General features: G+C 42.1%; 1 protein-coding gene across 4 annotated transcripts; it reads left to right on the forward strand.

Annotated features, from left to right (window-relative positions):
- The first annotated feature begins 6,730 nt into the window (after positions 1 to 6,730).
- BPGM (bisphosphoglycerate mutase) lies at positions 6,731 to 37,856 on the forward strand. 4 transcript variants are annotated; one of them, XM_019452789.2, is made up of 4 exons: positions 6,739 to 7,040; positions 9,555 to 9,780; positions 23,188 to 23,843; positions 35,786 to 37,856. In XM_019452789.2, exons 3-4 carry the CDS (start codon positions 23,243 to 23,245, stop codon positions 35,965 to 35,967), a joined length of 783 nt encoding a protein of 260 aa, XP_019308334.1. In that variant the 5' UTR covers positions 6,739 to 7,040; positions 9,555 to 9,780; positions 23,188 to 23,242; the 3' UTR covers positions 35,968 to 37,856. The 4 variants fall into 4 exon arrangements, with proteins under 4 accessions (XP_019308337.1, XP_019308334.1, XP_019308338.1 ...); XM_019452792.2 differs by lacking the exon at positions 9,555 to 9,780 and having other exon boundaries at positions 6,731 to 7,040; XM_019452793.2 differs by lacking the exons at positions 6,739 to 7,040; positions 9,555 to 9,780 and adding an exon at positions 19,291 to 19,406.
- The last annotated feature ends 34,233 nt before the right edge of the window (positions 37,857 to 72,089 follow it).

Consider the following 72,089-nt stretch of genomic DNA (forward strand, 5'->3'; position numbering starts at 1 on the left):
TTAGAGTATTCCATTTTATGAATATACCACATTTTACTCATCTTTTCTCCTACTGATGGGCATTTGGGTCATTTCAGTTTTGTGCTTTTCTGAACAAAGCTGCGCTAACTCCTGTCGCACATAGGCAAGAGTTTTTCCACTGGAATTACTGGTGCCTGGAATGTACCTACCTACAACTTTACTAGCTAATGCTAAATTGTTTTCCACACTGATGGTACCAATTCTCATAAGCATATGAATTCTAATTAGTCCAAATTCGCATCAACTTGAAATTGTCAGAAATTTTAGCCAGTTTCCCATCTTTCGCTCAGATCTTGGTTTCCAAACACGCCTCTAACACAACTGTTACACTCTAACTGTTTCTTCCTTGGGAAACAGTTGATTCCAGGGCCAGGGCACATCATACGTAAGATGAACCTGGGATATGTTGTAGTGCCAGAAAGTAAGAACACGGTCCAAAACAAAACAGAACTAGGGACCAGCCTGAATTAGCTCTTAAGTGCCAAAGCTGGAAAAATTTGAGCAGCAAAATAAATAATCACAATGTTCGATTCTAATCCATAAATATAATAGATACCCACGAGTCCATACAGATAAAAATAATTAATTAGGGGCACCTGGCTGGCTCAGTCAGGTAAGTGTCCGACTTCCGCTCAGGTCATGATCTCGCAGTTCGTGAGTTCGAGCCCCGCGTCAGGCTCTGTGCTGACAGCTCAGAGCCTGGAGCCTGCCTCACATACTATGTCTCCCTCTCTGTCTGCCTCTCCCCCACTCAAGCTCTGTATCTCTCTGTCTCTCAAAAATAAACATTAAAAACTTTTTAAAAATTAATTAAATAAGTAAGTGGGGGAGATGCGACAGCTTTTCCTTTGGTAGAATTTGAATAAATAAATGTAAAAGGAAAGAGGAAAACATAAAATTATCAGGAAATACCACAATAATAATGGCTGCGAACAAACTCCATCACCAGATGATAAAATTAGTGGGTCAAGTTTGTGGAGAAATAAAGTTTGCATCATTTCAAAATATCTGCCCCAAGATATTTATTAATCACAAAGGGGAATTCAGTAGTTTTAAGTGGAAAAACCTGGCAGAAGCCACCTTAACCAAGCGATGAAGGTTTATACCACCAATGATGAGACACATCAGTATCATGAACTCTGTGATATGATGCAGGAAGGAGAACACGGTATTTCGTGGTATTCTCACCTAACGTGCATAATCTCAGTTTAATCATGAGAAAATATCAGGTGAACTCAAACTGAGAGACATCTGACAAAATAATGTGCACTCTTCGAAAATACCAAGGTCGTGAAAGACAAGAAAAGCTGAGGAACGATTACACACTGCAAGGGACTCAGGACAGCTGCCAACTTCTTTGCACCCCCAGAGCCTCCCCCCTCCCTACCTACTTAATACTTCCATCAAAACACCTCAATAATTACACTTGCACTTATATTTGTTGGGCTGTAATGAACAATTCATGAGTTGGTCTCTTTCCTTTTAGACCATACTCCTTAGGGACAAGGAAAATGTTTCACTTATATTTCTCTCTCTTGCTCCCAGCACGGTTCAAGGTAGGCACTAAATGTACTGTTAACTCACTTCGTTCAAAACCTAACACAATTTCTTAAACATGAGGAGACATTCAATGAATGATTGGTTACTTTTGGGTTTGATTTGCTGGTTGAGACCAGATCCTATGCATTTCTGAAGATGTTACTGGGTTGTTTTTTTTTTCATTTTTTCTTTTCCTTTTTTGTTCTTCTTTCTTCTCCATTGTTAGAGAAGGTGGAGACTCCATAAAGCATAAGAAAATATGGGAGTTTAAGCAAAGAGGAATACATATTATATATTTATATATTATATACCTGAAAATATAAGGAGTTATATATATTTGCTGAATTTACCCTCTTCTGGAGATAAAAAATGTAACTTTTTCCACAATATTTTGTTAAAAGTTGGTCTGTTATTAATATTTTGCCTAATATGATTTGATTTGGAGCTGAGAACATAGGTTTTTTTTTTTCCTATTGGTCTTAAAAATACTTTTCAACACAAGGGAAGTGTTAGCAAGATACAGATGCCTGGCCTTTACATACTTGCTTAAAGTTCCAAAGGTGAAGAAATGTAGGTCATGTGGCATTGCAGGTTCTCTGCTTCAGCTGTCACGGAGTAATCATAGATCACAACAATCTGAGTTTCAACACGTCATTCAGCACGTCAAGAATCATCAGCATTGGTGCCTTTGCCATTACTCACCTTATACACCATACCTAGTTTACAGAGCAACCTTTTTTTTTTTTTTTTTTTTTTGCTAACTTTTCCATTCTGTGCTTAGCACACAGGTGATCTACCTAGTTCTCTTATCTGACATCCCCCTGAGAGATAATGTCAGAGACTAGGATACTCAACTGGCATAAAAAGACCAAGGCTCAGTTGTTGGTACTGGCTGATGGTCGCAAGACTGGTAACAAATTGCTTATTCTCATTACTCTGTACTTGAAAACTCACGATAAACGAAGCCAACCAAGCAACCTTCTACATGTATGTAGTAAAGATTCTGTGAAGATTCAAATGGGGAACATAAAGAGCTTAGTCTCACTCATGTTGGAGTCACAGACATGTAAGTAAAGTAGCTTACAAAACGGAACTTAGAAGGAGCTACAGAAATGACAGCCCTGAAAGCCACCAGAGAACATTCTGTTAAAAAATTCTGGGACCTCAGGTAGCTTCAAAAATGTTTATTACGCAAGGAAAAGATACTTTACATAATAAGGCTTGGTTTAGAAGTGTATGATAATTTCATTTGTAAATAGATTGTCTTTTGTTTGCTGTTGTGATTTTTTAATACTATTTTAGATTTCTTTAGTGTTTTCCTCTCTGTATTTTTTAAACCCCTAGGCTTCATTTTTTTCTCAACACGCTAGCATCTGTGTCCTGGCACTTGTTTTCACTAAGTAATCACATGTCTTACCCTATGTAGTGCAGCCCCTGAAACCTTATCTGCTAGGACCAGCCTTCTCCTGCCCTAAGAGGGCCTCCCAGTTGCCTACTGTATCAGTTTTTCTCTAGAAGAAAAGAGAATATTAACAAGGTTGATTTTATTCTATACATAAGAAATAATATTGGGCCCTTAATCTACCGTGGAGACTTTTTAAAGCTAAAATTTATTGACCTCCTTCCATATGTTAACTTATTTAAATAATACACCTTTATAAGGTAGGTACCTTTAAATAAGGCAAGGATGCTAAACAGGTTGTCCAAGTTCACATGGTTAGCACAGGACAGAATCAGGCAGACTGCTTCCAGAGCCCACACTCTTACACTTCTTCTGAACCTCCAAGTCATATTTTCTTCCTGTTGGATAATTATTAGTCCCCAGTAATATACCTGCATTAGAGATTCAGCCTGGGAATTAGGAAATTTGAAATATTGTTCTATACTTTAACTGGGGAGGAAACAGCATTCTAGGGAGGGAAAATGCATGCACAAAGTCTTAGTGGCTATGGAGAGGAAGAAGGAAGGCCAATATTAGGAATAATGGGAAACCATTGCAGTGTTTGAAGCTAGAGGGGCTGGGAGATTAGTTGTGATATGACTCCAAAGATACTCTACCAATATCACCTTGGCTGCCTAAAAGAGAGCAATAGTGGATTCAGGAAAATTTGGTTAGGAGTCTACTGAGAAAATCCAGGCAGGAGGTGATGGTAGCTTGGGTTAGGGTATTGGTAGTGTGTGTGTGTGTGTGTGTGTGTGTGTGTGTGTGTGTGTGTGTGGTGGAAGGATGGAAAAAGGGTATTTTAAAACATGTACCCTTGATTAAAACTGATTTTGATTAGATCATATAAACTTTAGCAACACATTCTAGAAACTACACCTCCAGATAACATGTTACTGGCTTCAAAGTATCATATTGGGATGTTAAACACCTATTTCAAAATGCTTCATGGCTCTAAATAATTCTGGAAAACCTTTTTTAGAATTTCCTTCAGAAACCATTTATAAGCCAAATCAGAAAAACAGGCTCATTGCTATATACGTGCTTCATATTTTATATATGTATTTTAAGTCACATTTCATATTATACATATACATATACACACACACATATGCACAGGTATACTTCATAAATCCCAAAAGCTAAGGGAACTATGTGTAATGTTGTTAAATTGCTGCAGGATTTATAAGAACTTCCTTTTATGACTCTGACCTTCTGATGTATACAGTAAGGACACTTCTATAAGAAAATAAGCAACAGGGGGAAAAAAGCTACATCATCTGATTGTTCATCAAAAATTGAAGATATGTTCTGTTGGCAAAGAGTGAGCCAACTCGGGAAACCCACAGACAGAAGGAATTCTTGGAAAGTCAGGAGGTGGTGTTTTTTTTTGTTGTTGTTGTTGTTTTTTTGTTTTTTTTTTGTTTTTTTTACAGAGTAGATATAAATATATATCCTAGAAGATTGACGACAAATTTCTCACAGGAAAAAAAAAAAATGAAGTTCCACCCATCAGCTTTTAGGAGCAGTGGACAGCATGGTGGGAAGAGTCAAAATTTTAGAACCACGCCTAGGAGTCAAGCCCTAGCTACGCAGGTTTGGACAAATTCTCGGAGCCTTACTTTCCTCATCTATAAAATGGAGACACAAATGCCAGGAGTTTTGTAAGGTTCTATTAACGGACCCCTGTCCATTCCCTCCCCCAATTTTCTGTCACCTAAACTCCTTTTTCCTCAGGAAACCCTGAGGCAAGCAGGGGTTAAAGGCCAACCCCTCTGGGAGCTTTCGGCTTAAATGGCTTCTGCTCTCTCAGCCCTGCAATACCAGGGCACAGAGAAAAGAATTCTTGGCCACCTTACCAGCCCTGTCAAAAAAGAACTGGGACCAGCAGACAGTCCCTTTGGTTCAACAGACATTTCCAGAGCACCCTGTCACTGGGGGAAATAAGCAGTCCATTTAAATCTTTTCAAGACACTGAAACACCCACAATGTCCGGAAGGAGCAGACTGGTTGAATTGTGAGACATAATTCTTGAAGGCACATTCACATGATAGAATTATGTGCTGAAAAAGAATTTTAAATGACGGGGAGATGTTCATAATAAATTAAGTAAATGTTGCTGTAAAATAGTATATACAATTAAGGATTCCAGGGTGTTTTTTTCTTATTAATAATTGATTTATAGGGAAAACCAGAAGGAAATAAAAATTGCCAATGATAAATTCTGAGTGGTTGGATTATGGGTATTTTAATTTTTTTTAATGTTTATTTTTGAGAGGGAGGGAGACGGAGCGCAAGCAGCGGGGGGCAGAGAAGAGAGGGAGACACAGAATCTGAAACAGGCTCCAGGCTCTAAGCTGTCAACACAAAGCCCACATGGGGCTCAAACTCATGAACCGTGAGATCATGACCTGAGCCAAAGTCGGATGCTTAACTGACAGGCGCCCCAGATGACAGGTATTTTAATTTTTTTCTTTTCTAAACCTTATACAATAAATGTAATAGTTTTCAATATAGTGTTTCAATATGTAAATATGATACAGCATTTAGGAAACAACTCCACTGGGCAGAAATTGTGACTACTTTGTTCATCACCATAGAAAAATAAGCATTTTTTTAAAATTTTTTTAACATTTGTTTATTTTTGGGACAGAGACAGAACATGAGTGGGGGGAGGGTCAGAGAGAGAGGGAGACACAGAATCTGAAACAGGCTCCAGGCTCTGAGCTGTCAGCACAGAGCCCGACGTGGGGCTCGAACTCACGGACCGCGAGATCATGACCTCAGCCGAAGTCGGACGCTTAACCGACTGAGCCACCCAGGTGCCCCGAAAAATAAGCATTTTAAAGAAATGTGCCCTTTTCCTCAATAGAGAGGTAAAAAATTTGGATGGGGCAAATTTTTTGGATGAGGCCCCTCCCTCCCTTGTCCTTGAGTTTTGGGTGTCCCTACACAGCCCAGAACTGAGAGTGGAAAATTAAAAAAAAAAAATCATCCTGGCTCTTTTCCTGTCCATAGATGCTCAGTGTTGAGACTTAGGATGGGGAAATTTCACATAGTTGAGACCTCCCAATACAGGGGCTCCTGGCCTTGTCCATGGGTCTGCACCCTCTCCACATTCACTTCCTGACAGTCGCTTCTCTGGGTGGCCGTGAGATACTGGGAGACTCCCGTCCTATATCCTCTGCAGGAGGTCAGGTCTCTGCTTGGGAGCAGGAAAGGGAAGGAAGGCACCAGGCCCAAATTTTCTTAAGTTCTTAAAATACGAGTACTGCTAAGTAGTTAGAACACTTGACATTTATCATTAGCGTAATTGTTAAGAACAACTACCACTTACTGAATGCTTTCCAGGTGCCAGGTACACACTGTGTTCTTGCATTGAATTTTCACATTAGCCACATAGGTTTTATTCCTATTTCACAGATAAAGACACAGGCTGAGGTCAAGCAGCATGCCTAAGTTCCCAGTTCTATAAAATGGCTGATGCAAGGTGCTTCACAGATGGTGAAACTGTTTCAAAACGGCCTCTGTTATTTTTCACACGACTCTGCGAGAAGCGGATTCTACGTTTTCACTTGTGAATGAAGGGGCAGATGGCTTTAATGTCCTCTCTGTGGGTCTACGTGCCTGATCCATGAGAGCATTCCCAGCGTTTGGTTTCAGTTAGAGGAGTCCTATACTTCGCAGGGCGATGGTGGGAGCCAAACCTGACCCGACTATACTAGATTGTGCGTGACAGATTTTAATCTGACTCTGAAGAAGGTAGGGTGTGGTGGGAGACTAGATACCAGCAGCAAACAACCAGATCAGGATGTGACCTGACACTGTGAAGACAAGGAGACAGTCCTGTACATTGGATATAGGGTCAATTAATTCTGGACTTTGCTGGTGAGAAGCGGGGGGAGGAGGGAGCCAATGGCTCTGCAGGGAAGAAAAAGGCAGAATAGCCTAAGTCAATGGATGACGTTTTGATGCTTGGTGGACCAGCTCGACCCTACCTCAAAGGCTATATCAACAGCTGTGAAATTCTTTTGGCCAGGTATGTATGCTATCGTAAAAGTATTTTATTCAGGTTCTGAATAAGACAATCTGCTACTAACCCTTAAAGTACCACGTGTTAACATCGACTTTTCAATATACACACGTAACAGAGAGAAAAACAAAGAGACAACACGGCTATGATAATTTACGGCATTTTCTTTTTTTTAAACTTTTTAAAATGTTTTATTTATTTTTGAGAGAGAGGGAGAACACATGCGCACGAGTAGGGGAGGGGGCAGAGAGAGGGGGAGACACAGGATCTGAAGCAGGCTCCAGCCTCTGAGCTGTCAGCACAGAGCCCGATGCGGGGCTTGAACCCATGAACTCTGAGATCATGACCTGAGTCACAGTCGGATGCTCAACCGACTGAGCCACCCAGGAGCCCCCAATTCACTGCATTTTCATTTGTTTGGATGGAAGTGGGACTACACCAAAGTTGCTGGAAACAAAGCAGTGACACTATTTCCATAGCTAATGGACAGTGACACATAGCACTGACACAGTCCATAGCAGTGACACAGTAAACAAAACTGTGACACTATTTCCATAGCTAAACTGCTTGCCTGATTGGCCTTAATGGAAGTTAATTTTAACGTCAGTAACCTTGATTAAAAAAAAAAAAAAGAAAACTATTGGGGCCCCCGGGTGGCTCAGTCGGTCAAGTGTCCGACTTCAGCTCAGGTCATGATCTTGCAGTCTGTGAATTTGAGCCCCGCGTTGCACTCTGTGCTGACAGCTCAGAGCCTGGAACCTGCTCCAGATTCTGTGCGTCCCTCTCTCTCTGCCCCTCCCCCACTCACGCCTCTGTCTCTCTCTCTATCTCAAAAGTAAATAAACATTAAAATAATAATTAAAAAAACCTATTGTTTATTTTGGGGGAAAGCAGCGGAAGAGGAAACATTTTCTCAGAATTATGAATCGGCAACCTTGGGTCCTTGCCACGGTTCTGTCCCCAGCTGCTGTAATAATTGTGAACGTTAAACCTTTTAAAGTTCCGATTTCTCACCTGTACAAAGAGATTCTAAAATGCAAGTGATGTTTGGGATTGTTCATGTCCTAGGTGCCCAGCTAGCCCTCCATGGGTATCCACAACAGTGAAACCAAATCCAATGAGCAGGGGCCCTTAAGTCCTAAGTAAGGATCCCTAAATGTCAAATGCTGTAAGAGTCTGACACGTGAATGGTCGTCTTTAGACTCCAGAGTAGGGATGGGGGGCACGGAGTAGGGAGCTTCGATGCTACCCTGTAGCAGAAAGGCTTTTTCCTCACTTTGCCCCCATCTGGCATGGAGAAGAGGAAAAACAAGTGAGTACGAGTATAGGATTTAGAAGCTGCATTCCTGGACGCTGTCTCCTCCAGTTGCTCTGACCTGACTCTGGTCAATCTCGTGCAAGGTGAATTCTAACTATCGCTAGGTGGGACCTATCACCTGCTGGGACCCGTCAGGCCTTGGAGGTGTGCTCTCCCAGAAGTAAGGCTCTTGTCTCTGAGATTCCAGGAGGAACTGTTACATTCAAAGACAGGGAAATGCTATGCCGAGCTAACTACAAACACTTGGGTGGTAATGAGCTCAATACGTAGTGTGTCACAGAGTTTAAAATGTGGGAGGATGATCTTTTCAAAATGATGTTTAATTTAGGCTTATGTTGATGCCTGGTGGTCACAAACCTACTGAACTTGTCACGAGGATGAAATAGGAAAAAGCCAAAAGAGGACACTAAACAGCAGGTAGGGCAGCTTCTAGAACTCAAGAAGGACAATTTCCCAGGTGGTCAGGCAAACCTATCATTCCTTATCTTTCTCGTCCACCCAAAAGTTCTGACACTCGCTTCAAAGCCGTGTGGTAGTTCAAAGCTACTCAGATGCTTACACGGCCTCGTGCCGAGCTTTGGGTATTTTCATGGGTTTCTCCTGTTCAGTCACTGTGGCCTCCCAATCTATAATTCTCCTCCTCTTTCCATTCCATCCTTCCTTCAACTGTTCTAGAAGCTTTTTTCATGCATCCCTCTTATCACTTTTCTTCCCCAACCAAAATAGTGTCGGGGAATTGCCCAAAGGGAGTCCCTATGAACGTACTAAGAGAAAGGGGCATGAGTTACTGCTCATAAATCGGGCACTTTAAAGGCTTTTGCTTTAATCACGATGTAAGTCTGACAACCACTGAGGAAAGCAGGAGCTTTTCGCCTGCGAGGACTCCCACCTTCATCCCCAGGATGAAAATTTCCCATGAGCAAAAGAAGGTATCACCTCATCACTTCCAGGATTCCGCGGACACTTCTCTACGTTGGCAGATAGTTCATTTGTGACCCGAAACGCTTTCCAGCAGCACCTCAAGGGTTTAAACTGTACCCAAGCCCAAAGGTTTTCTATCGCCGCGGCGACGCTCCCGGCTTTGTTTTTTTCTACTTCCCCAGGCCCAGGCCCGCCCCCCGGCGTCGAAGTCAGGTCTTTACTGGTCTGGGAGTATGCTCGTCTCCGCAGAGAGCCAATCAAAGCCTCGCCTCCTACCACAGGGCTTTGGGAAGCGGAAAAGACCCGGACCTGATCCCGGGAGTGGGGCGAGGCCTCAAATGAGTGACAGCTCGACCCTCCAATAGGCAGAGCGCTAGGACCTGCCCCTTCTGGCTCCTGAGCTAGAAAAGAGCGTCGATGCCGGCGGCAGTGATGAGTTGTAGGAGGAGCTGGCTGCTTGGCGGTTCTGAGGAGCGGTGGCTGCTGCTGCTGGTGGCCTCTTTGCAGGTGAGTGGTTTTGTTTTCGAATTTTGCTGTTGCGAACCTTAACGTTTTTCAGTGATGTGGTGTTTTAATCTGAGCGCAGGAAGGCCAATTCTTTACTCCCCGGATTCCGTCTTTGGAGAGAATCTGGAGCTCGCTCGTCCGCCCCTTGAGCTCCCACCCTCACTTACTCCCCAAGGTCCCTCTCAGCTGTTCCTTTCTCAGAATGTGCCCCTCTGGGAGTCAGATCTGTCAGCTGAAAGGAGGACTCCGCGTTGGTAGTGGTGTTTTGACGGCAAGAATAAACAGGAGTTGGAGGGAGTGATGAACTCCTCGCTCCTGGACGTTTGAGGCACAGTGTGGCAGAGCCCCTTCGCTAGTAGGGGTCCTGGAAGCAAGCTCGGGTGTTTTCAGAGCCATGCCACTGTATTTAGGACGATGGCAGACCTGGCCTTAAACGTCTAAGTAGAGAGAAAAAAACTGAATGGCAGGGAAGGAGAAAGAGGTGAATATCTGCGATGGTTTCATGTAGCTCTCAAATCGAGCTAAATCACAGGTTCTTAGAATCACTATAAATTAAAAAAAAAAAAAAAAAAAAAAAAGTAAGTTTATTTCTCCTCCTTCCAAAGGGATGGGGGCTGCATTACTCGAGAAGGGCAACAGAAATGCATGATGGAAGTAAAGTTCACAGTTACTCTGAAAAAGTAAAGTTAAAGGATAATTGGTTGTTTGCTAACTTATTATAACCCTCTTCCCCTACTGCCTCCCTTCCAAATTATGGAGGCTTTACAGCCCGTGAGTGGTACCAGAATGTTGACCGAATGTAGACTTTTCGAGAAAAGAATCAAATGCCGTCTTTCACCAGTAGCTGCTACAGTTTTCTGTGATGAGAGCAGAACACATGTCAGTTTGTACTTTGTTCTAAACCTCTCTCCCCTGAGGACAGGGACTAGGTTTTATCCATCTTTGTATTCCTGTACCATCTCGACACACCACAGATGCCCCTCGAATGTGGTGGACTTTCTTTTAAGTTTTTATTTTTAATCCTAGTTAGTTAACATAGAGTGTTGTATTAGCTTCAGGTGTACAACGCAGTGATTCAACACTTCCATACATCACCCTGTGCTCATCACAAGTGCACTCCCTAATCCCCATGTTGGTGGACTTTAGAGAAGTGTAATTCAAACATATGGTGTAATGGAAGGAGCTCTGAGCTGGAAGTCAGGACACCTAGGTTTTAGTCATGAAGCTGTTGCTATTTGTGTAATCTTAAACAAATCATTTCAACCCTCTGACTTAGTTTCTTGCATCTTTAAAAAGCGGATGGTGCAGTGGATTATTTCCGAGGGCCATGCCTGTGTTAAAAGCCGGTTTTAAACTACAGATGATTAGACATTTTCCACCACGAGTACATAAGCAAAAAATCTCATAGCAGTAAATTCTGGGCCAATCTGTTAGCAAATAAAAGTTCCCATCTACAAAGGGTGGTACTTACTCTTTTGTGCCCCCGTTTAAACCAAACCAAATGGATCATTGTAGAAAATTTGGTCAGTGTACAGAATGACCATTGTACAGGGCGTAATGTGGCAGAAAATGTCATCCTTTATTCTGTCGCTCAGAGGTAACCACTGTTAGTGTTTGGGCAGATCTTCCAGTCTCTCTTCCTCTTTTGCCTTCTACAGTTGGTTGAAATTAAGTGGCACATTTCATTTCAAGTAATGACTGGTACATCTAAATTCAGCTGTGCCTTCATTTCTGTGGGCCTGGTGCTCAGAGAACAGAGGATACACAAATATTTGAACCAACAGGTCTCTTGAACATCCTTGGAATGAAGTCTGGTTGTGAGAGGATGTTTACGTGGAAAAATAAGACTACAAGTATTACTTAATGGTAATACTCTTGCACTGAAATTTGGCCACAAATACTGAAAAAAATGCACTTTATAAAACATAAACTTGACCAAGGCATTTGGATTGTAGAATACTGCTTAATATTTTGTATGTTTCTAGAGCTGTATCTTAACATCAACTCCCCACACCCCCAATACACACAACATTTGATTGTATTTCTCCTTTCACTACCTAATTTAACCTTTTCTCTTTACCCCCGCCCTCACTTTACTATTTTTAATTATTTTTTAAAGTTATTATTTTTTTAATGTTTATTTTTTTTGAGAGAGAGAGAGCATGAGGTGGGGGGGGGGGTAGTATAGAGAGAGGAGACACAGAATCTGAAGCAGGCTGTAGGCTCTGAGCTGTCAGCACAGAGCTCAAAGCGGGGCTCGAACTCACAGACTGCGAGATCGTGACCTGAGCCAAAGTCAGGCGTTTAACCGACTGAACCACTCAGGTGCCCCTCATTTCACTTTATTCCCAGCATTTACTTCTGCACATACCTCAGCAAGGAGGATCGCTTTCAGGAGCCTGAGGTCTGTGCCAGGCTTGGTTAGTCAAAGTCTGCTGCATTCAACCCAGAATACTTTTCACTTCGGCAGGAGTGCTTCACTGTAATTTCATTTAGTCTCACTCATAGCCCTTGAGAACAGCAGTTATCCTTATCTTTATGGATAAGGAGACTGAGGTCCAGAAAATTTGAATAACTTGGTCAATATCAGTAAGTAGCAGAGCTGGGACTAATGTCCAGGTTTCTTGACTTCAGACTTCTGGGATTTGGTGGAAATAGTTTGTGTTGACAAAAGCTACTATCCTGGGGGAATAAGTAACCAAAGTTAGGAAGGAGGTGTCATGAGTGGGTGTTTTGCTCATCAGTGATGCCATGCAGGCCGGAACAAGCAACGTGCCTCAGGCAAACACTCATCTCATTACAGATGTAGATGTCTTCCCTGTGAATAGGGCTCTACCTGCTGTGGTTTGCTTTGCATGTACCAAGTGATCAGTGGGGGCTGCTGGTAGATGTAAAGCTGGAGACTGACAGGGTCGTAATGCCTGCAAAACACCTGGAAGTGATAGCATTTGCTCCTGGTAGAGAGGCGCCCTTAGATTACAAATACAAATAGAAAAGTTACTGTAAAGCTTTAGGGAAAGTAATAGATAGTGGAAAACAAGGTACTTTTAGGTACATGTTTGAACTTTTAATATCGAGCTTGATCTGGGGGAAAGAACACTTTGTTAAGACTCCAAGAACTGAGCTCTGGATTTCATTTCCCTTAAGAACAGTTCCTTTTTAATTTATTAGAAACGTGGCTAACCCCTCTTTTTTTCTGTCCTCAAATACAGCCAGCCTATGTTCTGTAGAGTTAGATTCCTACAGAGTTAGGTTAAGAGTTGTTCAAAGCCGTGCAATGAGGTTTTGGACTAGGAAAAACATCAGAGTGGTTGAGGGTAGCATTTGAAGAGCTAATAATTAAGGGTAATCTTTTGATCAAAGCAACCCTGACTCTGTATCCCTTTTTTTTAAGTTTATTTATTTATTTTGAGAGAAAGAGCAAGAGAGAAGGAGTCAGGGAGGGGTGGAGAGAGAGGAAAGGAGAGAATCCCAAGCAGGCTCCGTACTGTCAGTACAGAGCCCTACGTGCAGGGCTCAAACTCACGAACTGTGAGATCATGACCTGAGCCAAAATCAGACCCTTAACTGACTGAGCCACCCAGGTGCCCTTCTGTATCCATTATTTTTATGTTACCTCAGCATGATATCACTGATCACATTTCTTCCTCAGCTTTTGGAAGCAGAAAACAAACTAAGTTTTTAGACTGGTCTTTAGCCTGTAATTTTCCCCACCCATTCATGCGTTGTTATGCTAGAGTATTAGACATCATTACTTTTCAAACACCTGAGGAAGGGAGGCAGCAACGTCTCAGGAGCATTAGTTTGGAAGACGGAACGAGCGTCAGTTATTGGGGTTGGCGGGGGAGGTGAGTGAAATTATATGCTTTAATGAAAGGCAGGAGTAGGAGGCAGCAGCAAGATGGTTGTGCTACGTTTGTTGAAACTACCTAGAGGTCCTGGAAATATTGTAGTAGTAACCTCAGTAAATGCAGGGCCGTGTGTTTGCACCAGTCCCCTACCTGCCTGCTCTCTCCAGGCTTGCCTTGCTGAAAGGATGCTGATTCTAAAAAAATAAATAAATAGGGGCTCAGCCGGTTAAGCATCTGACTTCAGCTCAGGTCATGATCTCACGGTTTGTGGGTTCAAGCCCCGCAGCAGGCTCTGTGCTGGCAGCTCAGAGCCTGGAGCCTGCTTCAGATCCTGTGTCTCCCCCTCTCTCTGTCTCTCTGTCTCTCTCTGTTTCTCCCTTAAAAAAAATAAACATTTGAAAATAAATAACATAACTTCAATTTTATGGTGGCATTTATGGAAAGAATATTTTTTTGGCTCTACAAGTGATTTAGGTGGAATTTCTATGCCTACACGTAGTGAAAAGTCTTCGAAAAGATGTCACCTGCATAGCGTGTTTCCTTTGAATCACCTGTCGATTTACTGCTGGGCCAATTGCTAAGCTTGTATTCCCAGGCGAGTGTACATTCACCTGAAATGTGAGACACTGTGGCAATTTATGAAGACGATAGTCTAAGAAAAGTAATGCATGTCAAAATGACCTATTTTTGAAGTTGCTTAATACCATGAATACGTCTTCTCTCTAACTTTACCTTGGACCCATTATGAATTACGTGAATTAAGCAAAAGTAAGCTCCTCAGACTGATTTAAATGAGTTCAGTATTGTCTTCTGTGAGGAATAAAAACAATTATGAATGGGATTTCATTCCTCAAGGTACTTGCAGTTCTGGCCAAGAATAAAATCAGGTGATTTAATAATTCTGAGATTATCCCATGACAGGATGCTTAAAGGTTCAAAATGCTGATATGATTAGTAGATCTGAATATGATATCCAGCTAGGCCAGGGATTGGCAAACTAAGGCCTTCTGGTCTACTCCCTGTTTTTGTACAGCCCACAAGCTCTGAATAGTTTGTACCTCATTTACTGGTTGAAATAAGTCAAACAATGACAATATTTCACATGTATGAAAATTATATAAAATTCTAATTTCAGTGTCCACACATAAAATTTTATTGGAATAAAGCTTCATTTATTCATTTATGAACTGTCTATGGCTGCTATCAGCTACAATGGCAGAGCTGAGTAACTGCAACAGAAGCCAGGTAGCCCACGGAGCCTAAAATGTTTACTATTTGGCCTTTTACAAAAAAAGTTGCCAACACCTCAGCTAAGCTGTACTGTCTTTCACGTTCATCTCCTTCATCGCATCTCAACAGCCGCTATCCTGGTCCAGGTCTCCATTATCTACATTACCAGAATCATTGCAAAAGCCTCTCAAGTTTTCCTATCAGTGGTTTTTCCCATCTCATTCTGTGTTTGTAAGTGCTGCCTGATCCTCCTAAAATACACATACTTATTTTAGTGATGTCCCAATACTTATGGAAGAACCTATCTTCTTTGCACAAGACCTTTCTGGGGCCACTATTCAGGCTTATCTTTCTAGGCTAATCTCCTCCTACTTCCTTGTTAGACTCTATACTTAGGGTAGAGATCATAAAATCTTCCAAATGGGACACTCAAGTGTGAAAGGGGCCCTATAATGATTACGTGGGGGAAACAGGCCTAAAGCAAGACTGTTCTAGGCAAAGCAGGAAATGTGGTCACACTATCTATACTCCATCCGGTTTGAATGGCTCACCATTCTCCATATGCACCCGTTCCCTTGCTGCTACTCATTATTCCCTTAGGCTCGAGTTCCTTTTCCTTGTTTTATAAGTCTGAGTCTTGAACATCTTTCCAAATCCAGGTTCAATAGTGCCATGTCCATGAGCCTTACTCAGAAATAATCTTTCCTTTTTTTATCTCCCTTATGAATGGCTTTCTCATGGTGTGGATGACTTTCTGCCTTAGTGATACACACACACACACATCCTTTTTCCCCATCAGTTCCTTGAAGACATAATCTGTGTTGGATCCTGTACTCCTCATAGTCCTAGCATAATGTCATGCTCAGGTGGTGGTTGCAACACATGTTTAAAGAATGAATTAATTGACCAGACTGGGGAGACTGATGAATATTTGGGGCTGTCAATTTGTAAATCATCCATTTTAATGTGATTAAAGTAGTGAGAAAAGTTGGGTTTCCAAGGACTGAGGAGAGCCTCGGATGTCAACGTGGCAGTGTAGCAGAGTGGTTCTAGGCGTAAAGATAGGCGTTGGGGTCCAGCCTGCCTGAGACTGATTGCCAGCTCTGCCATTTACAATCTGTGTCACTTTGGGCAAGTTGACCTTTCCTCCTAAGTTTCTGCATCTGTAAAATGGGAGTAGTCCTAGAATCTTCTGCATAGAATGGTGGTTGAGGATTCAAATAGTCCCAAATCACATGGTGAGCCCTCTATGAATATTAGCTGCTGTGATACTGCATGCTGTCTTCATCATCATGGTACTATTAATGGTGGGTAGGAAAATACAGCGACTCGAGACAAGGATATAACAATAGAAGAGCTGAGAGAAATGCAACCCCGAAATCTTAGAATAATTGTACCCCCTTGATTGAAGTAGTCAGTTTCAGAGGGACCAAAGTGGTGTGAGTCCTGCGAGAAGATGGTTTCACTTAGTAAGAAATGACTAGTTAGCAGTTTTTTGAGAGACCAGTTCAGTCGAGTGGTCAAGGCACAGGTTAGGTGTCCAAGAACTAAATAAGTACTGGCCAGAAGGCGGGGAAACAGTGAATAGGAAGGGGTGAGAAGGGGAGACACAGAAGCATATAAAAGATCTATTTGTTTAGTAAGTTTTTTCTTTCAGCTTTACCATACTTTAAAAAGGAAGAGGGATGCCTGGGTGGCTCAGCTGGTTAAGCGACCAACTTCGGCTCAGGTCATGATCTTGCAGTTTGTGGGTTCGAGCCCCGCGTCGGGCTCTGTGCTGAGAGCTCAGAGCCTGGGGCCTGCTTCAGATTCTGTGTCTCCCCCTCTCTCTAGTCCTCCCCTGCTCACGCTCTGTCTCTCAATAATAAATAAATGTTAAAAAAAAAACAATAAAAATAAAAAGGAAGAAACCCTGGGATATGCTAATTCAGTGACCTGTGTGGCCCTTTTTGGAATGAAGTAAATCATTGACTAAAATTGGTGCTTAATTCAGGTGCTGGTAACCCTTGCCAAGGGATACATAAGGAACCTTCAGAACCAACTCCAGAGTGGTTAGCTTTACCAAACACAACACAAAAAACAAAGCTCGATTTAAAAAATAATAATTTTTCATTTGAGAGTGGGGAGTATATATTCGTAGCATGGCACCCCTCTAAATTGCCCACTTGACTTTGTACCTTGAGGTTTTTCTCGAGCAGTCATAAGCTGAGCCCTCCTTTATGCTCACCTCGTTTGTATGCGTTTTATGAAATGACTGCCTGGGTTTGGACGGACAAGTTGTGACTGGAGATGCTCCTGTGAAGTGAAGCCAAGTGGAGCCTAGATACTCAAAAAACCCAGACCCTGAAGTCTCTACTGGTGAGAAGAAGGAGCACAGGCATTGGAGGCAGAAGGCGTGGATTGTCGTTCCAGTTTGCCACTTAGTTGTTTGTTGGTTGGTTGCTTGTTGTTGTTTTTTTTTTTTTCAAGTTTTTATTTGAATTCCAGTTACTTAACAGATGGTATAATATGGTCAGTTGGAGTCTCTTCTTTCTGGAGATTATGACCATTCATGAATATATTAAACTGTCAAGGACACAGAAGTGTAATGGATGATTGTTATCGGCTCTGGCTTTGCCACTAAATACACTGTGATTCTTGAATTAAGGCTTCCTAACCCCTCGGGCCTGCCAACTGAGTGGTTTTTACTTTGGCAGTTACAGCTAAAACGGTCAGGCCTTAGGCTCGTTAAGCACAATGTAATCACCCCTGTCAAACTGACTTCAAGTCAGTCAACACGGCTCCTTACTGAGTACCTTGTGTGTGTCGTATGTCAAGTGTCACGCTAGATTCCAGAGATAGGGCAAGTAGCACCTGCCGTGATAACAGTTCACAGTCTAATAGGGCACCCAGATGCTAGACAAGTAATCTGTCACAAGTGACCCATCACAGCTGTATGCAGTGTTGTAGAGCAGGGTGCTTCACGAGTGTTTTCCAAGCAGGACTGTCCACTTCCCAATGGGTGAAAGGGAAGGGTAGAGAAGTCTGCCTAGAGCAGAGGTTCTCAAAGCATGGTCCTCAAACTGGCAGGATGTCAGCATCATGTGGGAACTTGTTAGAAATACAGATTCTCAGGCCCGCCCAGATGTGGTCAGTCAGGCCTTGGAAGTGAGGCCCAGCACTCTGTTTTAACCACTTCTCTTGGTGATTCTCATGTACATTCAAGTTTGAGAATGATTGGCCTAGAGGAAATAACCTTTAAGCTCCAAAGCTGTTCTGATCTGTTTGGTAGCCACTGGTCACAGGTGGCTCTTGAGCCTTGGAAATGTGGCTGGTCCAAATTGAGACGTGCTGTAAGTATAAATACATATCAGGTTTCAAAGACCTACTATGAAAAAAAAGAATGCAAAATACCCCATTAATACTTTTATATAGATTGTATGTTGGAATAGTATTTTGATTCTATACGGTTAAATAAAATATATTATTTTTTTGAGTTTATTTATTTCAAGGAAGAAGAGACAGCATGAGTCGGGGAGGGGCAGAGAGAGAGGAGGAGAGAGAATCCCAAACAGGCTCTGCACTGTCAGCACAGAGCCTGATGAGGGGCTTGAACCCACAAAACTGTAAGATCATGACCTAAGCCAAAACCAAGAGTTGGGCGCTCAACCGACTGAGCCACTCGGGTGCCCCTCAATAAGGTATATTATTAAAATTAATTGCATTTATTTCTTTTCCCTTTTTAATATGAATTTTAAGAAATCTAAAATTATATATGTGGCTTGCAGCATATTGTGATTGACACAGCCGATCTAAAGGGTGACTAGAGGTTACCTCAAGCTGGGTGGGACCAAAGTGGCAGTGGAGGGGAGGGGATGCAGGGCGAGGGTTCTGGGTAGGGTACAGTGTGTGCAGGGGTCCTGAAGCAAGAAAGAACATGGCATGCTCAAGGAAATAAGAGAAAACCAAAGCCTTGCAAGTCATGTTCAGGATTTTGGACTTTATCCTAAGACCAACAGGAAGCGATTGAGGATTTTAAATAGGGTGCTCACTTTTCAGGAAGTTTGCAGTTAATAAATGAAGGCGAGAGAGCTACATCTGAATATATCAAGACTCTCGAAGTCAAAGCTTCTCCCCTCCCCAAAAGATGGTGGGCATGGAGGCATTTGGTCCGGATTGAAAGGGAGCAGGACCCTGCCTGTCACCTACCCGTGCCCCAGGACTTTAGGCCCAAACACCCCCCGAGTCAAGGGAGAAGCAGACACCTGGAAGAGGTAGTTTTGCTTTCAGTTCATTTTCAGCATGGTTAAAGCTCAGAGCTGGCTGAAGCATTCCAGGAAGAGTCCAAAGTTGAGTGGAAGTTTGATTACAGAGCTGAGGCTCTTCAGGGCACTGGCCCAGGCTTTGGTGAAGAAGGGTCAGGGACAAGGAGCCCAGCACATGTGGGGGTTAGAGGGTGTTGGACAAAGCAGAGGAAAGCTGGGATTGGAGCCTGGAGGCTGGGGGACTGACCCTCTCCTGGGGTATGGTGGCCTCTTCATTCATCTGTGGCCTGGAGATTTCCCTGTAAGTCATGGTACATATGTTAGCAGACTCAAACTGGCCTCCAGACACATTTCGTTTAGTTCATGTTTTTAAAATGTATTTAAATTAGTCACCAGTATTAATATCAGATTTCACGTAAAACTGTGCATTTCTGGGGCACCTGGGTGGCTCAGTTGGTTGGGTGTTCGACTCTTGATTTTGGCTCAGGTCATGATCCCAGGGTTGTGGGATTGAACTCCGTGTCAGGCTCTGCACTGAGTGTGGAGCCTGCTTAAGATTCTTCCCCCGCCGCCCCTCTCTCTCTCCCTCTCCCCCTCTCCCCCTCTGTCCCTCCCCTGCTCACAAACCCCCCCCCCCCTTTCTCACTACAGTTGTTTTTAATGTGCATTTCTGGTGTTTTTGAAAATTGGAAGATCCAGGAACCCCACAGAGACATGGAGCAGCCAAGTAGTAGCTACTCCTTTTATTTTTATATGAACTTTTAGGAGCTGAAATGACCATTTAAAAAAAATTTTTTTAATGTTTATTTATTTTTGAGAGAGAGACAGACAGACAGACAGAGTGCTATAAGGGGAGGAGGAGAGAGAGAGGGGGAGACACAGAATCCGAAACAGGCTCCAGGCTCCGAGCTGTCAGCACAGAGCCTGACGTGGGGCTTGAACTCATGAGCCGTGAGATCGTGACCTGAGCCGAAGTCAGACACTTCACTGACTGAGCCACCCAGGCACCCCCTGAAATGACCATTTTTATGTTTTTTAAAGAAGACATTTATTTACCCTAAGGACAAAACTGAGTCCCTAGGTTCTCTGTGGTCTGACTCGAAGTATCGCAGTCTCTCCAGTGTTTGCTTTGAGGAGTCCCTTCTTCTGTGTATTCTCCAGAAAGGTTGTAAGAATGGGACCCTTAATTCAGTGAGACCAAGTTATACAAAAGCTCTGTCCATCTGCACAAGAGCCACGTCCATCAGAGAAGCACATATGCTCTCTACAGTTTTCCATGGTTCCCATCATGCCTGTGGCTCAGTGTGTGTGCTTGTGTGTTTGTTGGTAAACACTTGGTATACCAGCTCCCATGATGATTAAAATCTTAAACTTTAAACCTCAGCAGCTCCCCTGTAAATATTCAGTTGTTAATTAAATGGGAAGTCAGTTGATAGCAGCAAGGAGGAAAGAAGGAAGTGACTTTATTTACCCAAGATAGATGCACTAATCGGTACTTTGTCCTATGTTCACCCCTGTACACCAGAGGGAGGGAGGGGTGTAGTCTTTGTGGCTGTGGTACTGTTTCTCTGCGCGCGCGCTCTCTCTCTCTCTCTCTCTCTCTCTCTCTCTCTCTATATATATATATATATATATATATTGGGGGTGGGGGGAACAGAGAAATTGTTTTATTTCTTAAACAGAGTAAGCAAATATAGCAGATTAAAATACTGCAAGCTTGGTGGTAAGTGCCATCATGAATGTTCATGATGTTATTGCCATATGTATTTTTTGTTCTCTTGGTATAGTTCATAATCAAAGGCAGTGGAGAAGTGCTTTTGCCTACAGAATTTGTCCATCCTACCCTTTTTTAAAATATATATTTTAGAGGGAGAGAGAGAGAGAGAGTATGAGCAAGAGAGAAGGGCAGAGGGAGAGAGAGAGCATGAACAGGGGAGAGGAGCAGAGGGGGAGAGAGAGAGAGGGAAGGAGAGAGAATCTTAAGCAGGCTCCACACTCAGCACAGAGCCCAATGTGGGGCTTGATGCAGGGCTCAATCCTGTGACCCTGGGATCGTGACCTGAGCCGAAATCAAGAGTCAGAGGCTCAACTGATTGAGCCTCCCAGGCACCCCATCATACCTTATTCATTTAAAGGGAAAACAGCTTTATTGGCATAAGGAGGCTTCTTGCTTGACGCGACAAAGTGAGGGTTAGGGTGGAGGAACGCTTGATAGCCTCTCTTTTCTCCATTCCCTTCTCTACCAGCATCAAAAAACAAAACAATAAATGTTACAGGAGGGTGGGTCTAGTTTTTGATCTGACAGAAGTTTCTAGTACTTGGTGAATTGGGGCTCTTTGAAGAAACAATATAAAAATGTCTTTCTTTTGCAAATTAAACACACACACATACACACACGCCCACACATTCATTATTTGGTCTCTCCCCGTGCCTTAGACGGGGTTTGTTCAAGTGAGGGATCCTGAAATTTGAGCTCATTAGCTTCGTGATTATTCTGCTTCTGGGCACCAGTGATCACACAGCAAAACACTGCCCAGATGTGTGTCATCCCATTCTCTGTTCTTCCGCCAACCTCATGCCCCTCTGGGCTGAGGGTAGAATCATCCCTCTTCCTCCAGAAATTCTCAGCTGTCTGATGTACCTTTGCCCGAGCCCAGTCTCTTCCAGATGCTTCCTGTTTCACATGCACTAAAGCTTCAAACCTGATGCTTGACCAGAAAGGGATGTCATAAACCTGACGACCCTGGTCTTTCAGCTACTTGCAGATTACCTCAATCTGCTTCTTCCCTCAGGGCCCCATCAGTTTGCCTTCTCCTGCAGTGAGATGAAGCCTTGTTTTAAAGGGTTTTTTTCCCCTTCAGAATCTCTGGAAATTACTAAAGAAAGGAAGAAACTAGATACCTAGATTCCAGTTAACTTTGTCACTGACTGTTATGTAACTGTGGGTGAATCACGGATCAAGTGGGCCAGAAAATCTCCCATTTCATGGAAGTTGCAAGAACGGCAGGAGACCAGGCCCCGATGTTCCTATCATTTTTAGTCCCCAGTGTGGAAAACCCTGGGGTGGAAGCGGAGAGCCTGGGCCTGCAAGGCGGGCAGTGTTTGTCGGTATACATATGTCCACTGCAAGGAGGGTGAGGGCAGGCTGATGCAGCCGGAACAGCAGATTCTCCAGGGGACGGAGTGGGCCCAGCAGACCTTCGGGCCAGCAGCCTAACTTAGGGAATTCAGAAACACTGTAAGGTTGTCTGTCCCACTTCACCAGATTCTTCTCCTGCTGAGATGCGGCTGGTGTGTGCAGGGCAGCCTAAGATTTGGGCCGGAGGGGGCGGGGCCTCCTTATCAGCGTGCTTCCTGTTACTTCTTCAGACCTGCTCCTGCTAATCTCTTTCTACAGGCAGCATCTCTTCTACAGCTGCTTGCATTTGATAGCTTTTTTGCATCAGGATTTATGCCTGCCTAGCGAGCGTTGTTTGGGGGCAGGTGAGAGATTATTTAGGTGAGTACCGTATTCGGTGTTAATGTTGTTTTAAATCACTTTTGGTGTTGTTTGAATGTTGGACGGTAGATTTTCTTATATGTAGTGTCGCCTGTGGCATTGAAGAGCGAGTTGCCACCCATTAGTGATTTACATACCAAGCAGATGCGGTGGTTCATTGAATTAACATGTTTAACTTCTATAATAAGGTGACACTGGTAAATATTTCTTTTTCCACCAGGGGAAAAACAAAGTGAGAAGGATGCCTTCAACCTGGAGTCAGCTGCTAGGAGCTGGGAGTTCCCAGCTACTAGTCATACTTTCAGACATCTATAACTCATTCTAGTAAATCCTCTCTTCTGTAAGCACAGACTGCCTTTTTATCTGGTGGAAACGCAGCATGCCATTAGAATGACATGTCCTGTCATTTTACATCATACAATTAAGATATTGTCTAGCTGTCAGAAAATTCAAATCGATTAGGCTCCCTGTAATTAATTATCTGTAGAATGTGCCGTAGTGTATATGTTGTAAAGTTGTGCTTCCTTTCAGGTAGTCGGTTGAATGAAGACCATAACATACTTTTTGTTTCTTCTCTTTCTAGATGTCTTGCTGTCATTGAACCCATTTGAAAGTGCTAGGCGAGCTCAGCCATCAGTATGTCCAAGTACAAACTGATTATGTTAAGACATGGAGAGGGCGCTTGGAATAAAGAAAATCGGTTTTGTAGCTGGGTGGATCAGAAACTTAACAGTGAAGGAATGGAGGAAGCTCGGAACTGTGGGAAGCAACTCAAAGCACTAAACTTTGAGTTTGATCTCGTATTCACGTCCATCCTTAATCGGTCCATCCACACAGCCTGGCTGATCCTGGAAGAGCTGGGGCAGGAATGGGTTCCGGTGGAAAGCTCGTGGCGTCTAAACGAACGTCACTATGGAGCTTTGATCGGTCTCAACAGGGAGCAGATGGCTTTGAATCACGGTGAAGAACAAGTGAGGCTCTGGAGGAGAAGTTACAATGTGACCCCACCACCCATTGACGAATCTCACCCTTACTACCATGAAATCTACAGTGACCGGAGGTATAAAGTGTGCGATGTACCTGTCGATCAGCTGCCACGATCTGAAAGCTTAAAGGATGTTCTGGAGAGACTCCTACCCTTTTGGAATGAAAGGATTGCTCCTGAAGTCTTAAGTGGCAAAACCGTTCTGATATCTGCTCATGGAAATAGCAGTAGGGCTCTCCTGAAACATCTGGAAGGTACCCTCTTTATGCTACTTACTTATTAGAGGTTGCTAAATGTTATGCTTGGACCTTAATCTAGAAAGGACAGGGTTTCTGAGCACAATTTACATAATGGACTTTCTTGCCCTATTCCCTTTTGTCATTTCAGTCTTTTTTTTTAATTATATGAAATTTATTGTCAAATTCGTTTCCATACTCATTTCAGTCTTTTAAGAATCATTTTGTTCTATTAAATCAAAAACCCTGTGCCTTTCACATTCATACTATATAAAGCAATGATTCTAAAACTTTAGCAAGCATCAGATTTCCCTGGAGGGAGACTTTGGTCTACTCCAGATTGCTGGCCCCATCCTTGAAGTTTCTGAATTTGTAGGCCTGGGGGTATGGTTGGAGAATTTGCACTTCTAAGGTGTTTTCAGGTGATGCGGTTACTGCTGCTTGGCGGTTTTCCACTTTGAGAACTATTGATCTAAAGGATAATAAGGTTTTTGCTGTAGCAAGGTAAAAGCAGGCTAGGGAGGGAATTAATTTCTATAGAGATGGTATGCAAAGTCAATTTATTTATTTGAATCGTTCCAGATAAACAAAATTACCTAGACTTCAGTTTTGCCCATGCTCTTCCAACTCTAAACAATTATTCCTGTGTCGCAGATCTGTGTTTCTTGAACAATTCCTTTGTTCCAGCTCTTTCTTTCCAGACCAGGCCTATTCATTGGGAGAAAGTTAGGGGGAAGGTAAATAAAAGGATTGCCTGTTGGAGATCATCAGTCGGCTCAATTTTATTTTAACTACTTCATGTTGTGTTCTAAACATATTCTGAAATGTACAATATTGTTATCTTCCTCTTAACTGATGTAAACTAGGAACCCCTGAGGACTCGGGCTCACCACTTTGGGGCATCAGTGATTGCACTGTGACACTTACAGGGGGTTCTTCCTTCCCCTTTCTCCCTTCACTAAGCAATCCCAGGCATTTGTGCTTTTTTTTTTTTTTCAGTATATGAAATTTATTGTCAAATTGGTTTCCATACAACACCCAGTGCTCATCCCAAAAGGTGCCCTCCTCAATACCCATCACCCACCCATTTGTGCTTTTTGAGTGATCTGCTCCCTCGTCCTTTGTCCTGACAGCACCAGCAGTAGTTAGCCCCTGATATTAGAATGCGTTTCTCTAACATTCCTTGCCCATTCTGCTTTACTTTTCTCCATGAGGCTGTGAAAAATGAAGAGGTTGACACTGTATGTGAAATAAGTGAGAATAGGTTATTGGTAGCCAAACAAAGTGATCTTTATGAGATTTTATTGTAAACTTTTTAGCATGTGCTTTTGCCCCTGATTTTTATAACATGGCCAAAAGCCAAATCATTACTCGAATACTTGCATCCATTAGTTGTGCAGAGATCTAAACTCTACAGACTTTATTGGCTATTAAAAATGTTATTGGCTAGACATGGCGCTCACCCTGTTTGTGTATATATCTTATTTACTCAACTACATAAAGGCTTCTATTCTTTTTCTTTCAGAATAGTCAGGTATTTGATTAAGTGATAAATAACTTCATCATTATTGGACTACAGTACTTTATTGTTTGAAGAAGAGTTGAGCCTTCTCTTAGGACAACAACAAACTGAAATTCAGAATTTCAAAGTTTCTGCCCAAAGGTGTATTCTGTTCCACCACTCCAATTCCCTTGTTCCAGAGACGAGACTTCGATCTCTCTGTGGCCAAGCTCCCTTCCCTAAAGAAGATGCCATCATCTGCTTCAGGAACCTCTTTTCTCCCCTGTCTTAACTAGGAAACCCTCCCTTTAAAAATGATTTCTTGCTATTTAATACCATTTATTCTTCAACTGTCTTTAGGTTTAGATGTCTTTAAGATTATTCTGCATCCCCAGCCACAGCCCATTCTAGATACTCCCTTCTATTAGCGCATCGAGGATTTCCCTGTTTGTTACTGTTCTTTTTTGAAGGGAATAGGAAGGTTTAGCCAATGGTGAAGAAGACTGTCACCCTGGTCAGAGTAGAGGGAGAATTACCTGTGGACGGCAAGGTTACCCATAGAAAGCTTACTTTCTGTATTTGAGGGAGGTTTTGAAACCATTAATAATTTACCGAAAAACAATCATTTGGTATAGCTGCTGTGGAAAACAATCCGTCAGCTTCTCTATAGATTAGACCTGCGGTTACCATACGATCCCACCAATTCTATTGCCAGGTATTTGCCTGGCATATTCATTTCCTAGCGCTACTGTAACGAAGTACCAATAACTGCAAGGCTTAAAACAACAGATACTAATTTTCCTCACAGTTCCCGGGGCTGCAAGTCCTAAATTAAAGTGTTGCCGGGGTCATATTCTCTCTATCCTTTCTTGCGTCTTCTAGCTTCTTGGGCTTGTTGGCAATCTTTGGAATTCCCTGGTTTGTAGGTGCATCCGTGCAGACCTGTCTTCACTAGGTGTTTTCCCTGTGCGTCTCTGTTTCTTGTCCAAATTTCCCCTTTTCGTAAGAATACACATAATATTAGAGTAGGGTGAAAGATATCATTTTAACTTGATTACCTCTATAAAGACCCTGTTTCCAAATAAGGTCACATTCTGAGGTTAGGACTTCAACGTATCTTTTTTGGAGGCATAATAGTTCAACTCATAGCAATACTTAAGAGAGATGAAAACCTATGTCCAAATGAAAACATGTACACAAACCTTCATAGTAGTAGTATTCATAAGAGCCAAAACACAGAGAGGCATCCCAGATGCGTGTCACCTAGTGACTAGATACATTAAATTTGGTATCCATACAATATAATATGATTCAGCAATGAAAAAGAATGAAATACTCTTATGTGCTACAGTGTGGATGAACTTTAAAATCATCATTACCTGAAAGAAGGGAGTCACAAAGGCATATTTATTGTGCAATTCTACTTAAATGAAATGTCCAGAATGGCCACATCTTTACAGACAGAAAATAGATTATGTGTTTCCTGGGCCTGGGGTAGAGGTGGAGGGGTGTGGAATGAACAGCGACTGCCATTAGGTACAGAGTTTCTTGTTGGGGTGGTGAAACGTGCTAAAGTTGATTGTGATGATGGTCGCACGAGTCTGAATATACTAAAAGCCGTGGGATAAAATGGATAAATTGTATGTGAATTACCAAGTTAAAGCTGCAAAAATAGTTTAATCAATGGGATTGAAAGATTAAAGGATGTGGCATTGGCCTAGAGAAAAATATTGGAGGGCAAATATGGGAAGCAGTGTCAAAGTAGACATGTATGGATGTGGAGTAAAGAATAAGGAAAAATAAAATAAACTACAGCTTTGGTCACTAGAGCAGAAATGGATTTATAGGGGTTGCTGAGAAATTAGTAGGCATTAGTCCTCAGGCTTTATTTAAGCTTTCTTCTGGAGGTCTTTTTTTTTTTTTTTTTTTAAGTTGGATGTATAGTGCTAAATGACTTTTCAGAGCTTAACACAACTGAAGCAACCTTAAATTATAATTCCTATCCCTCTCCCTATCTATAGGTCTTATACAAAATGTTGTTATTTGGAAGATAATTGATTTAAAACAGCAGTTTTCATGCTGGAAGAGGCAAATGGTATGGGATTTGAGAAGGAAGTATGTGAAAGTAGAAAAGGCATAAAGTTGGCTGGTGTCTGCAGCAGAGGACAGGGGAGGTGTCGATGAGGGAGACAGGAAGTGGAAATGGGAGGGTTGGTGACCATGGCAGATGGCAGACATTCAGGGGGAAAAAAATGGCAGAAAATCCAGAATATGCCATTAGGCACAAGCCATAGAGTGGGGAAACAAAAGCAGTGGATGTGAAGATTGGGATCTGTCCATAGGAAGACAGAAGGCTGGTATGTAAGCTTGGCTCACCCACCCCGGGCAGAACAACCTGGTTCCTTTTGGCCTATGGTACCCCCTGGTGGTGCCCTTGTTAAGACTCATGGAGCTCTTTGGTGTCGCTGTGCCTCCCTTTAGAATGACCTCCACGCCTAACATGGAAGAAATTACTTTAGATTTTAGAATCACTCCATAAATTAGTTCTCATGTCTTATTTTAGGAGTTCCCTAAATACCAGTCTCCACTAATAGATTTCTCTTACTATATATTGAAAAATAAGATCCATGTATTTGCTGTCACAGCTCTAAGAATTAAGCATAAATGACTTTGCCAAGATCCGAAGAAACAGTGTATGTTATTTCTTCCACATAATTTCTGTTAATGAGATTTTAGCTTTTTAAAAATTTATTCTGGATGTATATGTTTACCAGAACAGGAATACCAACATTAGTCTTATCTCACACATCTGCCTTTCAGGAACTCAAGTTATAGGGCTTTATGTGGTATTTGATAAATTCTCAGCCTAAAAGAAAATATTCCTTTGAGTTTGGAGGCTAACTTAAAAAACAATTTTTTTTTTGAGATTTATTCATTTTTTTTTTTTATTTTTTTTTTCAACGTTTTTTATTTATTTTTGGGACAGAGAGAGACAGAGCATGAACGGGGGAGGGGCAGAGAGAGAGGGAGACACAGAATCGGAAACAGGCTCCAGGCTCCGAGCCATCAGCCCAGAGCCTGACGCGGGGCTCGAACTCACAGACCGCGAGATCGTGACCTGGCTGAAGTCGGACGCTTAACCGACTGTGCCACCCAGGCGCCCCGAGATTTATTCATTTTTGAGAGACAGAGACAGAGTGTGAGTGGAGGAGGGGGAGAGAGAGAGGGAGACACAGAATCCAAAGCACGCTCCAGGCCCTGAGCTGTCAGCACAGAGCCCGATGTGGGGCTCGAACTCATGGACCGCAAGATCATGACCTGAGCCGAAGTGAGATGCTTAACCGACTGAGCCACCATGGGGCCCCTGGATGCTAACTTTTTAAGATTCCAGAAATTAAGTGAATCTTACTTACTTTAGGGGGAAATACAGGTATTTATCATATAAGAAGGACCCCTGGCCAATTTATTTGTGTGTGTGTATGTTCATTGTGTTAAAAAATATCATAAAATTTACCATTTTAATTGCCAGTTTATTCTTACTGTAAAGTTACATGACTGTATCACCCCCATTTTCTGGTTAATACCTGTTGTTCCAGTGCAATTATTAATAGCATCTCCTTTCACTTTCATAAGTGCCCTGCTTGAATGATAAATTATGTGGTCACCTTACCATAAAGGTGTTAGCCTTTGCTAGTATTAAGAATGAATCCCTGAAATAGGTGTGACCAGATTCCATATTTCCTGTAAACACAAAAGTTGCTAAACAAAAGTAAAAATGTTTGTGGTTGTAGGTTCACCTGATTCCTAGTCATGCTTTCTAGATATGTTTATATAAAATTCTCTCCTATTAACAGGATCTTTCAAGGAACTGGGCAATTTTTCCCTGTATTATCCTTAAACTGCCTGACAAACTTAAAGCCTGTTACCTTCTGCTGGGGAGGAGTATGGTAGCTGATAGAATCAACGACAGCATACTCTCGTATCACAAAAATACTTTATTGTTTAAAGACTATAACTTTGGGGTAGGAAGGATGATGACCCGGTAAAAAAACTAATTAGAATATTAGTCTACCCTGAAATCTCCAAGTGCCTTATGATCTCTCTACTTAAAGGATACAAGTGTTACATATCTACTCTACCTTGTATACATCTCAACAATGGAGAGTGTTGGTTCTTAAGACGTTATTTTGTTTGTCAACTATTTGGTGCTATGACTTTATCCTATAGGCAGTCCAGTCCTGACTGACACTTCTTCCATTTGTGAAAAAGAAGACAGGTGCTGTTGAGGGAAAATGAAAGCCAGACAGACCTCAGATGACTTAGCCATGATCATGATAATTAGTTGGAGTCGTGAACTCCACCCAAACCCAGTTCACTGAGTCTCCACACATGATTACCACCTGGGCTTTTTTGTTTTAAATGTTTTCTGAAAAGTAGCCCTTCCCTTGATCTATTTTTTGTTTGGAATACTATGTTTTAAGAAGCTGAGTCAAGAGTATCCTTGGCAGGTTAACCATTAAAAGTTAATTTGATGCAGCTAACTGAGTCTCAAATTATTATTGCTGTTACCCTAATATTGTGGTTTGTGAATGGTGTTCCCTAGTACAGATGTACAAGGTGACTTTTTTTTTTTTTTTTTTTTTTTTGAGCGCATGCTAAGTGCAGCTCTAGGCGTTTACATACCTATCCTGTTTAATATAGGAACTAGAGCCAGGCTGTGAACTCACTGGAAAACTGAGGTTCAGCCCCGTGTTTTACACTGCTGTTTAGTGTATGTGGGTCATACTTTTTATTTCATTTGACCAATCATTGATCACTCAGCTGTTTTGCTTAAAGAAACTGCTCGAATGAAAAGGAACAAACTACTGATACCCTCAACATCGTGGCTGAACCTCAACGGCATTATGCTAAGTGAAAGACCTGGGCTCGAAAAGCTGAGTATTGTAGATTCCTGTTGAAGTCTTAGCCTTCAGTAGTTCAGAATGTGACCGTATTTAGATAGAGAGTCTTTAAAGAAGTAATTCAAGTAAAATTGGGCCATTAGGGTGGCCCTAATCCAACGTGATTGGCGTCCTCATAAGAGATCAGGACACAGACACACACAGAGAGAAGACCATGTGAAGGTACAGGGAGATGACAACCATGTAGAAGCCAAGGAAAGTGACCTCAGACTTTGATATCCCCAGAACAGTGAGAAAAGAACTTTGAGTTTTGTTTTGTTTGTTTGAGTTTTGGATTTTTTTGTTTTTTGTTTTTTTAGCAAAAAACAAGCAAACTATGCACTGTATGACTCCCATTTATATGCCTGTCAGGAAAAGGCAACACTATCGGGTCAGAAAACAGATCAGTGGAAGGAAAGGTAGGATGCAGGGGGGTATAAGGAAATTTTGGGGGGTTCATAGAGCTATTCTGTACACTAAAACCGGTAAATTTTACTGCATGTGAATTATACTTCGGTGTAAAAAGTCTAGCTTTTATCCAGTGAAATGACCATTTCCCTAATGGGGACCATGGCTTTTGTTGCCTAAGATAAAGACTCGATTAGTTTGTCAACTAGTAGAATTAATTAAATGAAGGTTGCTACATACGCCTAATTGTGCCTTTGAAGACTAACCCGGAGGGCCCCGGTATGCTCTCTCAAGACTGGGACCCAGTAGTGCTGACTTTCCACAGCGCCCAAACCATGGACATCACAGGGAATCGCTGGCACAGCCGGTCTTCGTGAGTTATCTAGAAGCTGCTGGACCAAGAAGCTTTGTCCTTCGAGGTTGTGAGCTTGTCTAGGAAAGGTTTTCCTGCCCCAGAACTATTTCTGCTCACTTGACACTGAATTCTCTAGTCTTCCTTGGGTCTTCTATCTGTCCTTTTTTTCTTCTCACAACCACCTAGGCAAGGAGTAGGTCAATGCAAGAGCATGAAAAGAACAGCAAGGCAAGTGTTACTGATTCGGAACTAGGCAGCACTCTTGTACAAGAATCTCAAACACAGGAACCCATGTCAGGGCCTAGGATACGCTTCTTGCCTGATCAGGACAGCCTCTACCGTGTCGATTACTTATTTAACATCTCTGCTTTTAAATTGTAGGTAATTGGGAGATTGCATTACTTTTAACTGGGAAGTAGTCCTTGACACTTTCAGAAGAAGGACTGCAGACAGACCTATGAGATACTATATAGTAAGAAAATTCCTACATAAGGAACTGCTTTACCTGTTTCTAGCAGCGTAGAGGATTGCCTGTGCTGTGCTAATAAGTCCAGGCAAAAGCAGGGCCCTGTGCTGACTGGTTCAGACACACTTGTCACAGAGCACCACCGCGAAAGCTCCTAACACAGGCTTAGTATCTAAAAGCATCTTGTCCTGTAGCGCTCCAGACAGGCGTTTGTTTCTTTCTCTGTGGTTGGCATAGTCACTTCCTGTTTGTTTGCTGCTGGCCCACACTGAAGGAAAATCCAGGGACTGAACTGAAGCGTTGGATGTAGTCTGCGTCTTGCCAGCGGAAGTGGATTGTTTAGTCTGGGTTCAAGCACAGGACTAGGCAGTTTCAAGTTTGGAATCAGAGTGGCATGCAGGAGACTCATGAACGACAGGCTTGGTCCCTGAAGAATTGGGTGCAGCTGCACACAAAGCAAGCCAAGGAAGCCTTGAGGCAAAATTAGAGAGCTGGGGAGGGCAGGTCAGCCGGGGCCAGCCGGGGCCAGCCGTGGCAGCGGGGCTGACGAGTGCTTCACCTTTGGCATTTTAGCGTGATATTTTCGGAAGCTGCAAATTCAGACCTCTCTCCTGTAAAGCAAATGCTTGTCTGGTGGTATGGTCAGGCTTTCTCTTATTCAAAGTTTAATTGATGTAGGAAAACTTCTACTTTTAAAAGTTGCAGGCTATCTTAACTTTAAAATTCAATGTGGATTCTTCTCTTTGCCTTATTCCAAATTAGAGGCTGTTATCCTATCATCGTGTTGCAATATTCAAATAACCCCTTTGCACTTGCTCCCCAGCATAAGTTGTAAATAGTAGCATCCAAACTTTAAAGATTTCTAATTAAAGATAGATAGATCATCTATGAAATTGAGAACATCTTGTGTCAGCTCTCATTTTTGCAATAGAATACAGGCCTCTCACCACAGACCGCCCATCAGCGGGGTTTGAATTGTGACCTTCTTGACTGGGAAAGGTAAGTGGGGCGTGGGTGCACCTCACGGCCAAACGAATTGGTTGAAGTGGTTTTCCTCTTTTCCTAGTTTCCAAAAGTATACACTATAGATTTGGGGTTTGTTTTCATCCTGTGACAAATCTGTCTCCCTGGCTGTCTTTTCTCCTGTTGCCCGAGATGAGCAAACCTTTGGAGGAAATCAAAGAAAATATATAGATAAATTTAATTTGAATTGTTTATTAGCACTAAATACCTTGTATTCAAGCCTAAGTGCCTTCTCTCTCTCTCTCTCTCTCTTTGGTAAGGTTATAAAGGAAACACAGTCTTTAATCAAGGTTTCAAGAGTAAAAGAATAGATTTAATTGGAAAGCCCAGAGAGTTCAGGTTTATTCATTTCAGCTGTGTGCTGAGGGCCTGTCAAATCAGGTGCTGTTCTTGGCACAGGATATAGCTCCTAGAATTGGACATGCAAAATCCTGGCTTTTGAGGAGCTATGTCCCCATTTTGATCTCTTTCTGAAATTCGGCCGATACTGGAACTCTTGAAAAGTCTTCAGAGTGCTTTCATGTATGGACTTTATAAGTTAGAGTTTGTAGCTAATGTTCTGTTCCTTATCGCTTGTGTTTGTACATAAGAAGTAGATTCATACAATATATACAGTTGTAAAAGTGGATCATACAGCTAAACAGTTTCTGGATCCTGGCAGCCAATGCATATAATAGAAGGTTCTTTACAGTTGAACAAATATTACTGAGTTCTCGCAGGGGGTAAGGCACTGGTCTGAGAGCATGTGTGACACAGGGATGGATGAGACATGGTCCCTCTTCTCAAGTCGTTTATAATCCTGGTTGGCGAAGCGAGCATTTGCACAGCCACCTCTAATAGAAGGCCAAGTGTGAATGCTGTAAGTGCATCTTAATAGACTTAATTAATGTATATACATATTAACATAAGTATTAATATACTTAATAATGTACAGTGATCTCGGGGCACCTGGGTGGCTCAGTAGGTTAAGCGTCCGACTTCAGCTTCAGGTCATGATCTCACAGTTTGTGGGTTCGAGCCCTGCCTCGGGCTCTGTGCTGACAGCTCAGGGCCTGGAGGCTGCTTCTGATTCTGTGTCTCCCTCTCTGTCCCTCCTCCGCTCCCATTCTGTCTCTCCCTCAAAAATAAATAAACATTTAAAAAATAAAATAATGTACAGTGATCTCAATAACTGGCTGTGGCTCCTGTTCCTGCTATAATGACTTGGTGGAGAGGGCTCATAGGTGCAGATTTGACTTTCTAGAGCTATTTCTGTATGCAGAAAATGAAGTTGTTTGAATTTCTACCCATACTGGCATTGAGTTACCCCCTTTGACTTACCATAAACTTTCATTATTTCTTACTCAAAATAGCCCAACCATGTGGATTGACCACAGTTAACTCCTAGATGCTCCTACGTGAAGATTCAAGAATTAAAGACAATGGTTGGGGGCTGAAGAAGGGGTGGCAGTGGAGGGAGCGGTGACGGAGAAGGGCAGTTGCAGGGTGAGAACTCTGATATTTCCCTTCAAACGTTCTTGGAGCCAAAAAAACAATAACAAAAATCTAAGCCAGTTATCAGACAGGGGATGTGCTGTTTGTTCACTCATTTTAACTTTCATATGATGTTCCAGTTAGTGAATTTATAATACACTATTGCATAATACAGTATTGATTCAGTTTGGCTTAATTCGGTGCAGATGCATTATTCTAGCCTTAGGAGTTCTGCTGGCTTAACTTTCTCAGGATGAAGAATGGCTTATGCCAAAATCGAGTAATGAGTAATAGCTTCACTGTGGTTTTTCCTAATTTGCTATTTTAAAATTTCAGTCTGTTAAGTCTCATTGACTGATTATTAACCAGTCTAAGCATTTTAAATATTTGTAAGTAATTAGTCTGCTGTGTGAATGATTTGAGTAGTCATTAAAGTGGAATGTCAACTTGGTGTTTATTGGAAATGTCTCTATTTTTGTTGAGCTCTCCTTCCTTTGTATGTGAAATATGATAGTTCTCGTGGCCTTTGTTTAGTTGGCTCTTTGATTTGGTCCCACACAAAAGTGGGATGTTATCTGAGCCGTAGACATGAGCTCGAGTGTGGTGCTGTTGAAGAGAGGACCTGTCAAGATCTGGTTAGATCTGGGACCTTGGCCAAACAGGAGACTCCCATGTGCTCTCCAGCCCCTTGCCAAAGACCTAGAACTCATTTCTAAACTCCCAGACGACAACCCCTAAACCTGGCGCATCATGATTCCTGTTTGTTAACTGTTTCAAGGGGATCAGATGAATCTGTTCATGTCCTTACCAGCCCTGAAGACGGAGGAACACAACGTGCTACTGTTTAGTTAGTACCCAGCCCTTCAAAAGGGCAGAACATGATTGCAAACATTCTCTTCTCTCCTTATACTGCGCTGGAAGTAGCCGTGAACAAGTCAGATGACCAGAGTTGAAATCCTGGGATTTGGGAATAAGAAAACCAGGTGCAATGTGATTGCCTTATCAGTCTTGTGATTTGAGAAATTTAATTTAACTTCTCTGGATCTGTTTAGTATTTTTTAACAGCTTTCTTGAGATATAATTTACATAATGTACAGTTCAGTGGCTTTTAGTATGTGTACAGAATTGCCCATCTATCACCACAGTCAATTTTGGAACATTTTCATTAGTCCCAAAAGTAACCCTATACTTAACTGTCACTTCCCAATTTCCTCATTCTCTCTAGCCCTAGGCAATCACTAATCTATTTTTCTCACACTAGATTTTCCTATATAAATGGAATCCTACAACATGCCGTCCTTTATGTCTGGCTTCTTTCATTAGCATAATGTTTTCAAGGGTCATCAATGTTTAGCATGTATTAAGCACTTATTTCTTTTTTTATTGCTAAATAATGTTCCATTGTATGGGTATACCGCAATTACTATAGTTAATTTATCCATTCATCAATTAATGGACATTTAGGATGTATCCACTTTTTGGCTATTATGCTACTATGATGGTTCATGTACAAGATTTAGATAGGAAACATGAAGGAACAACAGGTTGCCCTGAAGGGTATCTATCCTAAAATTTAATATGATGCGAATCTCTGTCTAAGCTTTTTTTTTTTTTTTTTAATTTCTGAGAAGTTTTTATACTTCCAGGAACTATAGCTAGAATGCCTTACAGTATCTGGAGTGGTTCCAGACATGCCACTAATATGGGACTCAATAAATGTGCAGTGAAACAACCGAACAGAATTACCTCCTGTGTTGTCTTTAATGCTTTGTCCCTTCCTCTCCCAATCTACAGGTATCTCCGACGAAGACATTATCAACATCACTCTTCCCACTGGAGTGCCCATTCTCCTGGAACTGGATGAGAACCTGCATGCTGTTGGGCCTCACCAGTTCCTGGGCAACCAAGAGGCTATCCAAGCCGCCATTAAGAAAGTAGAGGATCAAGGAAAAGTGAAAAAACGAGTTGAAAAATGAAAGCTTTCCCATTTACTTGCTAGGAATAGCTGCAAAGGAAGTGGCATGCAGTATTTTTTGGGTGCTGATCTCCCTCTCTTTTTTTTCCCCTGATTTTTCCAGAACTAGTCAATGGGATAGAGTTTATAAGGTAACTCGGTAAATGTTATTGCCCAGATGAAAGATTTAGGATGCCTGAGTGCTTTGTCATAAGTCTGATGAGAACTCTCTTGCTAGTCCTGTTTGAATTAGTCATTCATGGGGCTAATTGGTAACCAGTGGGGCTTAATCAAGGTCCTGAGTGTCTAAGATGAGAGAGTAACAAGTAGAGGTGAAGTTTAAGGTATTCACCATTTAATAAATCATTATTGAGTCACTATTGACAGACACTACTTATTCCAATAGGTAGTTCACTTTTATATTTACTGAGACTTTCTGGGATGATAGTAAGGTATATTAGATAATATGCTCTACTTAAGTATTTATTACTAGTCTTCTCCTCTAGGAAAAGGGATGCTTTGCTAGTTAAAACCAGAGGACCATTTAATGGGAGAAATCACCGGTGGATTCCTCCAAGAAAGCCAACAACAAACAGTAAGGCACTTTGCCTTGTCTCTAGACCAGAGACATCCTTTCTTTGACAGTTGGTACGATTCCCCTTTGGCTGCTGGGATTAGCAACGTGTCGACAGCCATAGCTGTTGATGTTCTCCTTTTGTTTTGTTGAACTTTAATCATTGGTTACTTAAAATTGCTTAAAACTAAAGGTCTGTGACCTAAAATGAATCTCCTCAAAGCATCTCCATGTGACTGATAAACATTAGGTAAAGGCCTCCGAATAGTCTTTGGCTCAAATCTTCTGTAACTCTCAAAGTGTTGCACCTATTTCATTGCATGGACACTCCTAATTCCCTATAAATTGAACATCAGGGTCAGGGGGAAGGTAAAATATAATGCATGTAATTTTATTCCCATGAGCAGGAAAAATATGGTACATTGGGGCTGGCCATACACATTTATTGTTCATCAACAGAGAGCAAAAGATTATAGTATGTGACATACAGCAGCTAGGGTAGGCCACAGACAGAAATGGTTGCTGATCAGTCTCAACGATACTGTTTTCCAGATCATATTTTTAGATGTCATGGGTATATAAGTCACGGTTTCTTTAAACTCTTGCCTTATTTTAAGGCAAGGGACGTATATTTCAGTGACAGAGTTATGGAAAAAAATCTGTAGCTGTTTATCAGTTTTTCATGATTTTCTATTTGTGGGTTAGTCTATTTGTATCCATTTTAGAGTAAATGGCAATGGAAGAAACTAATTCTAAAACCCTTGCCACTGCTTGGTCTCCATTTGGTCCTTCCTTTGAGACTTTTTAGAACAAAGATGTCTGGGAAGAAGAGATGACCCTGGTGTGCTCCCAGCTGGCCACATCTGGGATGTGTCGGGACATGGCACGTGGATGCTTTACATTTCTGACGAACCAGTAGTGTCTGCTGTAGCCCTTCATTTTAGTCCACTTACTTAACCAAATAATATTCTTTGGAATTCAGAGATCAGATCTTTCTAGAATTCCAAGCCTATGGCCAGGCTATACCTCAGACCATTCTTTAACAGCTTCATCTCTGGATTTTCTGAATTTCCTAACCCGAGTGGTGACCGTATCTTAATGCAGCTGAAGATCCTAGAGTTGGATTCTTCCCTTGTCCTCCGCTTGTCCTCGTTCACTTCCAGGGAGCACCCCGGGCAGAATGATGTGGTTCTGCACACAAAGCGACACTCGCAACCAGTCACTTGGGAATCTGGCAGATCTCCTAAGATAGGGATAATTTTTGCTGATACTTTCTGATGTAATTTGGTGTATTGTTTTTGAGATCTTGGCTGAAATAAATGAGACATTTATGAAAACCTCATGTTAAATTATTTTTTTTGTAAAGATTCTATTTTTAAAACTCTACACCCAACATGGCGCTCAAACACAATCCCGACCGAGATCAAGCGTCGCATGCCATACTGACTGAGCCAGCAGGGCACCCCATTTTTTTTAAAGACATGTAAAATTATTTTTAACAATTCCAGCACTTCGTCCTTAGACCACCTAATGTAGCTGTTTTCTTCACGTGGCTCACATCCAGAATTTTTGATGTAGGAATCTTGAAGGCCAACCTGCATCCTGATCTTGGCAACTTTCTGTTCTCTATGAAGCTGGGACCAAACAAAGGGGGATTTTTTTTTTTCTTTGAAAGTAAAGGCAGATAGCCTGTCTAGAAATTTGGCTGTTAGAGAGGGCAGCCCGGCCTGCTGCCAGGATGGACTTGCCCTGAAGCCAGCTAGACCCGTCTCCTCTGCCCAGGTTGGAATGACTGACTGCCCCCGGGGTGCAGCAAGTGTGGTAAGATAAGGGCCACAGCAGGATGCTTCTCCCAGGTTTTAAGTTAGAAATTTTCCACAAGTGCTGTATCCCAGTACACCGAGAATCTTTTTTTTCTAAGAGAGCACAAGTTCTGCTTCAGAAAACGGAGGTTTTCACATCCTCTAATGCTAATTTGAGCACTGACAACAAAGCGTCCTTGGATGAAAATGCATTACGTCATGTATTTTTCTTTGATAAGATGTGCAGGAAAGATTTCTAAATGAGACCTGTTTATCTCTCAAGCTCATCCAGATTTTTTTGCCTGCGATTTGTAGATTATTTCCCATCTTGGAGCTTGATCACCTTGATGGAAATGCTGTTACCACATGTGCACAATAGGGTGGTGGTTCTTTGTCTTCCAGTCTGGGAAGCGTCCCCAGGCCCTGTAGCTTTTAGAGGGGATTTTTTTTTTGGGGGGGGGGGGGGGTGGTCAGCGTGTGAGCCTGTTAAAACCAGTCCCGGGTGGGCAGCACTTGGCCGATTTGGTGGCCAAATACAGAAACCCTCCTGGTCATGTTGCCGCCCGCAGAAAAGAGAGAAGACTCAGGTAATTCCCTGCTCCTTCTCTCATGTCGCTGTAGTTCTTTATTTCCCTAGCCCCTTCCTGCTTTTGACCGAATCGGTTAGGGGAAGCACTTTTACTACACAGAGGTTTCATCATCCCTGGTGTCATTTTTCATTCACTTTCTTGCTTTTATAAGCAAGAGTGACTTTTCAAAGTTCAGCTTCCCTGTTACCTGGAAAGCCTTTCTTTTCCTTTTAATGTATTTATTTAAATTCTAATTAGTTAACATACAGTGTGATGATTTCAGGAGTAGAACCCAGGGCTCAACCCAAAAAGTGCCCTCCTTAATGCCCATCACCCGTTTAGCACATCCCCCTACCCACCTCACCTCCAGCAACCCTCAGTTTGTTCTGTGTATTTAAGAGTCTCTTGTGGTTTGCCTCCCTCTGTCTTCATTTTATTTTTCCTTCCCTTCCCCTATGTTCATCTGCTGAGTGTCTCAAATTCTACATATGAGTGAAATCATACGATGTTTGTCGTTCTGACTTCTTTCACTTAGCATAATACACTCTAGTTCCATCAACTGATGAATGGATAAAGAAAGGGTGTTCGTGTGTGTGTGTGTGTGTGTGTCCATACATAATGGAATATTACTCAGTAATCAAAAAGAATGAAATCTTGCCATTTACAACAATGTGGATGGAATTGGAAAGCCTTTCATATGTTCTTTTTCCCTCAGAAAGATACCAAAATTGCCTCAAGGTTGCAGTTCCTTATTATGTTTCCTGTTTTTCTGTTTTGCATAATTGGATTTTGCAAGTTTTTGGCTGACTTTTATAACAGCACTTGTTGTATTAAATCGTGCCTTGCCTCACAGCAGGTCTGGCTTTGGTGGATGCCATGTTATGCTGTGGCCTGAGGGTTTTCACATTGGACTGTGAAGGGAATTTAAGCCACCGATTCCAAGAGGAATATGAAACATCCAAAATGTAAGAATATTTTAATCATTCAGTCTCCTTCTTATGACAAAGTCATTTGGCCGAACGATGAGCAGAATGAAAGTCATTCTTTTTCCGCAATTGGTTTAAATGTTTTACTTATTGGAGGATAATCTGGCTGTGTAGCCTAGCCTTTAAGACATTGGGACCTTAAGTTGCCCAAAACTGTAAGTTCCTTTGACAGTTTTCTAGAGATAAGCTAGAGTGTCCCCATCACTGCCTCTTTACACATAAAACAGCCACATATCTCTTACTTGCTTTTTATTTAAGTCAAGGGCTTATTTAAGTTAAAGGCTGGCCATTTAAGCTTCCACTTACTCTGATTTGACAGGAATACGTTTTTTAAAATCTTTTTATTGTAGGGATGCCTGGGTGGCTCAGTTGGTTGAATGACCACACCGGACCCTGCGCTGAGTATAGAGCCTACTTAAGGTTCTCTCTCTCTCTCCCTCTGCCCCTCTCCTCATTCACACCCTCTCTCCCTCTCTCTAAAATGAAATAAACAAAAACAAAAACAAAAAAATATTTTTATTCTAGAATGCTTTAGAGTATAAAAGCAGAGAGTATAAAAAGTACAAAGAAGGGCGCCTGGGTGGCTCAGTCGGTGAAGCGTCCGACTTTGGCTCAGGTCATGATCTCACGGTTCGTGGGTTCAAGCCCCACATCGGGCTCTGTGCTGACAGCTCAGAGCCCGGAGCCTCCCGCAGATTGTGTCTCCTTCTCTCTCTGTCCCTCCCCGCTTGCACTCTGTCTGTCTCTCTCAAAAATAAATAAACATCAAAAAAAATTGTTTAAAAAAATAAATAGTACCAAGAACACTCATGCCCATCTGCCACTCAACTGCCACCTCATTAGCTTATGACCACTGTTATGTAGATCTTCCCTCTCTCTTCCCCCACCGCACTGGATCATTCTGAAATAAACGCCAAACATCAAACAGGATAGATTTCGAAAAGAAAACATCTTGAATAGTCTTTGAGCAGTTAAAATCGAAGCCATCAATCATCTGTTCTGAACTTTGTCTTTTGTTGGTACTAAAGAGAAACCAAACGGCAGCCATTGCTAAATCGTCAAATTTGAGTTGGGGCTTGTATACAGTCTGTACTGTCTCTGTTTGCTGTCTAGAGACCTGTTAATCTGTTATGTGTGACTTCTGCTGAAGGATGCAGGATGATTTGGTGACTGATGTTAAGGATGAAAATGTTCCTGAGACCCTTTTTAATAATTCTGAAACAATCTCATAAGTTTAAAAAATGAGCAAATCTGTTGATGTTCTTGTAAATCAGGGTGCTTACTACAGAAGAAGGGAGATAAAACATGGAGGCAGATAAAGAGGAATGCTATTTTATTGGTTTTGAACTGGAGATATTTATATGACCGTGTGTGTGTGTGTGTGTGTGTGTGTGTGTGTGTGTGTGTGTGTGTGTGTTTTCCTTTCCCTAACACCCTCCCCTCCCCACCTCTCACCCCCAACTCTGTCCCTGTCCTCTGAAAGGACCTAGAAGCAATAACCTAGTAATAATAAGCACGTCTACCCTCCTGAGTTTGCCTTCTAATTACTATTCCACAGAACCAGGGTGTTTGCAGAAATGGTCAATTCCAGGTTTGGGACAGACAAAGTACAAAATGAGCTTCGAACATCTTAAATCAGAAAAGAAGAAATAGCCCGAAGACTACTGGGACACAAAAATTGGCTCCAAGGGCCACATTTGGGACAATCTGAAGTTAAAGGCAAGAGTAATGACAGTGGATTATAGAACATTTGTCTTAGTATACTCTAGCTGCTATAACAATACCACAGACCAGGTGGCTTCAACAACAAACATTTATCACAGTCTTGGAGACTGGGACGTCGAAGATCAAGGAACTGGCAGATTTGGTGCCTGATGGGGGCCCTCGTGGTTTTCAGACAGATGTCTTCTTGCTCTCCTCACATGGTGGAGAGAGGAAAGGAGGGCGAGGACACTAATCTCATCACAAGGGATCTATCCTCATGACCTCATGTAAATCTAAGCACTTACCAAAGGCCCCACCTCTACATACCATCACACTGTGGACTAGGGCTTCAACATTTGAACTTCAATTGGATATTTTTAAGTTAAAAGTCATAAAGGACATTTGGGGTCTGTAGCATTTAAGGGTGAAGTGTCGTGTCTGTAACCCACATTCAAATGATTAGGCCATTTTGTAGCAACATGGATGGAACTGGAGAGTGTGATGCTAAGTGAAATAAGCCATACAGAGAAAGACAGATACCATATGGTTTCACTCTTATGTGGATCCTGAGAAACATAACAGAAACCCATGGGGGAGGGGAAGGAAAAAAAAAAAAAAAGAGGTTAGAGTGGGAGAGAGCCAAAGCATTAGAGACTGTTAAAAACTGAGAACAAACTGAGGGTTGATGGGGGGTGGGAGGGAGGGCAGGGTGGGTGATGGGTATTGAGGAGGGCACCTTTTGGGATGAGCACTGGGTGTTGTATGGAAACCAATTTGACAGTAAATTTCATATATTAAAAAAATAATAATAATAAAATTAAATTAAAAAAAATAAAAAAATTAAAAAAAAAAACAAAAAACAAATGATTAGGCCAACACAATTGTCCCTCTATATTTAGAGAGAGAACGCAAACATAGTAAATGTTATAATTGAAGGAAAGAATGTATAATACTGTACTATGGTATTATTCTTCTAGCTTTTCTGTAGGTCTGAAATTTTTCAAAATGAAACCAGGAAAAATAAAGTGACAGGAGGAAAAAAATACTGACAGAGCAGCAACTGAAACAACCTCTGTGTAGTGGCTGGATAAAGGCTACTGCTTTCTGTGCTTTTTTACTCGAAATCTCAGTCCTTTAGGTAAGTCGCACACTCATTTTATTTCGATTATGTTTGGCACTACAGTTAGGCGTTAGACCAACAATCAGCTTTTCTGTTGATACAGCAAATCAGGAACAGGATTATGGTTGCCATTACCTTGTAGCCGAACAAATAGTAAATGGAATTTCTTTCTCCTGTTGCAAAGCCTTCTTTGTAAATCTCCTTTACTGCCTTAGGGTGGCATCCCTTCTTCCTGTCACCAGTCTGGCTCCTAAACTGTATGTAATCTTTGGGCCTACACTCCCTTGAATTTGAGCTCTGTGCAGCAGCCACCTTGGAAGTGTCCCATGGGTCACTCAGTGACCTAGCCCAATTGAAAACATGATTCTGAAGCAGCCTGGGTTTCTACTGTTCCTCTATGCATCCTTCTACTAAGACTGCTGAGGGTCAATGAATGGTTCTCATTGCCCCAAACTAAAGGTAAATGGGTTGTGTTGGTACCAAAGATATGCCTCTTATTTATGTTGTGATTGGCCACGTCAGCCTTAAGTTTATTCTCACTTAAAAAAAAAAACAAGGTTCATGAAAAAGATCCTGTTTTCATGAAGGAAGCTCTACCCATCAAGACAGCTTTATCACTCAACCTGTTCATTTCATTCTCTGCAAAGCCAAGTTTTTAAAACCTTCAGCATAGCCCAGAATGTGACATAAACATGTCTCCAAAGAGCCAGCACCTGGTTTCCAGTCTGCAGAAGATAGATGCTGACTAGACAGTAACTGGAGGAACCATTGGCCAAAACGTCAAATGGTCATTTTCTCACTTTCTCGATAAGGCACCTGCAGCACCTGAAGGAGTTATTTTGCTGCAGAGAGTTTACTCAAGAATTTTTCATGAATTCACTCTAGCCACACAGCTATTGGAAAGGGAACGTTCGCCAACTGTACAGCCTTGCATCCACTTGAAGAGGAAACTTCATTTGACATAATGTTGACCTCGGTGGGGAATCAGAGGTAGAGTTTTTATTAGTGAGATTAGTTACATAAATTTCCCTTTTAGTGAGAGAGTCTTTGGAGTAATTGAAACTGGACCTTGGAGCAGAGAGGGCAAAGTCCATGCATCCATTGGCCACTTGCATTGAGGCCACTTCATCCATTCTGGCACTTGTCCTATAGAATATCCATTAGAATTCTCCAGGCAGTCATTAGCCATAGGTTAGCTAGTCGGCATTTTAATTTCTGAAGCACATTAGGATTCTGAATGGCATTGTAGGGAATGTTACTTGTTTCGTAGCTTGAATTCCAGGTCCTCTCTCAGAAGGCTTGGTATCTTATAATCTTTATTTTCTAATCCTTATTTAATGTTTATTTCTGCACCCAGACACTGGGGGTCAGTATTCATTCATAAATGCCTCTAGATTTGACTGCAAACCTAGTTCCATTTATAAAAGGTCATGCGCAAAGAGGCCTGGAATCGATTGTGGGATTTCTTTTTCCAATAATGTAACTGGAGAGCTTGGCCTATGTAAACATAAAATGTAAGTATAAACATTATGGATCCCCATGGGATTGTAACCTGGGAAAGAGGCAGACCTAAATAAATATAAATTTATAATTTCAATCTAAAATATAAACTAATACTGAGTCCTTGCTGGTTTCTGGAGATTGGTAACACCGGTCCTACCAATGCCCTCTGATGCTTAGCCAGCATCCTGGCTGCCATCCTTGGCTTTCCTTCTGACCAGTTACAGAGGCCTGGTAATTCTCTTTCCTCGTTCCTTTCAAATTCATCTCCCCTCTATCCCCACTACTCAGGCCTTGGGTCACATCCTCAGCTTTTCTCTTTAAACGTTTCAAAAACTGATCTCCCTGCTCCTAATTTTTACTCTTCTCCAGTCCTCTCCAAAAACCTGTCAGGTGACTATTCAAAAGCTCTGCCACACAGAGCTTGATGCAGACTTTCATGGACACCTGCACTTTTTAAAGGCTCTGCCTTTGCCCTCATTCATTGTCTCTCTTCTATCACCCACCCACCTTACCTTCTTTCATTGCCTGCATAGTATCGGCTCATCCCTCAGGATGCTTCGGCTCCCTTAGAGTCCCTGACTTACCTATGCTGGACCTCATGTGTCCCCTTGTCCCCTCTCTTCCCTGGCAAGAGAACTGAATGAATCCTAAATCCTCCACCTCATGAAGTTGGTGCCAGACAAAGTCATGCAAACTTATTCTCCAAAATTCCAAAAATGTATTCCCCTTGAGTCCTGAACTATCCATTTTTATAGATTCTTTAGATTATTTCTTGTCTAGCAGATATTTGATCCTAATCTGTACAGCCCTCTGTGGCTGTCTTCCCACTATACCCACAAGAGCAAAAGTAGAAACCCTGCTGCTGGCAGACAGAAAGCCAAGGGAGGCCAAGTGGCCTCACAGCTCAAAGCATTTCTCCATTGGCAGCAGTCATAATAGTGTGGGAACGGGTTAACGATCTGTGTTCTTGCTTTTTATTCAAATTATAGAGCTAAGTGTAGCAGTATAAATAGTTTGAAAATAAGTAGAGAAGATTCCTTAGTCCTACCATCCTGAGAACTATTTCATTTATTTCTTTCCGTATGCATTTTTCATATAGCCTTAATTTACATTCCATTGTGCTTTTTTAATCATAAACATTCCTCCATGGTTCATAGGCTTCAAGCAATCTTATTATATGGATAAATATTGTTCCATCATTTGGATAGAACTTAAATGTCCCACAGGGAAAAGAATTAGGTGCTTTCAACATTCTGCTATAATAAATAATTCTGTTTATATAACTTCCCTACAGGCCCATCTTGAATATGCGTGAGGTTTGATACAAGAGCATAATGGCGGCCCACATGCTACTTGTCTATTTTAAAATACCAATCAAGCTAGCAAACTTACATAAAATATTTTGTATGTTTTATATAACTTGATAAATATACCTTCAAAACAAAAATAAAAAAATAAAAATATGTAAAGCCATTTTACATGATTGAAAGCCACCAAACATCAAGAATGGTTATGGAGGGGCACCTGGGTGGCTCAGTCAGTTGAGCATCCCGACTCTTGATTTTAGCTCAGGTAATGATCCCAGGGTCATGGGATTGAGCCCCACATCAGGTTCCATGCTGAGCTTGGAGCCTGCTTAAGATTTTCTCTCCCTCTCCCCTTCTCCCCAATTTGCTCTCTCTCCCTTTCTCTAAAATAAAAATAAATCAATAAATAAAAGAATGGTTATGGAAGTCTTCTCTGAAAAGATTTCATATATACTATACCTTGAATGATGCAGTGTGTATATCTATCTGTGTGTGTGTGTGTGTGTGTGTGTGTGTGGTGTGTGTGTGTGTGCATGTACACATATGCATGTGTCAGTGCTAAAGCAGAAAAGGTTTTCAAAAAATAATAGCTGAGGTCAGGGTAGCTTTGCACAGTAATGAGTAGTGAAGTCTCATGGGATGGGATTAGAGAAGTAGACAAAAGTCACCTTGGGCCATGGTGAGAGGTATGGGAGATAGAGAAAGTTTTCTAAGCAAAAGAGTGGTCAATGGCCCAAGCTATTCTTGCCATAAAGAGCTTCAGCCAGGGGCATCTGGATGGCTCAGTTGGTTAAGCCTCTGACTCTTGATTTCAGCTTAGGTCATGATCTCACCAAGAGATCGAGCCCTGCAACAAGTTCTGCCCCGAGCATGGAACTGTTTGGGATTCTCCTTTTCTCTCTCCCCCTCCCCTGCTCATGCTCTCTCTCTCTTTCTCTCAAAATAAATAAACATTAAAAAAAAAAAAGAGCTTTACTCATTTGAGCATATAGTCTCCCCAAGGCAGCATTTACATTCCACCCTTGTGAAATATGATCCCCTTGAGAACTGCAAATCCTATCACATTTAAAGAGAGATTAAGGCTTCCAAATATATAATTGTTGAGGAACTGAAGGGAGAAATGGACAGCAATACCACAACAGTAGGAGAATTTAATACCTCTTCTTAAGTTATGATAGAACAACTAGACAGATCAACAAGGAAAAACAGAAGATTTGAACAGCACAATTAAACCAGTTGGATCTAACAGACATATACAAAACACCGCACCCCAAAACAGCAGAATACGCATTCTTCTCAGGTGCACATAGAATATTCTTCAAGAAAGACCACATGTTAAGCCACAAAACAAGCCTTAACAAAGTTAAGAATATCGAAATCATATAAAGATCTCCTTTGAGCACATGAAATGAAACTAGGAATCAATAGCAGAAAGAAAACAGGAAAATCATCTAAAATATGGAAATAAATAATTCACTTTAAACAATTAGTGATTCAAAGAAGAAATCACAAGGGGATTTAGTAGAAATGAAATCTGGAGATAAAATGAAAAAACAACATACCAAAACAGATGGAATATAGTAAAACGCAATACTAAGAAGAAAGTTTATAATGGCAAACGCTTACATTAAAAAGAGGAAGGATCTCAAATCAACATCCTAATTTTGCATCTCAAGGAACTACAAAAGGAAGAAAAATTTAAACCAAGAGTTAGCAGAAAGAAGGAGATAATAAATATTGGAGCACAGATACATGGACTAGAGAATAGAAGCAATAGAAAAATTAACAAAACCAAGATTTTTTTTAATATCAACAAAATTGACAAGTCCTTACCTAGACAAAGAGAAAAAGAGTTGAGACTCAAAAAACAAAATTAATGAAAGAAGGGACATTATAACTGATGTCACAGAAATCAAAAAGATTCTAACAGACCACCATGAACAATTATATGCCAACAAATTGGATAACCTGGAAGAAATGGATACATTCCTAGAAACATACAACCTACCAACACTGAATCATAAGAAATTAAAAGATCAGAATAGACTTATAACTAGTAAGGAAATTGAAGCAGTAATCAAAAGCCTCCCAACAAAAGAAAGTCTAGGACCAGAGGCTTCACTGGAGAATTCTGCCAAACATTTAAATAAGAATTAATACCAATCCTTCTTAAGCTTTTCCAAAGAATTGAAGATGAGGGAATATTTTCAAACTCATTCTATGAGGCCAGCATTACTCTGATGACAAAAAACAAAACAAACAAAACAAAACAAAACAAAAACCCAACAAATTGGAAAGGAAAAAGTAAAATTATATCTTTTTCACAAATGACATAATTTTGTATGTCAAAAACCCTAAAGATTTCACACAAAAAAACTTAAATTATTTTAACAAAGTTACAGGATAGAAAATCAGCAAACAAAACTCAGTTGTGGTTCTGTGTACTAACAATGACCAATCTGAAAAGACAAGAAAACAAGCTCATTTAGTGTAACATCGAAAAGAATAAAATACTTAGGAATAAATTTAACCAATGAGATGAAAATCCTGTACACTGAATACTCCAAAACATTGCTAAAAGAAATGAAGAAGATACAAATAGATGGAAAGACATTCTGTGCTCATGGATTAGAAGACTTAATATTGTTAAAATGTTCATACTACCCAAAGTTATCTACAGATTCAGTCCAATCCTTATCAAAATCCCAATGGCATTCTTTTCAGGGATAGAATAAAATATCCTAGAAATGAATCTCAAGAGACTCTGAATAGCCAAAGCAATCTTGAAAAAGAAGAGTGAAGTTGAAGGCCTCACACTGCTTGATTTCAAAACATACTACAAACCAACAGTAATCAAGACTGTGTAGGAGTGGCATAAAAACATGTAGAGACCAATGGAACAGAATAGAGAGTCCATAAATAAACCTTTGCATAATATGGTCAAATGATTTTTGATAAAGATGCCAAGACTACACAATAAGGAAGGGACAGTCTCTTCAAATGGTACTGGGAAAACTGGATATCCATGTACAAATGAATTAAGTTGGATCTTACCTTACACCACATAAAAATTAGCTCAAAATGGATTAAAAACCTAACCATAAAACCAAAACTATAAAACTCTTAAAAGAAAACATAGGGGGAAAGATTTAGGACATTGGACTTGGCAATGATTTCTTTGATATGATACTAAAGGCACAGGCAACAAAAGCAAAAATAGGCATATGGAGCTATATCGAATGTGAAAACTTCTATGCATCAAAGGAAACACTCAACAGAGTGAAAAGGCAACCTACAGAATGGGAGAAAATATTTGCAAATCATAGATATAAGAGGTTATATGCAGAATATGCAAGGAACTTCTACAACTCAACAACAAAAAACAACCCAATTTAAAAATGGGCAAAGGTCTTGAATAAACAATTCTCCAAAGATAATATACAAATGCCCAACACATATATGAAAAGATACTCAACATCACGAGTTATAAGAGAAATGCAAATCAAAGCAATCAAAACTACCTATCCATTAGAATGGCCACTATCAAAAGAACAGAAAATAACAAGTGTTGGCAAGGATGCACAGAAATTGGAACTCTTAGGCACCGTTGGTGGGGATGTAAAATGGTGCAACCATTATGAAAAACTACAAGTTCCTCAAAAAATTAAAAATAGCATTACCATATGATCCAGAAATCCCACTTCTAGATATATATCTCAAAGAATTCAAACCAGGATATTGAAGAGATATTTACACACCTGTCCACTGCAACATTATTCAAAATAGCCAAGAGATGGAAGCAAACCAAATGTCCATTGACAAATGAATGGATAAAGAAAATGTGAAATATACATACAATGGAATATTATGTAGCCTTAAAAAAGAAGAAAGTTCTGTCACATGCTGCAACATAGATGAACCTCAAGGACATTATGCTAAGAGAAATAAGCCAGTCACAAAAAGACAAATATTGGTGATTCCATCATATGAAGTATCTAAAGTAGTCAAAATCATACAAGCAAGAAATAGAAAAGTCATTGCCAAAGGCAAGGGGGAATTAGTATTTAATGCTTATAGAGTTCCAGTTTTGCAAGTTGAAAAAGTTTTAGGGGGGCGCCTGGGTGGCTCAGTCGGTTAAGCGTCCGACTTCAGCTCAGGTCACGATCTCGCGGTCCGTGAGTTCGAGCCCCGCGTCGGGCTCTGGGCTGATGGCTCAGAGCCTGGAGCCTGTTTCCGATTCTGTGTCTCCCTCTCTCTCTGCCCCTCCCCCGTTCATGCTCTGTCTCTCTCTGTCTCAAAAATAAATAAAACGTTAAAAAAAATTTTTTTTTTTAAAAGAAAAAGTTTTAGGGATCTGCACACCAATGTGAATACTGTACACTTAAAAATGGTTACATTGGTAAATTTAATGTCATATTTTTTATCGCAATATAAGAAAGCTTAAGAGGAAGACTTCTATACTTCCAAATGTACCACTTCTGGAAATGATGTCATGACAAGCATCACAATGAAATGAAAATGATGATGACTATTTTTATGACTGTCAAAGTCATGCAAAAGTAGCAAAAGTACCATATTTAAAATCTCAATTTTAAATTTTATCACACAAGTATTCCCAAAGATGATTCTCCAATGCAAATTGAGCCTGGTCATAGATCTTCTTAAGATCTTACAGAGAGAAGCCTGAGAAAAGCTGAGTAATGGGCCCAAAGTCACAAAGCTGGTATGTAGCTGCAGCAGGATTCAAATCCAGAACTCTCTATAGCCCATGCTCTTGGTCACTATTCCATATGGTTTGTAGTTTGAAAGAAATTTTAAATTGAGGTGTCCATCTAAAAGTGGCCAAAGAATAAGATCATCCAATGAAGCCACAATGAGCAAATTTTATTTTCATTCTCTTACAAAATACTACGGTGCCGCATAAGTACAACAGAACACTGAGTGGAGCTAGAGAGCTTTGATTTTTTTACACAAAATTTAAGTGTTTGCTTTTCTCAGCGAGAGAAATAGAGTTTTCTTTCCTTCTTTCCTCAGACCATCTGCTCTGATATTTGAGGACTCCAGAGCTTGTGTATCAAAGCCTAACTGGATTATTTGAATACGTACACAGAAATAGGTAAACTAAACATTATATTTGCCAAAAAATAAAGCAAAAATTGTGCCTTCTTCAGTATGGGATATTTAAAGCCACAGCCCTCCAACCTCAGAAAACTATATTGTGTCAGGATCCTCAATCAGAAACAGTAGAAACCACTCTAGCTAGTCTAAACAAAACAGGAATTTGTTAAAGGATATCAAGTGCCTCACAGACTTTTGGGCAAGGCCAGAGAGCTAAGTTTGGAAGGCCACCCAGCTGAGAGTAACACCCCCAAAGCACAGTGTGGGATGGCTCTAGCAAGGTCTCCAATCACCCTGCTATTGGGCACAGACGCTGTGGTTCCCAGCGATGTTGTTGGGCACTGAGTGCTAGAACATCTGCTGCTGTTTACCCCAATTGGCAATAGTCTTATAGATTGTAAAAATGGCCATAAATTCTTCTTGTCTCCTGTATCCATCCATCCATGCTCCTTTACCATGAAACGTTGAATGACCCCCCACCTGATTCTGGGCTCAGCCATTGGGATCCTGGGAAAGTGAAACAAGCAGACACTTGAGAAGCCTGGGCACTATGGAGCTTGTCTTCATTCAGAACCCTGAAGCTGTCACGTGAAGAAACCCAAGCTGACCTCCAGGATGATGAGATATACATGGCACAGTCACTTCTGTTACCCAAACCTTCAGCTTGACAACCACTGGACACGTGATTGGAGGTCAGCCTAGGTCTCCCATTTATTAGGCAACTTGCCAGTTCACCACGACATGTGAGTGAGCCCAGCAATGATCAACGAAGCTGACACAGACCACACAGTCTGGCCAACCCACAAAATCACACACTAAATAAATGGCCGCTATTATAAGTCACTGTGTTTGGAGTATCAGCAGCGGAAAGGTACCTGATACTGGTTTTCTAAATTCTTTCACATACCTTTTCTCACAACTTACCCTGCTCACAACTTTGTAAGACAGGAGGAGCAGGTATATTATCCACATGTTTCAAGGAGGAGGAAATTGAGCCCCACAGAAGCTTAATGACTTGCCAAATGTCAAACCACTAATAAATTAAAAAGGTGGATTTAGAATGGAGGTTACCTTGACCCCCTAGTCAAAATATATACGTCACCCATATTGTTTAATTTGGGGCAAAGAAATAGCGCAGTATGACTTCAGCTTAGCCAATGGTTCTGGTAACATCATCTCCTCTGATTATCATCTAAACTCCTAAAATTCAAAAATCTCTTCCATCATTTAGAGGCAACTATCAAGTAGCCAGACTTGGCTGCAGTTTCAGGTGATTGCAGGGAATAAACAGGCAAATATGTCCTGTGAAGAGCGTACTTTGGAAGAAGTCAATATTTCTTAATCTCTGTGCATCTCTGTTATGGTCTCCGACTTGCTGATAAACTCTTACAGGCACCAGTGTCGGCAAAAGGACTCAGCATATTACAGGCAAAGATCTTAGGATGGAGTTTTGTGTCAGTACTAATATGAAGGCAAGCTCTTGGTTCTATGAAGGAGCTTAACTCAAGTTTGCCATTAGCTATGGTTCCAGGAGGAATGTGCATAGCGTTATGAAGTGGGAATAATAAAATACTGTTGGTGCTCATTAGCAGGGTTCACAAAAGCTTTCATGAGGGAGGTCGCATGGGAGCTGAGCTCTAGGGATTGCCAACAGAAGGATGGGAGGAAGGGTGGGGGGAAATGAATCTGGCAGGAGGCTGGCTAGAAGGGATCTGAGAAAATGGGAAGATCCAAATAGACTAAGGTAGATTTGAAGCAGGAATGACCTGAATAGACTTAATTACAGTACAGAAGTGATTCATAAAGGCACCAATTCTAGGATTTGCTAGCAATAAGAAATCAATGAAATAGGTGCTAGCTTATAGTCTAAAGAAGAAAGAAAGGGGCTGGTTTAGGGAAACAGATCATGAGTTTCATTTTGAATATGTCAGGCTTGAGGTATCAATCGATTGTCTTTATGGGCATGTCTGTGACCAGTTGAAAACATAGCCCCAGACCACAAAAGAGAAGTCGACAGGCTCAGCTCAGCTCAGCTGTGATTCCTACCTTGTAGAGTTTTGTGAGAATAAGTAGGATAATATATCTGCATGTCTAGCAGAGCGCTTGGCCACTGAAGAAAGTTTAAATTACCATTCAGTTCCTAAACAGTTTCCTTTACTCCACGTTTTTCTTCTCCCTTGGAAATGGGGAAGCCTGACTTTGAATGTTTCCTGGGACCCGCCGAGACTACCTGAAAGACCTTTACCAAGCACCCATTACCAAGAATGGTTTGTGAACCCCATTCTAGAGAAAACAGTATGGTGGTTTTAAAACAATTAAAAACAGGATTGCAATATGATTCTGCAATTCTGCTGAGCACGCGCACAAAATAATTGAAAGTGTGTTCCTGAAAAGGTATTTGCACACCATGTTCTTAGTAGCGTTATTCAAAACACCTAAACCATGGAAACACCCAAATGTCCATTGACACTTGAATGGATAAACCAAATGTCTTATATACATACATTACAATATTATTCAGCTTTAAAAAGGAAGGAAATTTTGACACATGCTACAACACGGATAAACTTTGAAGCTACTCTGCTAAGTGAAATAAGTTACTCACAAAAAGACAAATACTATATGTTTCCACTTAGAATTTGGAGTGGTCAAAATCATTGAGACAGATGATAGAATAGTGTTTGCCAGGAGCGGGAGGGCGGGGAGGGGGAATGGGGAGTTAATGTTTAATGGGTACAGAGTTTCAGTTTTGCGAGATAAAAAAGAGTTCTGGAGATGGATGGTGGGAGTGGCTGCACAACACCGTGATCGGTACACTTTAAAATGGTTAAAATAATAAATTTGTGTTATATATATCTTACCACTATAGATATATACATTATATATATGTATATAAATACATATATATACATATATATGTGTGTGTGTATATATATATATACATATATATATATACGTATGTATATATATATATGTATATATATATATATTTTTTTTTTTTTTTTTTTAAGAAATCACATCACCTGGAGAGTTTGGTAAGATACAGATTCCTGGGCTTCGCCACCAGAGGCACTGGTTCAATAAGCTCTGAAGTGGGGTCTAAAATTTGAAATTTCTACCAAGCTCTCAGGTGATGCTTAAGCTGACCAGCCCCAGACCGCACTTTAAAGAGCACTGCCCTAGGGGAAAGCAGATGAACAACAGGAAAGGAATTGGGGTCACTAAATGATCTTATGTAACAGGGAAGACAGAAATAAACTTTCTTCCTTTCTTTTTTCTCTCTAATGTTTATTTTCGAGAGAGCGCAAGCCTGGGGAGGGGCAGAGGGAGAGGAAGATAGAAGACCCCAAGAGGCCTCTGCGCTGACAGCCGTGAGCCGACCAGCGGGGCTTGAACTCGAGAACGGTGAGATCAGGACCCCAGCGGAAGTCGCACGCTCAACCAACTGAGCCCCCCAGGCCCTCCCGGAAATGAACTTTCTTGAGCCAGTGTCAGTATAGCGCATGCCTCCTTGTGGTCCATTAGCTCCCATCCTAATTCAGTTGGTACTCAATAATTGCCTGTTGGATGACTGAGTAAGTGGACTCTTGTGTTTAGAGGGAAAACAACAACAACAAAGCCTGGGCTGCTTGGTTCTTCTGGGTCTTTTGCTACTTGTGAGAGGCAGACTGATCCTGACTCCTAAACGAGACTAAGATGGAGACTGGGGCGTGGCCAAGGGCTTCAGGGCTTCTGGGCAGTGAGAAGTTCCTACTGCTCCCCAGCGCCAGGCGTTCAGCTCCGGCTCCAGGAGCTGCTGTGGCTGCTGCCTGACTGTGTGCAGGTCGGGCCGCTCCCATTCCCCTGGGCCTCCAGCTACCAGCCATTCAGGCCCAGAGAGAGTTAAAGCACCCATTACTTCGCAGGGCATGATGCTGAGAGAGCTTGATTCCAAGTCCATGAGACGAAGAGACTGATAATGGGCAGCGTCAGACCAGGGAGGCGCTGCTGTGGGGGGAAAGAATGCTGGGCTCGACCACTTCCTTCTCTTTATTCTGCAGAGCAGTTAAATGCTGGCCTTGCCCGAATGTCACGCTGAGACCTGGACCTCAGGAACTCCAAAACACACACCCTTTCCAGAAATTTGTAATTTCATCATTTCTTGACCAAATGACTCCAACCGCAGAAAGGCACAGATTTTTCCATTGGGATTTCTTCTGCTGCTCCCTTTTGGTGGGCATACTCTTTCCGTCTTGCTTTTGAAACCCCTATTCATTATATGAAGTATAGGTTTTTCAAAACTCATTTTAAAGTAAGCTTGTTATTAAATATACATATCTTGTCTCTGTCTTTCTTGTTCCACTTTATGGGTTTGAGAATGGAGACACAGAACAGCCTATGGCTTAGAGAAGCTAAATTCGCTTTTCATTTGGACCATGCACCATAATCTGGGCTTTGAAGTCGAACGATCTAGGATTACCGGCCCTCTTCCCTGCCCTCGGTATGGCCAGACCCTGATGCAAAAAGCCAGGAACCTCATTCCCCAAGTAAAAGCAATCCAAGACTTCCAGTTTCTGGTTGCAATCGAAGGCTAGTAAATTTGGAGAACAGAATGGAACTGTTTCTTGTACAGGCAAACAATTTGTAATCGTTAAGAAGTATGAACCTAATGAAAAGCAATTAGTCCAACGGCAAGCCTCGCCATAAATTTTATTCCCGAGAACACATGATACAGGCATGATTCTTGATTTCAGATAAAGTAGAAAATGTGGAGCTATTATTAAATCCAAAGCAAAACGACATGAAAAAATGCCAGGAGATAGAAGGAATGTAAGCGGGAGCCCTGGGGCAGAGGGAGGGAAGAGCTTGCGAAGGCGGATGCATGGGGAAGTCGAGGGGTGAGGGGCACTGTGCTGTGGAGCTGTGCCAAGTTGAGTCAGTCTCCAAGCTGGCGATGAGGGGCCAGCGACAGAGCCAGCTCCCTTCCCCCCCACCCCAGCCCAAGGAGTTCTGAGCCTGGATCTCTGCAGCTCTGTCTGAACCACTCAGCCCTCCCCACCCCGCTGCCCCTTCCACAGAGAGTCACATGGTGCCCTCCCCTTATGGAGCAAGAAATAAAGAATGACTCCTCATTTTCCTGGAACACTCCAGACCACAGGGGAGTTGGCAGAGGCAGGGGAAAGTTAAGATGTTTGGTGGAACGGGGGCAGGGGGAGAGGGCACTAAAGCTACCTATGTATCTCTCCCTCCCAGATGGAATGCCGGCCAAATGCATGTGAAGGCTTTTGAGGTGGCCTGTGGTTGAAGAATCAACCAGGATGAGCATAGAGCCAAAATGCCAGGTAGGGATCTCTGCCTTTGAAAGATTAAAATAGAATTTGCTCTTAGGCCACCTTAAGGGTACCTTGAATGAATACCTAATATGATCACAAGATCTTCCTAACCACAAGAAAAAGTGTCTTCCCCTGTTTCCATCCCAGATGCCTGAAATTCCTCCGATACAGGACAAAAAAAAAAAAAAAAATCTTTATGAAATCATTCGAGATAACATTCTCAAAGCAAATACCACAGAGGAACAGAGCATACCGAAGACACTCATTTATGATAAAAGGCAGTAAATTAGGCAGTAAATTGAACAATAGGTGACATTTTGGGCAGCAGATTTCCCTGTTTTGATAGAAAGAAGGGGTGCTAAAGAAGAGGAGGGGCTCATATGGAAGAAAGACCTGGAAAGCAAAGTTACTGACTAGCTGACTGTACTAAAGGTTGGCCTTGTTTATCTTCAGTTGGGGTGGAGGAGAGACAACAGTGCACTTTCAAGCTGGGCATGAAGATATCTTTGTCTCATGGGGCTGTTGACAATAGATAATCTCATGCACACTTTATGGAGATTTGGCACTTGCTTTCTTAAAGCTTCCTAAAAAGCATTATTTGAGCATTCCACAGCATCATTATTTGAGATCTACATGTCCGAGAGACAGGTGGCGGCCCAGCACGGTGAGATGCTAAGGGCCTGGTATTAGAAGCCCCAGATTTGTGATCTGCCCTGGGCTCTTGCCACCCACTAACTAAATGACCTGTGGCCAGTCATTTCAGTGCTGATGCTCGGTTTTCTCAGCGCCATTGGTCAGGCTTTCCTTCTTTCCAAATTGGGATGCTTTATTTGAAAGCAGGGCTGTCCGTGTGGGAGTAGAGAAGGCCCCAGAACCCTGCCCACCCAGCTCCCTGCTTCCTCCCCCCCAGCCTGTGAGGCACTTCATCAGATACCCTGGACAGTTTGAACTGCACTGCCTGAGACGGTGGCTAACGTCTCCAGGAGTTTATTAAAGAGGAACTTCTGCTGGAGAAGTGTTACAGACACGCTCTGGAAGTGTAGCAATCCTGTTCATTCCCTGAGCCTTTTGTGCTCAGGGGCTGTGCACGGGTGTCAGAAGAAGCTGCTTGTTCGTGGGCGGTGGGATTCTCCCAAAAGGTAGATCATCTCTTTGTTAGCTGCGTGGGATGCCAGAATATATGGAGGGCGTAGGAATTTTTATTAATAATTCTTTTGTTGAGAAAAGCTCTGCCCATGACATCTTCTCTTAACAATTATTTACTCTGCCCGCCAGTTCAACTCCTTCTTGCTAGCCTAGGCTTCCTCTTGTCCCTTTTCATCTCTGTCATCCTGTTGGAGCCTGATGATAAATGTTCTACCATGTGTCAAGATGGCTTTCATGGTTAGAATGACTACTTCCTGTCTTACCTGATGAAGTTATCATCCACCTGCCCACCACTCCCACCAGATACAGAGAAAACAGATAGGAGATCTGTGCTCTTGTCCTAAAAATTATTAAGCCCGGGAAGAAATAAGAAGTGACTTAAAAAATGAGAAGTGAGGGAACTGGCTCTTTAAGTCTCCATGAAAATCAAAGGCATGTCCAAAGCCACATCACACACAGGACAGAAGCCCTGCAGATTCTTAAAAATTGGAGTGCGGGGAGAGAAAATTGTATTTGGAAAAAAACTACTCTGGCAAAGAGATGGTAAGGGGATCCGAGCAGGGAAAACTCAAAACAGGGAGACCGATGGTTGTATGATTCCAGACTCTGGGTGTGGTGGATGGATCTGTGCTGGGAATGACAGCTCGCCTCTAGGAGAGCAGCACCAGGCAGTGGGGAGACCTCGGTCTGGGATGGGAGACTGGGAGACCCAGGGGCTGTCAACTTGTCAGTGAGAGGCTTTGAGAATGAGGGGTGGGTCCCCATAATCTACGAGGACCTCCCTGACCCATTCGGCCTATGGCTGTCTCCTTCCTCAGCCTCTGTGATCCAGAAAGGCCACAGTCACTAGGCATGTTTCCCTGTATTCCCTGCCTGTATTCTAGCTTGTCCCTAGAGCCTTCTAGACACCCTCCTCGTTGATGGGTAAAAGTCAATAGAGCAGTCCCCGATGGCTGAAAGTCCTGTCTAGAAACATTATATAATAGTAACTAGGACCTGTGTGGAAGCAAGCCTTGCTTAGTTGCTTAATATATTAGTGTATGAAGCACACACTATTATTCCAATTTTATAGGTAAGGAAATCAAGGAACAGAGCAGTTAAGTACGTTGCTCAAGGTCACACAGCTACAAGCTGGGCTTTAAACCTAGGCAGTTTGGCTCTGGAGCCCATGTGTTAAACAACCACTTTCACCGCCTCTCCATTATAAAACATACAGTAATAGCAGTGATACGATAACATACGTGCGAACTGCTCGACCATTCTGAACAAGGAGAGTTTTGAGCCCTCAGGAGAGAGCCAGTGCAGCAAGGAGTGGGGGCATGGCAGGGGGCGGGGGTCAGGGTATCTCAGGGTGTGCTAAGGGGCTTTGGAGGATGTCACAGCTACTATATACATCCATTGCTGCCACTGTACCCACTTCTTTCTGAAAATTAACAGCAACAAAGGAACACGATCATTTGCAACTTTAAAAAGGAGCTAGCAGCTATAGGAATCTGGAAATAATATCCCCTTAACTCAGAGGACTGATGCATTGGTTTAAAAGGGGTTGACTTTAAAGCTGGTATGTGAGTTTACTGGGGCCATTGGCAGGGATGCTAACAATTTATGGAACGCATTTTTGGAAAGGATTAGGGGAAAAAACATGTTGTGTCTTACAAACCCAGAGTTAGGAATACAGCTCTAAGGGGTGAGCATTAAATATCAAGCTTTCAGTATGCATAGTTTCTAAGGGAATAGGTTTGCCTTCTTTCTTCTCCTTCTTTTCTTTTTCAGATCTTACCCAAAGGATCAGATTCAGGCCATACCGGATGTGCCCAAATCATTTCCATCTGACGCCCAGGACAGCCTGGGAGGCCTGGTCTTAGGGAGCAACTCCCAGCTAGTGCTATTCATGCAGGGACCCAAATAGAACCACGTCAGTTGTGTCTGTCCAGCCTGGGCCCAGGCTCTGTTTACATCGTCTCGCTAGTTCTCTTCTGTCAGCTGAGTTTTAGAAATGTGTTGCTGTTTGCATTCTGGCCGTGGACTAAAGTAGGGAGTTGGGGGGGGGGGGGAAGCCTTCATTCCTGGTTTACCTGCCTCCCAACTTCTCCCTCCCCACCATATAAACGACATGCTTCTTATAAAGCAGAGTTTATTTACAAAGGTGGGTAAACTGAGGCACCAAGTGGTAAACTGATGTGCCCCCGGCTCTGCTTCATAATTGTTTAACAAAGAAAGGGACATCTCCCTGTCCAGAACAAAACCTTTGGAAGCTAAGAGAGTGTTAAATCAAAAGGAAAACACCAGACTTTGTAAAGAATCCCTTTGTTGCTGTTTCTGGGAATTCTGCTTGGAGCCCACCTGCCTGGCCCCCAGATCTTCACTGCTCCCCAAAACACAGAGAGCCTTTTAGTTCTGTGTTCACCTCTGCATTGTGCAGGCATAATCAGACAAAATACACCTGGCAGAAAGGATTTCCAGCTGCTGCTGAAGGCAGCAGTGTTTGCGTGGAGGATGGAGGTCGAACATGCTAGCATTTAACAGGGAGGCGGTGTCTAATGTGAAGTGAGACAGGAAGATGTGACTGACGGCCCAAGACACTGGGCCAGGTCTGCTCAGAACCTCTGCTTCTGCTGGCTTGTTCCAGCACAGACAGTGGTCCTACCTCAGGAAGGCCCCTTACACATCCTTGCGTTCAGCCCTCTGTTATTTTTCAAAAAGACTATTTTTTTAGGGCAGTTTTAGGTTCATAACAAAACTGGGAGGAAGGTACAGAGATTTCCCATACACACCCTGTCCCCACGCACACGCCCCCCTGTTATTTATGTCGCTCGCCAGAGACATACATTTGTTACCAAGGAGGGGCCAACATTGACACATCCTGATCACCCAGAGTCCGAGGCCTAAATTAGCCTTAGGTTTCACTCTTGGTATGGCGCACTCTGTCGATTGGAACAATGTATAAAGACATGTATCCGTCAGTATAATATCATATGGAGTATTTTCACTGCCCTAAAAATCCTCTGCGCTCTGCCTAACCATCCCTCCTCTCCCCCTCCACCCCAGCCCCTGGCAACCACTGATCCTATTACTATCTCCACAGTTTTGCCTTTTCCAAAACGTCATAATGGTGGAATCATATCACGTAGCCTTTTGAAATTGGCTTCTTTCGCTTAGTATGAAGTTCCACCATGTCTTTTCTTGGCTTGATAGCTCATTTCTTTTTCGTGCTGAATAATATTCCATAGTCTGGATGTACCACAGTTTATTTATCCGTTCACATACTGAAGGATATCTTGGTTGCTACCCAGTCTTGGCAATTATAAGTACAGCTACTATTAAACATGTGCACAGGGTTTTGTGTGGACGTGTTTGCAACTCCTTTAGGTAAATACCAAGAAGATTGCTTGCCGGCCCATGGAGTAGGAGTATATTGAGTTTTATGAGAAACCACCAAACTGTCTTTCAAAGTGGCTGTCCCATTTTGCCTTCCCACCGACAACGAATGGGACTTCCTGGTGCCCCACATTCTCACAAGCGTCTGGTGGCGTGAGTGTTCTGGATTTTGGCCAATCTAATAGGTGTGCAGTGGTATCTCATTTGCATTTCCCCGATGCATATGGTGTGGAGCATCTTTCCATATGCTTATTGTCCATCTGTATATCTCCTTTGGTGAGGTGTCTGTTAAGGTCTTTGGCCCATTTTTGAACTGGGTTGTTTGTTTTCTTGTTTCTGGTTTTTGAGAGTTCTTTGTATATTTTGGATAACAGTCCTTTATCAGATGTGTCTTTTGCAAATATTCCTATCCCCTGCCCCTGTCTGTGGCTTGTCTTCTAATTCTCTTGACAGTGTCCTTCCCAGAGTGGTAGTTTTTAATTTTGATGAAATCCAGCTTATCGTTTGTTTCTTTTATGGACTGTGACTTTGATGTTGTGTCTAAAAATGCATCACCATTCCCAAGGTCATCTGGGTTTTCTCCTCTGTTATCTTCTAGGAGTTTTATAGCTTTGCCTTTTACCTGTACTTATATGATCCATTTTGAGTGTAATGAATTTTTGTGAAGGGTGTAAGGTCTGTGTTTAGATTCTTTTTTCTTTCTTTCTTTCTTTCTTTCTTTCTTTCTTTCTTTCTTTCTTTCTTTCTTTCTTTCTTTTGCATGTGGATGTGTAGTTGTTCCAGGACAATTTGCCAAAGAGACTATCTTTGCTCCATTGTATTGCCTTTGCTCCTCTGTCAAAGATCAGTTGACTATATTCGTGGGGGTCTATTTCTAGACTCTCTATTTGTTCCATTGGTCTATTTGTTTATCCTTTGGCCATTACCACACTTTGGTGGTGACTACTGCAGCTTTACAATAGTCTAGACGGTAGGTAGCTTTGGTCCTCCAACTTTGTTCATCTCTTTCAATATTGTGTTGGCTATTCTGGGTCTTTTACCTCACTATACAAACTTTAAAATCATTAATCATCCTTGCATTGTACCTGACCTTAGTGGGAAAGCGTCAAGTTTTTCACCATTGTGTGTGATGTTAGTCGTAGGATTTTTGTAGCTGGTATTTATCAAGTTGAGAAAGTCCCTAGTTTATTGACAGTTTTTATCAGGAATGGGTGTTGAATTTTGTCAAATATATTTTCTATTGCCAAGTATATTTTGGGAATTTTTTTCTGCACTTATTGATGTGATCACATGATTTTTCTTTTGGAGTCTGTTGAGGTGATAAGGTATTTTTCATATAAAATTTTAATACTATGAAAAATGTTATTTTAAAGATTAAAATATTTGAATCATCTCATTTGAGATGATTCTTTGTTTTAATTAACAACATTCTTTGTTTTGAGAGACTTTATACAGAGATGTCTGTTTTTCATGCTATACAGAACAATGTGCTCAGTACTGGTCACATTTAATTTTCTAAAAATAAAAGAAGTCATCTCAAAAAAAAGTTTTGAGCATCACTTATGTGCAAAAGTGATGCCCAAAAATGTTTTGTGCTTGACATCAAGTAGCAAATCCTTATGGTAGTACTTAAACTTCCCGCTTTAATATCATTTTAGAAGTTTTAGAGGAGTTGCAGAATTAGTCCAGAGAGATGCTGTGTATACTCTATCCTGCTTTCTTCGATGATAACGTCATACACATCCAGAGTATGTTATTGAAACCATAGTATGTTATGGGTGAGAAAAAATGGAAGCTTGGGAAGGCCGACTTGCCCAAAGATACATAGTGAGTGAGGTAATTTGGTGTCCCCCCCAGCAAGCACATTCCACTGGGGCAGGCCAAGGGCAGATGACCATATCAAGGTCCTGTTTCAATCCAGCGTCTGCCACTTATGAGCTGAATGACTTCAGACAAACTCCTTAAACTCTATAAGCATCAGCTTTCTTATCTGTGCAGCTGAGATAATACTCGTACCTAACGTAAGGGATTTTTCTAGGGACTGGGTAAAGGCATATGCAAAATGCTTGGGACAATGTCTGACTTATAATAAGAATCCACTTTCATTGAAGGCCTCTCTGTCCCTGGTACTGTTCTAGTGCTTTCCATGCTAAATTATTTGTTCCTTATAACAACTCTAGAACACCTCACCATCATTATCTTACAAATGAAGAAACTGAGGCACAAAGAGGTCACAGGCCTAAGAATTGGGACTCCAAATTAGGCAATGTGGGCTGAGATGTCTTGCTTTCAACCTCCTATGGCCAAGATTTAAGGAGCAATTGCTGTTCCAGCACATTGCCGCCCACCTGGGCTCTCTGGCTTGCTGTGCTGGCTTCTCTGAGCCATTCACTGGTGCCACCTGTGTGTGAACTTGAGGACAGGCACAGAAGCATTCCCAATGCCCTTATCATTTGGCCATCAGAAACCTAGTGGTTAATGAGCTACTGGACTGACTTCACTAAGTTCATGGGCTTCAAAGGAACTCAGCAATCATGCAATCCAAGGATCCCTAGATTCCCATTACCAGAAACTCCTTCATTACCTCCTTCCTTCTCTCCACCTCTTGGGCTCCCTTTGTCTCAAAAGATTTTGCCATCAAAATCTTATATTTGTTAATTAGTTTAGCTAGTTTTCATTTTTAAGAAATGAATCAAAGATATGTGCAATTACCAAACAGATACTGAGCAGCAAAGGATAACCGATGTCATCATACCAGGCTAATAAAATTCTGTCCCAAAGAAAACAAAATTTGACAATTTAATGAGCCTGTGCAAGCTTAGCAGACAGGGGTAGGACTTCAATGAGATTTTTAAAAATACTGAAAATAGTTTGAGGGCTCCTAAGGGTTTAAGAATACCAGGGACTTAATCCAGTCCCAAAAACTCCTAAAGATTTCAGAAAATCCCCTATAAAACGTAAGTACACTTTGTTATGTGTGCTTTACATTGGCCTCAGTCCCTTTTTCAATCCCTTAATCCCATTCTACCTTAAATTTTGATATTTACATGGGAATCTCTAAAATTTAAGGGTATCCAATTGCATTAAAATATTTCTAAGCACATATGGTACCCAGGTGCATAATAAATGTAGAAATAATTATTTCTAAAACAGTGGCATATAATTTTTTCCCCTGGTCATTCAATTTCTGTCTACCTACCCACACATTTTCAGCCATTTCCCTTTTCCCGGACAGCCTTTAGCCCCATCGCCATACTCTTCTCTTTGCTATTAAGTTGTGGTCCAATAAGCTCTTAAATAAACATGTACCGTATTAGTCAGGGTTGTCCAGAACAACAGAGCCAATAGTGTGTGTACATATATACAGAAACAGAAACAGAGAGAAATAGATTTAAGAAACGAGTTTAGGGGTACATTGGTTAAGCCTCTGACTCTTGATTTCAGCTCAGGTCATGATCTCACAGTTCATGGGATCGAGCTCCACGTTGGACTCTGGGCTGACAGCATGGAGCCTGCTTGGAATTCTCTTTCTCCCTCTCTCTCTGCTCCTTCCCAGCTCTCTCCTCTTTCTCTCTCAAAATAAGTAAACAGAAAGGAAGGAAGGAAGGAAGGAAGGAAGGAAGGAAGGAAGGAAGGAAGGAAGGGAAATGAGTTTACATGATTGTGGGGGTGGGCAAGTCCAAAATTTGCAGGACAGCCCGGGAGGCTGGAAGTTCCAAGAGCCAATGTTGCAGCGTAAGCGTGAGGGCATTCTGGAGGCAGAATTCCTTTCTCTTCCAGGGACTTTAGTCTTTTCTCTTAAGACCCTCAACTGACTGTATGAGGCCCACCCTCATGTGGAAAAAAAAAAAAAAACTAAAATAAAAACAAGCCAGACACAAAGTATCCCTTCTTCTCCCAAGGTATTAGAAGTGGTGGCTCCTTCATCATGAACTAAAGTTGCTTCCTTCACATCAACGTCAAGTAGGAAGCAATGACATCAAATGAATGGTCGACTACCACAATGAAGGTTTTCAGTCCTGGATAGGGAAATTGACATTTGGGTAAAAATAACAAATATGGCAAATTTTGAAAAAAAAAATTTTTTCAAAAAATAATTGAAACATTAGAAAAGCAGAAGAATAGGGATACCCTATCCCAAAAGGTAAGCTTCATAAATAAACAGGGAGAGAAACGTACAGGATCAGAGAGCTGGGAGGACATGAGCAATTATCCAGCCTACAGATGAGGATCCTGGCTCAGAGAGGCTATTTGTTCCCTAAGGTCACCCAGCTAACAGGTAAATTGAAGAGAAAAACTTATTCTCTTGACAAGTGCTTGTTCCTCTACATAATGTTGCCTTTTATTATTATTTTTTAAAGATTTTATTTTTACGTACTCTCTACACCCAGCGTGGGGCTTGATCCTATAATTCTGAGATCAAGAGTTGCACCCTCTACCGACTAGCCAGCCAGGCACCCCCGTAATGTTGCCATTTAGATTTCTGGACACTGTTTATCCATTTTGGAAGCTTAATCAACAACATAATGGAATTTTCCAGAATACTTACAGCAAAAAAAATGAGCCAACTTTATTCAATTTTTTTTTCTTGTTTTGGTGGAATGTACAAGCAATTCACCACCAGACCTCATTGCACAGTCTGAATGGAGTAGGGAATGAAAGAGATTTCGTGCTCAATCTCTCAGGAAAGGAGGAAAGTACTGTGACACATACACATGGGTGTGGCTGAATTACTTGGGGGTTTATGTGTGTTAGTGGGATTTGGGGCAAGAAAAGTGATAAAGGAGTAATTAAAAGGAATGGATGCCTTCTGGAGACAAGAGCTCTGAGGTCAGGCATACTGCCCTGGACTCTGATCTATTTCTCCTCTTGTAAGGTAAATACTATCAGTTGGTTACTTTCATGAGAAAGAAAAGTTTTCTAGCTAAAAGAGGAACATAATTAGTTTGTTGATCTAAATGACTCTTGCTATAGACTGAGATGTTTGCGTCCCCACCAACTTCATATGTTAAATCCTAATCTTCAGTGTGATGGTGTTGGGAGGTAGGACCTTTGGAAGGTGATTAGGTCACGAGGGTGGAGCCTTCAAGAATGGGATCAGTGCCCTTATAAAAGAGGCCTCAGAGACCTTCTCACCCCTTCTGTCATGGGAGGACACAGCAAAAAGACAGCCATCTATGAACAGGAAGTGGGCTCTCACCCGATACTGAATTTGCTGGCACCTTGATCATGGACTTTCCAGCCTCCAGAACTGTGAGGAATAAATTTCTGTTGTTTCCTAGCCACCTCGTCTCTGGCATTTTGTAATTGCAGCCCGAACGGACCAAGACAACTCTTTGGGAAATCATGTCGCAACAGGTCGACAGAGAACTGCTACACAGGAGATATGAAAACAGCTGGGGTATGCAGAAAGCTTGTGTATTTACAGTGCATTCTACTTCCAACCCTGCCTCCCTTTGCAATTTGAGCACTCAAATTTTATGCATTTTTTATAAAGTGTTGAAACAGAATTTTACCTGGACATGAGCATAATGAAAGCACAGAAGTAGGAACGTGCTTTCCTTTGGAGCAAATGAGTTAAGGGGTTCCATACGGACTAAGCTTTTGTCACTGACCTTCCTAACTCTTCCCTCACCCATTTCTTTACTGAATCAATATTAGCATTTCAAATTGCATTGGGGTAGTACAATAGCTTGCGAGAGGTTAAGGCACAAACTCTCTTTTTGGTTTTCCTTTTGAATAATTACACTGAAATTCACTGTGTGTTGGAGCCAGTGGCAGGGTTTGGGCCACTGAATTAAACCACGCTCGCTGGCCCATCCAGACATCAAAGCATTTAGCCCACATTCTCACCACGGAATTAGACACCAGAGATCCAAAGTTCTGAGACCGGCTTAGAACAGCCCTGTGCCTCAGCACAGCTTCCAGAACATTCCAGGAGGATGGGTGTTTCACTTTCACAAGGCTGAATGTTATGCCATCCACCCAGGAAGATGAAATGTCTGACCACAGTCTCTCCTATGTGGCAATTCGTGCCCATCTGCTCTCACATAGTCATTGCTGAACATCATGGTGGAGACTCTTTGGCAGCTTTATGAAACCAGGATGGAAAAATATGGAAGATGGGAAATATGGACATTAGAGAAGAGATGGAATTGACTACTGTTGGTGCTGAAGGCATTGTTTGTCACCCGTAGGGACAGGGGTGGGGCAGGTACTTTCAAGAAATTGAACACTTTTTGTTTTATCGAGGAAACCCTGAAGTGCCTCAGACAACCCAAGCAAGAAGCAAAATGACCGATACTTTGCCTGCGGCCAGATATCTGTGTGAGCCAGGAGGAGCTGCCTCCCAAGAGTCAGCGAGATAGACTGTCTTCTTGTCTCATCACCGTGAGATGACAGGGTCACAGGGTCACTCAGAACTATTGTTGAATCCTTGAGCCCCCTAACTCTCAGGTGGCTTCCTGGATAGGAGGAGAGAGGGATGAGCTCTGCAGACAGGCAGGCTTATCACGCATCTGGGGGTCCCCAGCTGACTCTGGCCCTGTGCACAGCCACTCAGCAATATTTACTAGATACCCGGCATTGGCAAAATGCTGTTCCAGAACCTGAGGAGTCACAAGGGCTGTAAAGGGTCTCCCCATTCATAAGGGTGAAGGTATGAATCAACACAAAACCAGTCAATAGAAATGCCAAGTGACAAAGACATTTACCATCAACCTCAACTGCACAGAGATCTGCACAAATACCCCTACCAGCCCATCAGCGGGACACACATCGAATCTTGGCACTGGGAAGTAGTCTCGGAAACATCTTGAGCAATTCTCTCCCCAATTTACAGGTGAAGGAATGGTGCCCGGAGAAGGGAAGGTCTATGCTCCGCACCCAATACAGTTAGGAGGAGACAGACCTCGAAGTGGAACCACGCTGCTGATGCCGCTGGGGCTCCCTGTCCCGCCCACGCTGCCCGCCTCTTCTTGAGAGTAACAGAAAAGAATGAAGGGACAGAAGCCAAATAACCAACAATTTGGGTTTTAATCCCCTCGCCCGTGTAATCGGTGTTCCAAAATTGCCAAGGCAGAAGGTGGCAGGGCCCACAAACTGACAGATGAACAAAACCCCAAGAACGGCAGGAGGATAGCCTCGCCCCCAGACTCTGTGTGGATCTTTCTCAACATAGCTCTACCAACCTGTCTTGCACTCTTAGTACAGTTTCTTATTAAATCTACGTATTGTAGAACACGCTGGTTTCAGGCACAGGTGCTGGAACCAGACTGCGTGGGTTCACATCCCACTGTTGCCCCTGCTGGCTCTATGACCTTGGGCAAGACCGTTAAACTGTTCGTTACTTTCCTTACCTGGGAAGTAAGGACGTAGAAAATAGGTGCTGCTTAGCCCTCATATGCTTGTGCTTCTATTTATTTAAAAACCTAAGAAATGGCAAATGAGGGGCCCCTGGGTGGCTCAGTCGGTTAAGCGTCCTGCTATTGATTTCAGCTCAGGTCATGATCTCATGGTTGGTGATTTTGAGCCCCACCCCTTGTCGGGCTTTTCTCTGACAGTGCAGAGCCTGCTTAGGGTCTTCTCTCTCTCTCTCTCTCTCTCTCTCTCTCTCTGCCCCTCGCCCAGGTGTGCATGTGCTCTCTCTCTCTCAAAAATAATAAATAAATAAACTTTAAAGAAAAAGAAATGGCAAACATGCCAATTGGAGGAGGGGATGGTCGTGGGGTGGGGGGAGAGGCATTGGTGGGAGACAGATGGCTCAAAGAGTCTTTTCACTCAGCTGAAAATCAGCTTTTCTTCTTTCTCTTTGCCTTGCCGTTGGGGTGCCCTGGCTGCAGAGGGAGAAACTTTGAGCTGTTGTTACTGAAGAAGACTGTGGTCGGGAATTTGGCCAGGAAGCCGAGGTTACATCTGACAGCAGTGAGGCAGTGATTGGCTAAGGGTTTGATGAACACTGGACGTTTGGCCCCTCGCTGGGAGTAGAGGGCATTGGTGCGGTGTAAGACCTAGCATGTATCGTCTGGGGTGGACAAGGTGATCACCACGGTTACCCCAGTCACCAGTCTGGAAGTCATCCCCAGGGGAATTGGAGTTAATGAACCAGAATCGCTGGGAGTGGGGCCCAGGAGTCTACAGTTTAACCAGCTCTTCAGGCGAGTTTTAACTTAGGTTTTAGAACCGCGGGTGTGGTCCACCCCCTTGCTTACAAGCGAGGATCAGTGATTTCTTTTTGCTATGCTTCCTTCCTTCCTTCCCTGTTCAATGCAGGGAAGCAGTTGGGTGCCCGCATTGCTTCCTCTGTTAGGTCACTGTGCTCAGGGAGCTAGCGAGGAAGCATGAGGAAGAATGTGGGTGAGAAAGAGCCAGACAGTTCTCAAAGCTTCAGGAAAAGTAGATTTGACTCCCTTTCGCCTACTGCCCCCAGAATGCAGAAACCCTGGGGGACGCGTGGCCTCAGGTGTTACCAGGAAGAGGGGAAAGTCTTCCTGAGAAAGGAGACCCTTACTCTTCACAGGTGCCTTGGATGGGCTTGTTCCAGAAGCAGCTGCCCCTTCACCCCACCCACCTCCCCTGCAGCCTCGGCAGAGCCCTAACCTCTCGCAAAAGCAGTTTCCCTGAGGTCAAGGACTGAGAACAAACTGCACATAAAAATATCAGTCTTCTTTACAGCTGACTCACTCCAGGTCACCCCAGGGAGCAGGCAAACCACTGTATAAGGCAGGAACAGCTCGATTTGGGCCATGTATAAATTAGGAAATGTGAAGTACTGAATGGAAAAATAATAGGTAGTTTTGTTTGCCGAGCCGACAGACAAATTTGGCATTCTGTGTGCTTGGACTTTTAAATATTTACAACCAAGAACCTACCAGAGTAGTGTTTCTGCAGAGACCTTTTTGATGCAGTGTTGCAGACTTCAAGGAGCCATTTGACTTTTTCTGCAAACCCATTCAGCAGCATTTTGTAAATAACAGGTACCTTTTCCTGGGTCACCTCAGTAAATAATGTCTGGTGTTTCTTTGAATGTGGCCAGGGATCTAAGGGCCTTGGGATATACCTGAACTGCAGGGGTAACTACCTAGCAAAGAGGTGCCTGGGTGGCTCAGTCAGTTGAGCGTCCGACTTGGGCTCAGGTCATGATCTCATGGTTTATGGGTTCAGGCCCTGCATCAAGCTCTGTGCTGACACCTTGGAGCCTGGAGCTTGCTTCCCATTCTGTGCCTCCCTCTCTCTTTGCCCCTCCCCCACTCAACGCTCTGTCTCTTTCTCTTTCAAAAATAAACATTAAAAAAATTAAAGAGAAAAGAGGTCCTACTGCTAATAAGCAGGCAGAGGTGCTGAACCTATGGCAATTTAACACTGAGGACCCATAGAACCTCCTCCCCAGTGCATTTCAATAGAGGCGGACCCTGGAGACCCATTCCAGAAATGAGTCTTACTACACTGCAGTATATGATCAGTGCCATGGGGACATGTTCAAGTAATTATGAAAGTAATGTCATGCTTTTATTTGTTGAGGAGTGCTTTGCCAAGCATCAGATTTCTTATCTGTGAATCTGGGCAGATAACACCCATTCAGAGAGTTGTAGTGAGTACTGAATGATATAACACGTGTGTGTCGCACACCCAATATTTTTTCTTGAACATGGAAACCTCATAAAATGGGAGAGCTATTTTTTTTTTATTGTGTTTGGGGGAGTAGAAACAAGTGAGTTAGTTGAAGCGTGCACATCACTTTCTATGACCCAACACAGAGACCCATCAGTGACCTTTGGGAACTGAAGTGTTGTAAAGTCCAATATGGACTTGGCAAGTCTTTAAACCAACCAATCAATAAAAAAGAGTGATTTTTAGGATGGTTGCAAGAGATTAGATGGGCACGTAGTCAGGAAGTAGATGTTGTGAGGTGGAAAGAACACTTTATGTGAAGCCAGAAGTTCTCCTTTCTTATTGGCCAGCTGTACGTTCTTGGCAAGTAATTTACAGTTCAGGGCCCTGGTTTCTTCATGCCGTGGAAGAAATGTAAAGTACAGAGGATGTTGGGAGGATGAATGGGATAATGTATAAATAGCATGATACGTGGTATAATTACTTAGTATTGTCATGTAAAGGGATATCCACAGTCTATGGAAGTGAGGATTTCCAAAGGTTTCCAAAAATGTTTGGATTCACAGAAATCAGTTGGAATAAGTTTTTGTCTTCCCAAAGTAGACAGTTCTCATTTGCCGCATTAGTCCTGGACTGTTAGTTAAAAATCTAGTCACACTATTATAATTGGAGGGATTAATAAAACGGGTTACAATCTGACAAAGACTTTCACAATCCTGGCTTTTTCTTTGCCATTTGCAAAGCACAGGAATGTTATTGACCCTAAAATGAGAGGGAGGTAGAGATCTAAATGGAAAGTACCATGATGGGCATCTGAAGTTCCTTTTGGATTAGGCTCTGATTAAAGAATGGAAAATACCTTTGCAATGAAAATTCTTGTCATTAGGCCAAACACCTTTCTTGGATTAGGTTCCTCTTGGGAGAGCTGAAGCTCCCTCCTGCGCAAAGCACCTTATCTCTTTAGGGGCTGACACCTTATCTGTAACCAATAATCTCAATATGGATCTGAGCCCAATATTTGTAGGATTTAGTCTTTTAAAAATAGATTCGCAAACGATTAAATTGCCCAGAAAGAGTTAAATATCTAAACGTCTTCATAGTTGCCCTGGTTTTTAATCATAAAAGTATAAGATTTTGTACATCTCTATAAAGTAGGTTTATGTGTAGAAAATTTAGAAAATGCAAGAGAGCCTAAAAGATAAAATAAAAAATCACCAATAATCATCCTTCATTGTCAGCTTATCTTTTTAGTCTTTCTTCTATATATCTACATGCATATATTCACCTACATTTATATATCACATAAGGATAACATGTGTGATAAACACTCTGCATGAGCTCATATTTACAAAATGCTAGGAAGTGGCTTTTCGATTTAGTTTATCATGAACGTTTGCCCATGTCATTTAACATTCTCCTACTGGATGATTGTAAGTGGTTGGAGAATAGCCCATTGCATTGGGCTGGGTATGGTCTGGCCACAGGGTTCAGCGAGCCCTTCGTGGGTCCGGTGAGGGCATCCCATGGAGACACCAGCTGGCATCCTCTGCTCTGCCCACAATCATGCTCCCTGTGCTTTCCATGGGGTTCAGCAGAATAGGCAGTACCGGCCTCTAATTCCTGAGGACCTTGACAATCTGGAAATGCCCCTGGGAGGGTCGGAAGAGGAAAGGTTGCCTTTGGTTGTGGCCATCTTGCCTATTAAGAGAGGCAGCCTAGCCAGGAGTTAATGCCATATGCTCTGGTGTCAGGCCGACTGCACTTGAATCCCTGCCTCACAATGCACCAGCCGTAGGACCTTGGGTAAGGTGTCTAGCCTCTGTGGATAGGAGGATTGTTGTGAGAACTAAGTAAGCATTTACGCAAAGCTTGGCACAGTGTGTGTCAAACGGTAAGCGCTCAGTAGATGTTAGCCATTCTCATTATTGCCCCAGTGTTTCATGAAGGTGGGGAACATTTGATGGGAGAACAAGGTGAGATAAGATACAGAGAAGGATCACAAGAAGAAAGAATCTA

Source organism: Panthera pardus, unplaced genomic scaffold, assembly GCF_024362965.1.
Source record: "Panthera pardus isolate Hobbes unplaced genomic scaffold, ASM2436296v1 HiC_scaffold_8, whole genome shotgun sequence".
NCBI classification, from domain to species: Eukaryota; Metazoa; Chordata; class Mammalia; order Carnivora; family Felidae; genus Panthera; species Panthera pardus.

Excerpts from the sequence above, each read along its gene's own strand:
- BPGM (XM_019452792.2), top strand. The coding sequence starts at position 23,243 with ATGTCCAAGTACAAACTGATTATGTTAAGACATGGAGAGGGCGCTTGG. Across the intron at positions 23,844-35,785 it reads TCTCCTGAAACATCTGGAAG|GTATCTCCGACGAAGACATT; the intron begins GTACCCTCTTTA and ends CCCAATCTACAG.